Source organism: Seriola dumerili, unplaced genomic scaffold (genome assembly GCF_002260705.1).
Source record: "Seriola dumerili isolate Sdu_G_001 unplaced genomic scaffold, Sdu_1.0 BDQW01000807.1, whole genome shotgun sequence".
In the NCBI taxonomy this organism is placed as follows: Eukaryota; Metazoa; Chordata; class Actinopteri; order Carangiformes; family Carangidae; genus Seriola; species Seriola dumerili.
In genome coordinates this window covers 1,538,422-1,609,896 of record NW_019175062.1, presented here as the reverse complement: position 1 = coordinate 1,609,896, position 71,475 = coordinate 1,538,422, and the positions used below count along the sequence as shown (strand labels likewise).

The window sequence follows — 71,475 nt, the reverse complement described above, 5'->3', positions numbered from 1 at the left end:
ATGTCAAAGATTTGATGGTTTTAGCTTCTTGAATGTGAGAAACTGCTGCTTTTTTATATTTGGGGTTTTGGGCTGTTGTTCAAACAGAATAAGAGACTTGAAGATGTCACCTTGGACTCATTAAATGTGGATTAATCAATAATGAAGGTAATCATTACTTCACCAGGAGACATGGAGGGAAAAGAAGGGTTTAGGAAATATGACGGCAACGAGTGCATTAAAAAACATAATTGTGGCAAAAATAAAATAATTTCTATGAATGTCCTTGTGGGGGATGTAACTGCTCCACCAACGAGCAACAAGGAACACAGATCAAAACAGAGTGTATTCACCATTACAGCAGCTCTCGCACCATCCTGTACGAAGTTATGGAAAAACTACTCTTCATAGCTCTATTATTGTAAAACAGACAGCAAATGCTGCTCTCACACAATGTGGACACAGTAGGAAGAACAAGAAAAACACATTCATGCATTATTTCATTGTGGTTAATCCTGATGCTAACCTTGCACACATGCCATGCACTCTTTTGTTGTGTTATGCATTTGTGGCAGTGAAAAGTGAAAGAAAAACCAGATACAAACAAACAGTGTCAACTCCCATAAAATCAAATGAATCAATCATATTAGCGCCTGATACACATCACACATCACATATCACATATCTGCTGTTGGGAATTTATTGGTAGCACAAGCCATTACTTGTTTGAGCTGGCCACAGCACATGCTATTATCTGACCATTCCCTGTTCATTTGATCATTACGGGAAATCACTAATTAGTTAAAACTCATTTATTCATCATTGATTTGTGTTGCGTTTTACCATTTTGAGTTGGAGAAACATTCAAGGTTACCAGTAAATATGGCTCCCTTTACAAGCCTACTTCCAGTGTAGTAAGAAAGATGGTGAGTCTCCTGTTACATCATCACATGCTGACCACAGCTGATTACAGACAGACTGAATGAACCTGCAGTGGAGAGGATTAGTCTGCTCTTTGGCTGATCTCTAGATTCTTCTAAGAACACAGAGATGTACAAACACACACACGCAAAAATAAAAACAAAACAATATGCAAAATCTCTAAACACATGTAAAAACAACCAGCACATAAGGGAGGGGGGAGGGGGGTAGTGATGTGAGCCTGAGGGGGGACATCTGTCCTGTGTCTGTGAGGTCATCAGCCTCAATCCTAAGATGAAGAGGAGGCAGAGTCATCCTTTCAGTCCACAGCTGCTGTCGCACTGTTCTGAGTGTATTATGTATCTGCCCTGCTCCATCATCATCATCATCATTACAAATTAATGGTACAGGATGTCTGTGCAGGGGGTGCAGTCAAAGCAGCACATTAACAGAGCGGCAGCGTCAGTGCTCCGTCTGCATCTACACATGATGCTTTCAGGCAACGTGTTGAGTGCAGGTCAACCGGTGTTTGACCAACATACAATCACTGCACTTACACGTGTCAAAAGGAGGATCATATGACTAGGAGCTTAAAAGGTACTAGACCTCCCGTCACACTTACATGCAAACAGTGTGACTGAGACACAGTCTGTTTCACAGCGCGTGTAGACAGCTGGATTGATTAAAATAGAAGTGCATCTGTTGCGTCCAGTGTGTGGGAGACACAAAACTGCACACAGCTGAAACACCGCCTGTGCAGACAACCACTAATTCTACATTACATTTTCATACTGGTTTATAGGCACGGTGCTGAAATAAGTATTCAAATATTTATTTTGCTTATATAAAAACAGCTCTACTACAAATGAAATCTCCTGAATTCAAAATTTTATCGAAGAATCATTACAAATATATACTTGCATATTAAAAGTTAAAGTTCTCATTATACAGAATGGTCCCTTTTTGTCAGTGTTAACAGTTATAGAATCTCAGTTGGCAGTTTATTAGGAACACCTAGCGAATACTGAGTAATGCAACAGTTCTGCAATAAAACATCCGTCCTGAAGGTTATAATGTTCAGCTTGTATTAAAATTGTTGTAGAGATCAGTTGATTCAACTGTATGATACAGTATAAAGTGTCCATGTGTAGTTTGATTATAGAGCAGGTCTAGGTTCTACAGTAATACTGTGAAAGTATCAAAACCTCAGTCCACAGAGAAATGCTCACAGCCTGTATTCAGAAACTGAGCCTTAAAACCAGCCGTCAGGACTTCTGGAACTTGGTGATGTCACAAAAAAGCAGTCACTGCTCTCAGCCGTGCCCAAGCCCCGCCCACCAGGACCCACCATCTAACCGTCCAGGATTTGATTTCTCTAAGTGTTCACTTGAAATCTGGTGTATTTTAATTACCTCACTCAGCCGATAAGAAGAGAGGCTCAGAGCCTCCTCTCTTCTGATTGGCTGACTGGCCTGTTGTTACTAGAATTCCAGGGGGAAGCCTGCGAGAGGAGATGTAAAACTACACTGAGATGGTTTTTGGTTCTTAAAACCATAAATATATCTTCTTATGGATCAACACTTCAAATAAAACACAGGAGCAGAGCATGGAGCTTTAATCCTCTGAAGTGCAAAGGAAAATGGTTTCAGTTGAAATACAACAGTATTAGTACGATATCCACAGTATTAGTATGGGTGTTGTAGATGTGGTTCACAGGAAAGTAGATTTGTGTGAACTGTGGGGTTATGTTTCACTGTGTGTTCAAAAGAAAAAATGGATTCATTCAGGAAAGACAGGGGATATGTCACACAGGCATCATATGCAAGTTTGTATGAACTGAACTTCCTGGTCACTCCATCAGTCTGCTGACCAGTCACAGTCTATCAGTCAGTAAAAATAGCTGCTCACCAGTGTGTCAGTTAATCAGGCTGTGTGATAGAAGTGTGTAATTTGTGTAAGACATCGAATGACTTACTAACATGCACACACACACACACACACACACAGTCAGCTGACCTGAGACACTGGGCTTGACTGATGAATGATGGTGTGACAGAATAAGAAAAGAAAAAGAGGAAGATGCACACCATGTTCACATAAATGTGTCGAGCATGTGATGGGAGTGTTTACATGTTTATCCAAAACAACTAGTTATAACATATGACAGTTAAACTGGTACAGTTAAGTATAATTGAACCATATATAGATGTTTACTGTTGCTGGTGAAACTGCTTTCGCAGATTGAGTTATGATTTATTGGTATTGTCACTGGTTTTCTACAACATATCTTGAAAACCACAGTGAGCGACTCTGCTTTGAGCTTCTTGTGTAAAGTCACACAGAAGAGCCTGTGACGATCAGACTGAGAAATGCAGCTCTCAGGTTGAAAGTCGAGTCCTGCCCTGCCTTTAACATGAAGAATCAACAGGCAGCAGCTGACAGGTGAGGTCTGCTCAGGAACACAGCCGGACTTTCACCTTTGCTTTTGTCTTGCATCAGACACTGTAACTACATTATGCTCTAACCAACCACAGACACAGACACAGACACACACACACACACTCTGAGAGCTCTTATGGAAAAAAAACAGTGTTGAGCGAGTTTCATAACCCCTTTTTTATATTTTTGTATGAAAACAGCACCAATTTCTTATCTAAAGGGACTGAAAGTAAAAAAAAAAAAAAAGATCAAGTAGATTTTCAGGTTGAACATGAAAAAACTGCTTTGAATTGAAAACTAAACTCGAACTGGTTCCACATTCATAAGAACAGGAAATATGCAGTGGCATATTTGGCCCATTTTGGATCCACCGTGTTTCCATTTCCGTCACAGGTTACACACATTAATGCAGATGGAATGTTTACAGTAAGACAGAGGGGCCTTATCACAAAAAAAAGATTAGTTAAACCCATTTATCAGTGGGTTTAACCTATCACAAAGCTGACTGGTAAACCAAAAACCTATGGTGTACAGATAACATGCTTGAGGGGTTCAGATCAAAACTTGTCAGCAGTGCGATTACTGACCAATCAGATCACTGCAAATAAAAAGTCTGACCACTGTCACCTTTTATTAGAAAAAAATAATAACAACCACCAGCTGTTAATTAGCTGAGTAAATAAATCCTACACATCAGTCAACTAGACCTCATCAAGCATTCATATCTTTTGCCAACCTTTCTTTACACCGATTATGTACTTTTTCTCACTGGCATCTGTATGCACCAAAACGGCACCACCAAACATGTTGACAATAAAGACACTTATTAACTTTGTTGTATGTATTTCACCTCATTTCATTTCATATTTCTGGCGTCATAATCTTCCAGTTTCTCGACAGGTATCACTATTTTATCTCATGAAGTTCTCCAGTCGTAGTTCTAATAATGCTGCGTGTGATTGGCTTGTCAGTAAGATTTCTTTCATGTGAACAGTCAGAGCTGGACTCAACCCAATGACAGTGGATCATAATTCACAACCAGCAATGGAAGTAAATGAAGCCTTGAAAGTTAAAGCAACACTGTGTAACCTTTTCAGAGCAGCGGCAACAGCGGCCTCTGCAGGCACAGGTGATGGTACTGGAAGCAGCGTATCCCTAGATGCTAACAGCTCATGTGCAGAAAACAAAGCCTGTCAATCACTAAGGCAAGACACGCGAAATTATCATCTCAGTACGAACCAGCAACCACAATGTCCACTTATGTCAAATCAAACAGGAGAAGAACAGAACCAGACGGTGGCGTCATCACATGATGAAGAGCAGCGCAGTCTCCAGACCTACACCCCATGGTTTAGGATGAATTGGACAGACAGACGGTGACAGCAAAGCAACCTGCAAGAGTAACACATCAGTGGGAACTTCTGCAACAGAGTTTGACCAAGTCTCTGAACAGTATTTGATTGTTCAGAGTCAAAAATTTAGATTCAATTTAGTTCAACAAGAAGATTCCTTGATTTTAAATTTTCCAATTCTTTATTTGTTCTCTGCTTTAACTTCAGAAACACCGAAACATTGAATTATGTAAATTTAACAATTCAACAGCTAGAAAAACTGACTGATTAATCAGCCTAGCTCTATTAACAATACAATAAAATGTAATCACTACACCAATGGAATCTAATGCATGGGAAATCCAGTTTGCCTCTGTGAGCCTGGCTAGTTAACAGATATATGACCACACACACTTCCTGTTTAAGAACCAACCAGTCTAATCCTTCTCATCCCCTCTGGATCTGCAGAAGGTCTTTAATACAACCAAACACATCAGATCACCTGCATGACAGACACTAAAATAACCAATGAAACCACCTGCTCTAGGCAGTGCTCAGTTAAAAACTTCCACACTTCCAGTCCATTATGGCACATAGCTGCCCACCACTAACTTGCATTCAAACAAAAGACCTATGGTGGAGAAGGAGACTGGAGGCCGAGGGAAACGGTGGGAGGAGTGAGCAGGATCACTTTCAGTCAGCAGCAGTACAAGCTGAACAGGATTCCAGCGCTTGTTATACAACTGCTGTGGAGACTGAAGGAGACTGCTGGTTTAGTCTCAATACTGTGTCAATACCTGTCTGTTAGTTTGAACTCATGCAGCCCGTGTTAATGATTATTCACAACCACGCCCAAGGATTGACTGAGATAAGATCATTCCACATTGCTGTCAGATGTAGTTTATCCCCGAATCCTTCTTTCTACTCTGCAGATAGAGAGAGGACACTCTCAAATCATCATTGCACAAAATATTTTGCACACATTTAGATTCTATTATTCACATCTTATAAAACTGATACTTTCTTAAAATTGAGTCCACGCAGGTTTTATGGCATCAACTTAGTTTTATTGCTTAATTTCTGTTGAGCAGTACACTTACATTTGTAACTGTCATCTGTAACTTTCCATAATTTTTTTAGTAGGTCTGTGAATCAACACGGTGATACACCAAAGAATGCATACACCACTGCCTGCGGTAAAACATGACCACTTCAGCCAGAGAGGTTTCGTGGATGGACAGGTCTGTCTTGGCTGCATCCCGGACTGCGGGACTCACAACTCTTGGAAATGTCCTGCCTGTGCCACAAAATAAAGACGTGTTTTCCCAGAAGTTGCAATTCATCAAAGTACCTGACTAAACAGCAATGACTCATCCATCTGACACTGTACTGTGACACCAGCTGCTGACTGTAACATGCACAATCAATTCAGCTCAACACTTTGCCTAATAATGCACAGTGGAGGCTTTGATAATGTCAGGTGTGCTGCGTGCATGAATGTGAGTGTGTGACAGTGAAGATGAGACACAGGCCATGGGGCCGGAATTCTCAATGGGCACAAATCCACAAATGGGGACAAATTAGAGCCACAGATCTCTGCTTGATCAGGTTAAGTGCAAGGATCCATATGTGAAGATGAAGCTGGTGCAAGAAGGAAGATATTCAACGTCATTCCCACAGATGCATGAATCCTACCTCATGTGCACGCTGCTCTCACATGTATGAAGAAAAAAAATTCGTGTCTAACTTCTATTCAAAATCTCAGTTTACTCGACAGTGCGCATATCTGGTGGAGCGAGAGCGAGTGTTTCTGAACTTTACCATCCACACTTTGGTTCGGATGCATTATACAACAAACTGAACTGACTAAAATACTGATTTCATCTTTCACTTCTAGGTTAATTGATCTTCCAACAACATTTTTCCTATAATACAGGACAGGTGGCAAGAACAAGCAGTACGAACAAAGTTGTGTGTTTACATTGATGAGAAATTTGCTTGGTGGATTATTTGTAGGCCGATTTTTTTCAATGAACTCAAACAATTCATATGATGTCCTGAGTCACATGGAGGCTTGATGAGCCAGAGCACATTCACACATTACATGTCTTAATAACATGTTGAGAAAAGGAGGTTATGTTCTGTGACAGAAGAAGAGGAACATTAAGAATCGCTCGAACAGTTCACTTACCCACTTTATCCACTCCGTACTTGTGACCCGCCACCTGATGTGACAGCGGGACGCAGCCGTTCAGATGAGCCTGGCCTTGTGGCCCCAGAGGCCGCTGGCCGCTCTTCTCTTTCGCGGGGGGGCCACCGCTTAGCCGCGGGGTCAGGTTGACCCCAACAGCGGCTGTGCTGGGGGTCAGTTCCAGTCTACCAAGAGCTAGAGAGGACTCCATCATCACTTGATGCTGAGTTGTTGACATTTGTAAAAAATAAAATAAAATAAAATAAAATAAAATAAAATGATTTTTTTTTTTAAAAAAAGGGCAAAGCTTTTTGTCCAAAACTAAACGAATTATAAAAAAAAAATCTATTTGACTGTGTCGATTCACATACTGTTATTACATAAGCACAGAATACAGCCCCGCACACAAATTCAACAAATTGTTTGGGCGTGAGGTTGAGAAGCCTTCATGGAAATGGTCCAGTCCAGACGAAACCAGCACAGACGCCTCGGCCGTGTTGGCTGTTTTCGAGCGCCGACAACCACCACCACGCTGACGGACGGCAGCACTGTCGTTACCCCCGCTGTGCCCGGTGGTGAAGCAGGGCTCCCGAAGCAGCGCCGATTCAATGATTTTCATATCTTGAACAGCAGCATAAATACATCCTGGCCACATCCCCCTTCCTACCAGACTCAGAAACAGTAGGACCAAAAACTACTTCCGCTCGCAGCTTCCAAAATAAAACGATTGGAGGCGTAAAGATAATACAGTGTACCAAAGTAATAATAAAGACATTAATTTTTTTTTTGAAGTTGGTTGGTTTAACTGCTTTGTTGAACCCCAGAAGTCTTTTTTCAAAAACAAAATTAATATATTAGGCGCCTTTGTTATGAAGGCAAAATCACCAAACTTCCGGTCTTATCTTTATCAACTTCAGCTTCACTTCCTCGCTCGACAGCTAAACACTGGTTTCCCTCAGTAATGCTGATGTTACGACAAAGTCAGAGGTGATATCCTGCTACAGTCAACCAGCACAGAGGCAGGCGGTGCAAACGGAAACGATATAATCCCGAAATCGCACAAAGAGGCTACTCAGTCGAGATTTTAATTGATAACTTATCGATACTGTCCATTAGGCTGCTAAACAAGTCCGTCCTCGCGTCACAGCTCAGCAGACCAGGGGGACATCACACTTGCCGTATAACCGCCTTCAAGACGGAGGCCTGTCCGCTGAGGATGAGCACAAACGCGACGCTTTGTCGTCCTTAAATCCATGATATTAAAAGAGGTCGGCAGAGTCCTCCTCAGCCACAGATATCCAGGTCAGAGTAGGCGGCTACCTCTCTACGTAACCAACGCCCAGAGCTTCTCACACGTTTGCGACATTTGCCATTACTGTCGCAAAACATACCTTTTCACACCTTTGCGACAGCAACTTGATTTGCATCCGACATCAGGTCGTTTATGTATGAAAATAAATGTAGATCCATTCTCCCCCTAGCTTCTTCTCTCTGTTGATATATTTAATATGTGGCTAAATAAATACACAAATACCAGTGTGACTTGTCAGTCTTACCAGTATTTCCATGAAGCCAAATTCAAATGTTATCCTGTGAGATTAGACAGTTTGCACTGTAATGATCCACATTAAGAACAGCACTACAAAGAAAGTAGTAGCATAAAAACATAAACATGAATAGCATGAAATATGTGAAATATAAAGCATGCAGCAAATAATAAGAGCAGGAGATCTAAGATATCTACATGTATGTGACAGGGTCCTAGGCCTGAGTCTGGCCACATCTGGGCAGATTCCTGCTTTTATCCTCTGGTATTGGCTGACAGCTGCAGGATTTTCTGCAGTAGAATTGGTCCAGATGTGGAAGTAGCATTTGAATGCTGTATATGGGCCAGATTCAGACCATGTGACCAGGTGTATAATGGACCAGAAGAAAATAAGCATGTGGCCCAAGTATTGGCCAGATTTATTTTTAATCTGGGGCCTCACTAGAATAAACATTGAAACCAAACATTGCGTAAAACTACATTAACTTTTTCACAGCCTGAATCCATTCCCAGTGGTACAAGACCATTAAAAATATCCCTAAATAATAAGTGATCCTAAATTCCCACTCAATTACAGTGGCATTAACCTTAACAGTGCTAAATATGAACATATTCAACACTTGAAGATCATCTGAAAAGAATAGTCTGCTGGTATATGAGAGAAATAGCTTTAGTATACAGCATGTATCAATCATTCATTCAGTTTTTAGAGCAAGAATTAAACAAAATAGGTTAAATAGCGATCTTTGTAAATTTCAGGTGTAGTAGATGGAAAATGTTATACTGCCATTATCTCTTTATCAAGGACATGTTGCTCGCATTCCAGTAACTGAGTTTAGAACAGGGTGGTTTCCCAGGCAAGTTGGAGTGAAGCAAAGCAACATGTTGTCAACAACACTGTCCTGTTTATGATTTAGCTCTTCAGATCTTATAACCCGGGGATTAAATTGATGATTTGATTATCTGTATTCTACTTTATGTAAATTTGAATCTTACCTCTAGCATAAAAAATGTGTGCTTAGGGTTAGTTAGGGTTAGTGCTCAACAGTGATGTCATATACCATCCAATGTACAGTAATACCCCAAAGGAGGGTATTATTGTTTTAGCTTATTCAATAGATAGTCGAACTATGTAAGGTGATATTTGAATCTTTTGAATTTGCCTAAACAGCTGCTCACTGCGAAGATCTTTAATTGGAACATTTACTGTGAACAGCCCTAGCTTATTGCGGTGAAATCTTTATTCTGTATGATTAATTAACAGATGACAGTAATATTTATGATGTTAAATGTAAATTGTTCTTGATGTTCCAGGAAAGATGATCTGTTGATTTGGGATACAATCCTAAAAAATTATGGACATATTGTCTGGTGAAGAACAGTGTAGAGCCTTGTGTGAAGCAGAATTCAAATTAAGACAAACATCTCTGTGTACACAGTTTTGTTTCAGTACATTACCATTGGTTATGGAAACAAGTCAAAGTGCTCTCCCTCAAGAGATAAGGCTTTCTTTGTTTCTTTAGGTGAGACTGAAAATGAAATCCAATGAAACTAAATAACTACTGGGGACATTTTGACTTGTCATAGCAGGAGAAGCACAGTTGCAGCTTGTAACATCAATGATGATTTAATTCCATAAGTGTCCCATTAAACAGGAATTCATTATACAATATTCTGTATAATAATTAACGTTATTAGCTAATACCATTAATTAGAGAGGTTGGGGGTGGGGACGGTATCAGTATCTCCGCAGCCTTATAGTAGAGACGTAGTAGACTGTGAGAGCAATATAAGCAGGGGTAAGCAGGCAAAACTGGGATGCCAGTGGGTAATTGGTGGTGTTGGTGAAATTTTAGATTACAAATCTTTGTTGTCCCCAAGGTGAAATTCGGTTTGCAACAGTAGTCAACACAACCAATACACATCATAAAATAGAATAATACAATAACTTGAGGCATAAATCCATTTAACATACAGTAAATTTCATCATAATAATTTGCAGTAAGATGTGAAGCATTGAGAGTCCATCAGTATTTGTTAATTGCAATGACAATGAGGCCAACAACTTTAAAAAGCCAACAGCTGACTGGACAAATGACCTCAAATATGTGTATGATTTGGCTCCTAGGGAAAGTTTACCTCCTCCCTGATGGCAGGCAACATGACAACAGCCCTTAGACTCACAGTCATATGTGCTGACTGAAAACACTGAGTTTGTTAGAAATAATGAGCTATGTGGGTTGGTCCCATATTAGCCATCAAGAACCCTTATCACAGTTTAACAGAAGTTTATCTGTCAACTGTCATCAGCTGTGAATGACTTAATGTTTCCAGTATAACATCGACTTAATATCATTTCATTTCATTAAGTGGCTTATTTAACTGATTCCAGTTCTGTATGCATAAAAATAACAAGATAAAATAGTATTAATTACAATTATAAAATACATATTATGAGGGCAACAGGAGATGTGTTCAACAGAACAACACAAAACATATCAACAACAAGCTGAAATTTTACAGTTGAAATCCAGAGAAGTAAATCACTTTATCATTTCAGGCTTTTGATAATATCTACATCCCAACATAGAACATATCTGATATTAAAATGTTCTTGAGATATTTCTATATATAAGCATGTGGCCCAAGTATTGGCATTTTGACTTGTGACTTTATCCATAATCATCTCCTCTAAAATTTTGCTATAATATACTGTATGTTGTGCTGCAGCTATTCAACAGTGAGACTAGATATTTTTCTCTTATATCAGAGTATATAATAATATAGTGAGTGTAAGTCTGTGCATCCTAGGGATGACTTTTACACTCGTTGTCATCCATAATGTTAATACACAGTCACACACAATGCAGAGCAGCTGTGTGTGACTGAATTATTGTTCAGTTTTTGACAGAATATCACGTTACTTTGTGAATTGGAACTTAATATTGTGAGGGAATCTCACAATCTCTACTTGCACATTACTTATAAATGAACATAATTTGTAGGAGACATGATTTGAATCTTCTCAGCTGTCAGCCTCTGGTTTGTCTTTGCTTTAAACATTTTATTGGACTGTATATTGACAACTAATCAATCTATTAGTCAGACACAACCTGTTCTCACACTGTAGCCATGGTTAATGGATAACAGTATGATATTTTTTATTGGTATCTCCCAGATATAAATGTGTGACAGAATGACTGTAAACTGCTGTTGAAATACAGCATGGCCCATGTAAGTCTGAGAAAGCCCCTGTCATACTGGGATTTGCATTCTCCTCCACCATCATTCCAGATGAGTCCATGTCCCTAATTGCACTGACAATTACACTTATCTGTCGGAAAATTCATGCTATCACTCTAATTGGCCTAAAGTCCCATAAACACAATACAGGGATCAGTAAACAGATTGCAGCTCTGTTTACACTTAAATGAGGTGCTGTTCAGTCTGCTCTCCTGCTCATAACAACATAATGAGAGTGTTTATGCTGTAGGCCTACATCTGTAATGTAATGTTCTGATGTAGCTCATGATTTCTGTCTGTATTATATAAGTTCAATGTACAGGCCCGGACCTCCATGTGCCATATTCATCATATTATTTTCATTATCAATAATCCTGTGTTTTCACAGTCCACCAACATGTATCAGTTCATCTCCAACAGAGTACCAGTCACTAAAACAGACAATAATGATATCACACATGTGACATCATAAAAGACAAGGGTTGTACAAATGTTAATGAAGAACAACAGATAGTGTGGAAAAGGTTTTGCTCCTCTAAATTAAATAAACATATAAGCATTTTATTATGGAAGGCTCTAAAATCTGGTAAATTCCCCTTCAAATAAGCAGAACTTCATATCAGCACATTGCTGGAAGTGAGTCATTTTTAGATTCCCCCTTTTTACAGTACATTCTTACATTTAAAGTATCAATAGGTGCCAGATTTTGAAAAAGTAGTCACAGAGAAGGAGGTTCAGTTCTCATCTGGTTTCACACACGGAAATCCAGAAAATCATCAGTTGCTCTTGAAATTGAAAAGAGAACTAAAAAGTAGTGAGTGCCATTCACCAGATGAAGTGAACTATTTTTTCTAAGTGAACATTTGCCTTTGTCCGAGTCTATGCAGGTTTTCCATGTTAAACGATTTAAAAGACTGACGATTATTACATTGCTGCAGATAATATCTTTTCTCTAAATGCTGTAAGCAGGGACGGAGAGGTGTGCCACTTGTTATATCGTGCCCTGTTTATGTCCTGAGGGAATAATATCTTCACTCCCTCATCATGGCTAAAGGTTTTCTGTGGTTGTTTTTTTTTTTTTCCTTTTTTTTGGTCATTTTAGATAAATGCAGCTAGTTATGATGAGGGCTGCTTTGCCCTTTTTTCAACATTTGTTAAGCAATAAAGTGTTTTCTTTTTTTAGAAAAACTGTATCAACTAAGTATTGTTTTAGTATCTGTAATAAGTATTGTATTAATATGTATTGAACATTTTCAGTACGCAGCCTTACTGATGGAACGGTCATGTTTAATAACAAACCCACTGTTGCCATGTCAATCACAAACCAATTAAAAAGGTTGTGATCACAGAAGAGTAAAGTATGGCATGACATGAACATCTTTTATTCTGTCTGTTTTTTGAACAGGTTGATTTTATATCACAATTATAATGTTTCCCTTTAGAAGCATTAAAAGTCAAGTCAACCAATCAAAAGCCAACTTGCATTCTATGGAATATACAGCACAATGCCATCAGGATGCTGAAAAGCATTTTCTAGCAGACAAAGTATTTTTAACTGAAGCTAGCTTTTTCTGGAGCTTTCAATTCAGCAAATGGTCTTCATCAGCAAATGGGTTTGCTCAGTTGTCATGGAGTTGGCTCACTTAGATATATATGGAGCTTAGGTCATAGCTATGATTAACCTGTTAGTGGGCTGTGGTCAAGAATGGCTCTTGTTGCTCAACTATTTTTCAGCACTTTCCACAAACACACCCACCATGATGTGTTACACATTTAGCTAATAATGACAATAGTGTAGTTTAGTCCCTCAAACTTTTCTGCATTATAATGTTCTCTCATTATAATGTTGCAAGTATTTGAAAATGTTCAACTCAGCTCAGAGGCCTGCGGAAACTCTCCATCACTTCATGCTGGCTGTAGTGTAGAGGGTAAGGAGGAGTGCAGAGATCTTTTATGCTCTCCTGAAAATAATTATAATTATTCAAAAATTGTGAATTGTTAACTGATTAAAATTTGTTTCAGACATTGTGGCAACAGTTTTAATCATTATAAACAGCACCACCTGTTGGAAGACCAGAGAAATAGCACACTAGATTTTAGCCGCTTGCAAATCATCAATCATGCAATCATTCATGCTTTTTAAAATGCATGCTCTGTGGTTTTAGATTTTCAGATGTGCTTTTCCAGCCATTAATGTCCATTTATTCCATCAATATCTGTATGGCATGAAAATCAGAACACAGACCCTGGAAAGGTGCCTGTTTGGTTTCATTTTTACACTGAACACAGAGATGCATTATCTTTAAACCAGAGTAAACCAGTACAGACTCTTCAAACCAGTGGCAACTAAACAGCAGCAGTAATGTTGACAAAACTTGTTGCAGACTTGATGTGCTTTCTCATCTCTTTCCTCTGTTTCTCTCTGTAGGTAGGTAGGTTCTGCCTAAGGAGCTGTAGAGTCTGTATCTGTGTCTGTAAACCAGCTATACTGCCCCATTACCCTGCTCAATACCCACTGCTACAATCATTATTATTTGTCTCATTATTATTAGTCTCTTTACTATTATTGTTATTATTATTGTTATTGTTATTATTATTATTATTATTATTATTATTATTATTAGTGTTCTATATGTATATGTACATATGCATATGTATACAGGTAGTGAGTGCCACACACACACACACACACACCACAACCCACACACACAACACAACATACAACACACACACACATATATATATATATATATATATATATACACTGTTGCCCATAAAGTTGGAATAAATTTTGTTTTCAGACACAATCCTCTGTTTATTCCTATTTAAAATACATCAGTAATCACTTTGGAAGAGATTGACTACTAAAGTTTTGAGAAGATATACACTTTATCTGTCAAGAATAAATCACATTGTCACAATCATTTCATGGAAACAGGTAAAAAATATTTTATTCCAACTTTATGAGCAACAGTGTATATAGATATATGTATCTATCTATCTATCTATCTATCTATCTATCTATCTATCTATCTATTTATATAGATACATATATATATATATATATGTATATCTATCTATATATATGTATATGTATATGTATATATGACTACGTTTCCCATGATCCACTTCGGAGCGGAGGAGCGACCGTAAACAGAAACAAGCGGAAACAAAGGAGGTTTTATTAAAACACAAACACATCCCTGTCCGTGCAAGTACTCAGGGAATAAACTACAGCCATTGACTTTGCAGCAATAATATTGAAACAGAAAATTAAGAAAGAGTCGAAGTGAGCTGAGAAGCGAACGGCATCAGTCACCATGGCACTGAAAAGAATACAGAAGGTAAGTTTGACTAGCTAGCTTTGCTTGCCGGCTAATGGCAGCTAACTGGCTGAGCAGAGGCTAACGTTTGAGTTATTATTGTTTATTAACAAAGATTTCAACGCTATCCCCGCATTAAAACAACTTCTGGCGAACTCCGTAACGTTTCTGCGAATAAGCTTTTTGCTGACACCTCCCAGAACACACACAAGGACAACTTCAAAGTTTCGTGCTAACAAATAGCCAAGTTAGCTTCTTAACTGCCCTGTTTGGCTGCCTCCGTGTCAATCTGTCACTGTTTTTAAAGCTGTCACTCTACGAGCTCTTTAACTTGTCCAAGTAGCCGATCGACAGTCCTCTTGTGTTTGTACGCGTCTCTTGGCTGTGTACAAGTACTACAATGACCAGGGAAGTGACTACTTCACAACGCTATCCATTTCTAAATGTTTTCTTTTGTTGTTTTTTGATATCGTACCCCTGCTATGTAGTTAGTGCTGGCAGTGGTAACAGCCTTAATAGAATATTACAAGTGGATAGACACCAGGAAAGTGCCGGGTATGTCCCCACCCAACAATCACAAGCCCTCATAAAGTCTAGTGTTTGCTTGGGAAAGTATGAAATACACTGCTATGATAACTTGTGTGCACTTCATAATATCTTAAACATGGGTATACCTCCCAGGGAAAATCTTGCAAGCTCTTCCTCTACCCCATACCACTCCTTTCTAACCAGGAAGTACCCTGATGCAGATAGTGAAGGGGGGGGGGGGGCTAAGGGAAAGTGCATGCCTCTTGGGACAGGTTATTAGTTGTTTGAAGATCAAAAAGAGCTGCCTGCTAATTGGTAAAGTGGCACTGTGAAAACTGATGAATCCCTGAGTAGATAGTGTTTTCCACTACACTGAATTCATTGTGCATCCAATAACCTGATGCTGCTGACAAACTGTATATATTATCAGCATTTGTCACTGTGGCTAAGCTCACTTACCCAATCTTCGGTCATCAGTCATCATCATAAACTGGAGAAAACATCACAGTAGTGTCCACAAAGTTTGATGTAAAAGAGGAATAACTAACTGCAGTATTTCTCTTATGTTGGGCAGGAGCTGCAGGATTTGCAGAGAGACCCTCCGGCACAGTGCTCTGCTGGACCAGTGGGGGATGACTGTGAGTACACACACACACACACACACACACACACATACACACACACACACACACACACACACATATTTCATGTCACAATGTCTCACCTGAGTATATTTAAAAGTGGCAGCTTCTCACTGCCTGTGGGTTGTTTGATGGTTAAAATATGATAATAGCACACAACTAAGACACTGTTTCAACTGTTTTGCACACATTCAACAAATAAGGCAACTGTAGGAGGACTCTTTGTCATAGAAACTACAATATGAACAGGATGTTTGTTATTTTCATCTATTCAGATAAGAGGCCCAAACATAGTTAGGGGAGAAACAGGCATTGAAAGAGTCCAGTCCAGATTTCAAAGCTTTGCCTAAAGGGTTACTTGTGAGCTATTCTTATACCACACCTTATTTTGGAAGTGATGGTAGGACTAGAACAATCCCCATTCTTCCAACACAGCAGTGCTGACAGAGAGATTCAGTGAGGAAGAATGTGCAGTCAGTTTGAAAGGTTACCTTTTAAATAATCCAGACATAGACAGTGACTGGGTACAGGAGTGGCTGAAGCTGTATGATCAGCTGGTCACAGTGGTAAGGCCAGCTTCACCTGTGCCAAACACAGAGAGAGCAGATGCATGAGCTTCTGTAGACAGAGTGTTGTAGTAGATGAATGATGACTGATGAACATTGTGTCTGTCACATGTACAGCTTACATTCTGCTGTGTTTCTCTCTTTCTCCTTGATTGCTTCTAGTGTTTCATTGGCAGGCAACCATAATGGGTCCAGTGAGTATCATGCTATCACTTCAGCCTTTCAGTCCTTTCAAGGTGCACTTAGTAGCTATATGGACTATGGAGTTTCCCAGTGTTTTACATACATTACCAGTCAAAAGGTTCAGAAAGCATCAATTTTTCCAGCTGTTATTTACATTTACATAATTCAATGTCTCAGTGTTTCTGAAATCAAAGCACAGAGCAGATAAATAACTGGGGATTTTAAAATTATCATCCTGTTCTTCTAATGTTGTGGCTCATTATCTCGGGGTAGGATGAACCAGTCTGTCTTCCTCTGCTACTTGTCTTGTTCTTACTGTTCTGACAGTAATATACAGTCCTACTTCCTGCAGTACATTGTTGTCCTGATAATGCATCAGAGAGTGTAGTGACACAGTTTGTTCCAACACTGTCTTTGCACAGACAGGGGGTTGTAGGAACTGTTCGCATTAACTTGCATTAACACCAACTTTTACATGATTTTTTAGTTTTTTAATTACCCAATCTTTTTGTTTATTCATTTTTTACTTGGGCAGTTTACATCTGTCATTTGTACCAGTTTCTCACTGGACTTGAGCTGCTGAAATTTCCTTAAAAATTGCAAAAATGTTCTCAAGCTTTTGAGCGGTAGTGTGGATCTTTAAAGCCACAGCAGGGAGTTGTTTGGTCTACTTTTGCATTTCCTTTCAATAGTTTTGCATCCCTTTGAATTACTTTGGCTCAATGCATTTGCATTGTGTAATACACAGTATATTGTATATTTTTTAGCATCATTAGTGAATATAAAACAACTAATTCTAACTTATTCATGAATCATCTTTAAGCTGAAGCTAATCGGTTTGGGTAGGCGTCCCGCTTAGATTCCGTATAAGGAATGTTGTTGATGTTCAGTCAAACGTATTCTCATGGGAACTGTATCACAACGTCAGATTAGCAAATTAACTACCGGTAACCTTTTGGTATCACCTTTTGGGTTACGTGTAATTGGAACTGTTCACCACAGTAACCTACGAAACACAGCCATCCTGTCCCAGAGTACAGACATTCATCTTAAAACTTGTGACAGGCCACGTATTGATGTGTCAACTTAGAGGTAAAACTGAGTCATTGTCTTTACAGAAGACATGGACTAAAAGTACTGCATTTACAGTAAAGTAACAACTAATAACAAGAACACAGGAACCTGTCCACAGACCAGCAGCATCATTCTGCTGTCCATTATGATTTTTAAAAGTACAGTAGTTCACCATATAATCACCAATAATGAATGACATTTATAGTCGAATATCAAAGGAAAACCATGGGTAATTACAGCAATGGGTAATTGTTGAGATCTCAGAATGGGGTGACTTTGGTAAAAATAGGTTGAACAGGACAACAACTAGCGGTTTATTCAGGTTGTGTAAAACACTTTATTTGGAGGTAAAATTGAAGTAAGCACACCGGAAATATTGCTTATAGCTCATTGAACAGGAAAACTGTGCACTACAGTAAGTACAGAAGGTCAAAGCTGAAGCAGGAAGTGGGTCTGTGATGGATGTTAACACCTGACAGTTTGGGATATTTTTGTTTTAGAAATAAATTTGATTTACCTCTTGGATTGTTTACAACCTCTGATCAATTTCTCACATTAGATGCCACTTTGGACCTATTGTATATGATATCTTTACATTTTGAGATCTCATCAATTAATTCCGTTGGTACAGCATTACCATAACCAGTAAAACAAATGGCCTTAACAATAAAAAATAAATTATAAAATAAAAATAATAATAAATAAATATTATTAGCTCTGGTTTTCCATTAATTAACCAGAGATTATTTAATTTTCACCATGATTAACAGTGTTTTTTGAACTGATCATGTTAATCAGTAACAGTAGGTTGCAGTTTGCCTGTATATGGGACACAGTGTTTACCAGCTACCATCCGACCACATACACTGATTGCAAACAAGAAGAAAGGATGCAGGCCTTACCTAAACCCTGCTCAGCTCAGCTGGCTTTCTGCAGGTGCTTTAGTTGTTGGCACTAATATTAGATACTGTGAGACTCACCTTCTTGAAGCCACCAATCAAAACACAAATGACAACCTGTGACACCCATGGGATATTAATTGTTTCTGCTTTTTCTTGTGCATTCTATTCTACTCTACTTGTGCGTTTGTAGTCTACATGTAAAGCCACAATTTCCCATATGGAGTAACACTTTAAAAAACATTTTAATTTACTGCTCTTGATCTGTCAGCATTGTGTGTGATTGGCCTGTAATTAGGAACTTCCCTTCTTCAGTGTGGACATTCATAGTCATGGTGAGCAGCTTTGTGACAGCAGTTCACTAAAACCATCAATGTAAGGCTTCAAAGTCTAGATAACTCAAAGAGAGCCTGTTCTCTCTGAAGGTGGCTGTAGATTGCTGACTGTCAGTCATTTGAATGTTTTTAATGGGAAATGTTTTACTGACAGAAATATCTCTTGTGTCTTTATGTCAGGGTGATAGTCCTTATCAAGGAGGAGTTTTCTTTCTCACAATCCACTTTCCCACCGACTACCCGTTCAAGCCACCAAAGGTAAGAGCTGGTGTGGTTACTCAAAGCCTTGTCCTGTTACACTGTGGAATTTATCATGGTGGTGTGCAGTCACAAAACCTTCTGGTCCTCAAAACCTCTCTTATTTCATGAATTATGTTAAGGATAACCCTCAACAAGTTGTATGTTTCATGATTTTAAAAGTGTTTTCCATAAACAGTGACAACAAACAACGTTTTGGACACTAGTTGCAAAACTTCCTATATTCTTTGTGTCATATTGTGAACAATTTCCTCTATTTTGAGCTGAAACTCACGCTATTTAGCTGTGTGGTGAGACTGTACAAGGTAGATAATGGATAGCAGCTGTCTGTGGTGTACAGCTCACTGTGTGAAATTACTTTTATTGATAATACAGGGTGACTTTCCTCTGGAGTCATCAAAGATACAAACTTATCCAAGTTTTTAAATCGCTGCAATTTAGAAAGTATGTCTTAAAAAAGACTATCTACAGTATTTCTATCTTCATGAAAACCTCATCAAATTAAAGCTGAGACTTTACACTTTACTGTAGTATCCATTATTTGAAATTGAACGTGCTGAAACACAGAGCCTGAGTGAGGAACACTAGTACAGTAACTGTGGATGTGTATTTTATCTGCTCATACAAACCTGTGTGAATAAAATGTGTTTTTTTTTTTTTTTTTTACAGGTAGCATTTACAACAAAGATTTATCACCCAAATATTAACAGCAATGGCAGTATCTGTTTGGACATTCTACGGTCACAGTGGTCTCCAGCACTAACAGTGTCTAAAGGTAATTACACTCTCCCATTGCTATCACTGCCATTGATCCTATTTTGAGCGTGTAGAGAGTGTAAATCTATACTCACCTACATGTTTTGAGTTTCATTCCAAAATGTGAAAGTATTTGCTCATTTTGAGAACATTACTTCATGTGGATTTATTGTGTAATTTGCTGTAGCAGAGTTAGTGAATGTATCACACTTTTCAGATATCCAGATCTGCATTATTAGCACAGTGTAAAGCTCTTGTCTGTGTTATTATGACTGTATTACATAGACCAGGCAATTGCAGCAGTTCATTCATAAGAAAATGTTTAACTCTGGTGCACATGACTGGATGTTTTATATAACATATCAGTGTTTAATGTAATATATGTAATGTATAATATGAATTCCTGGTTGATGCTGATCAGATACATGCTGTAGTGATTTTTGACTGTGGAAATAGTAGTGTAACAAAACAAACAAAGAAACATTTATAGTCTTTCCCCTAGGATTTTTACAGTAGTGGTGATGTCGTGTGTGCTGTCCACAGGGACTTGACACCTCACAGAGGTGCAATGTTCGCACAAGGTCCAGTAGTACTCCTGACAAATGTCAGTAATTCACTTCACTGCTGTACAATCTGTTTAATTACACACCCAGCCTGAGCAATTAATGCGACATGTGCAAGTATCATTCAGAAACATTCAGTGTGTTTAACTCAGTTCTGGTGCTTGTGTTATGTTTCTGCTGACATTAGCTCGGTAAAAGACTTTCTGTCAGGAGATGTACAGAGGTCTACCTTTTCGCTGTCACAAACAGAGGTGTTTTTCTTTTAGCCTACCCTCACTTTTTTGAATGGAGTGGACAAAATTATAGAAAGACCTGTTAACATAACACAATACAATTCAACAGTAACACAAACTGTGGCCTCCAAAATGATTATGCAGTTGAGTGAGCACCTCTTTAACAACACAAACTGAACATTACAACCTACATGAGGAAGGATCTTTGGCAGGAGTGTTAGATTAGACTGCATTAATTTTAGCTAGGTGCTTCTATGAATGTAAACCTGTATATACATCTTGTTTCTTTTCTTAATGCCTTTTATGTTCTATGTAAAGCACTTTTTTGTTGTTGAAAGGTCCTATACAAATAAACTTGCCTCGTCTTAACATCCTTTATTTACACTTTAACTAATATGATCTTCATAATTTCTCTTCATTCCAGTTTTATTGTCCATATGTTCTTTGCTTTGTGATCCAAACCCGGACGATCCCTTAGTTCCAGACATAGCGCACATCTACAAGAACGACAAAGACAAGTGAGTGTGCACACAGGCTCAGGTGATGCTTCATTATCCACTAATCTCAATATCAACATCTAGTGACTCTCGTCTTTTCTCTCCTCAGATACAACAAACTAGCAAAAGAATGGACCCAAAAGTATGCCATGTAAAGAAAAAAACATCAGAGATCAAAAAAAAACGCTGAATTTTTTTTCTTTTTCCGTCCTTTTTTAAAGTCACAACACACTGTAAATTATAGTATGGAGTCATTAAGTAATCTTTGGTAACTTCCATCAAACTGTCATTGTTATTAATCTGAGACCAGACGTTATTTGTTTTACTTTGCCTAAGGTCATTTAATGGCTATCTTGACATTTTAAAGTTTGGCATGTTTTTGCATCAAGGACATTTTATTTATAAAACATAAATTTATTATGAACTGCTTCACAGAATTCTTCATTTTTAAGTGAAACTATAGAACTGTAGGCCACAAATCCCACCGTATGCCGCTCAGCAACAAGGGAGGAGCTGAGTAATAGAGCAGCACGATAATGTACTTATTACACAAGCTGCTCCATAACTGGAAGATCTCAGCTTCGGTCTCTGCTAGCATCCATCAGCAACCAGCAAAGAACACGCTGAACCTTGGGAATGTCGACGCGTGAATACCAAATATGTAAGCCCATCATTCTGACACTTGTCTGTAAAACAAAGGAATAATGACAACATCATAATATCCACCTTTAACATTACAACTTCACCCCACCTTTGTGTAGTGGGTGACAGAAGTTCTTTTTTTAGTTATTTTGCATCTTGTTGCAGACGATGTTGAATGAAAGAATGTACTGTTGCAGTTCCCCTTAAAATGGGAGCTATTACAAGTCATGTGTTACTGTGTTCTTCATCATTATTTGTATTATCATTATTATTATTACTATTATTATTAATTGTATAGTATTAAAATCCTCTGGAACTGTATAATTGTTTTATTTGTTTTTATTTGAATTAGAGTCATCACAATGTAAATCTGTCATTAAAACGATGTACTCTTTTCCCCTGGGAATAGCTGTGATGTTGGATTTTTGGTTGGATTTACACAGGCACAAAGATCAGATTTTTAACCCGATGAATCCTGTACCTAAGGGTTGAGCACGTTCCTCTGTTTGACCTCCAGTCTGTCTGTATCTCTAGCTCTGCTACAGAAAGGGTAAAAATCCCATTTTCTGTTCCTGTGTAAACACTCTCTCACTTGTGTCTTTGAGGCCTGTGTGGCACCTTTTGTACTGAATTAAAGAATGGTACAGTTTTTTATCATGACTTTATGGTCTAGCTCAGTTTTTATCACAGTGCTTACTGTTGAGTTTGTATCTGTATGTTGTCTTACTCTGTTGACGTCTAATTTAGTGATCATATTGTTTGGTATTAATGTAATTCTAATTCATGGTAGCTAGCATTTATTAATACAGAAGTATACTCATAAATACTAAGGAAAACAAAGATTGTAAACAATTATCACTAACAGATACAAAGCATGCAAGTTTACTTGAATTGTCTTAAAACTAGATCTGGACAAGGTCTGAAGATCGGGTAATAAAGCATGACCCATCCTCGTCAAGTCATTGATAATTGTGGTTAAATAGTGGATATTATGAAAAAAAATTAGCACAAAGTTTTGGGCCATGGGACAGTTGTCTGCTTTGCCTGATTGGCAGTATAAAAGGCAAAGCCTTGGTTCAGAACAGAGGAAAAAGGGGCATGTAAGCAAAGCAAAAACACCCACATCTGCAAATCACACAGGTATAAAGATTACAGTGTGTTCAATAATCCCTGAAGAATGAATTCAGGTATGTGACTGTATTTGCCAGCCAGTTACTTAACTGTGAGCTAACAGATGGTGAAACATGTTTTTGTATAATCTTTCACTTTGACCACTTCGACTAGTTGTATTCCTATTTCTGACATACATTTTTTTTTTTTTTTCCTGACATACATTCAGTATAGGTACTGCCCTACAAAGGCTTAGTGCAGTGATTACAGAAGAAGGGGTCAAAGTGTACAGACTGGACGGCAAGCTGTAAGAGACAAAAAGGTTCTAATGCTTTTATTTAGTCTTTTTAGGATTGTTTTATTTTATATGGCAAGATCATTCCCATATATCATGTTCTGTTTCGTAATAAATATTAAACGAGACCATCGATATATTATTAGTAAGACGAACAGAACGGAAACGGAAGTAAACAGCTTCGACCTTTTCCCACAAACCACCGGGTGAGACGGAGGGCGCCTTTTGCTGTTCCTGCATGTCAAGAAGGAGTGGGGAGGAGGCACTGCTTCAATTCAAACATCTAATGCATGAAAATAACAACACGCTGGTTTTGTGGGACAATACGCCTGTCTTTCATTACTCTAGTTAACGGCCTTCAACGTTAATTTACACCGACATGGCTCCGTTCAGTGTGTTAACAGCAAGTGTTAGCCTGTTGGCTAAGTCCTTCAGTGTCTTCTCCTGCACAAGCACCCTGGCAAGGTAGCTAACTTTTAAGTTGCTCTCTGAATCAGCTAGCTGAAGTTGTAGCACAGCTAAGTTAGCCAGCTAGCTTTGGCTTGCTTTCTTGGCACTTCGTTTACTGGAAGTTTGCACAAAATCTTGTTTTTAGAGACTACAGACAGTAATGGAAATAATAACAAGTGAATTACTGTATGTCCTTAAGTCAACTTACTGAATAACCAATCAGTCAGCTACAGCCACGTTTTGAGGCGTTAATTTAGATAACATACTGTGTGTTGAGTGCTTTGAACGGTTGTGATGAGCTTTTAGGGAGTTAATATTAACAAGAAATATAGGCTGTTTATTTAAACATATTCAAAATGTACTTTTTACATTGTAAGTGATACACGTGTGATTGGGGCCGTTTGTTGAATTAAAATGTCTTTTACCGTGTGCACTAGTTTTCAGCCTCTTGCAGTTCATGCTGTCTGTTCTTTTTTCAAAAGCATGACTTAAGGCCATATCATACATATGATCCATATGTGAACTCAATCAAAATATATCTCTACAGTGGTTTTTAGTGTAAAAGGATTATACAAGTTAAAGGAAAACAGATTCTTAACGTCAACCATTTATTCAAAGAATATTATTATTATTGCTTTGGTGTGAGGGATACATATCACATACATTAGTTTAAAAAGAGATGTTTGAGTTTTGTGTGAAGTTCTCTCCACTAGGGAGAATAGATCCGCTTTTTATGTTAATGTGTATGTGTGCATACGCATCCTCCAGGTGTACCAGTGTCCTCCCCGCTGCATACGTCAACCCAGTGAAATGTCTGACTTCTCAGGCCAGCGGCCCTCCAAAGAGACCTCTGAATGGATATTTTAGATATTTTATGGAACAGAAGCCAATCATGATCAGACAAAACCCAGGTAAATGTGCAACGCTTGATACTTGTGGAGGGCAGCTTGAGATATTGATCTCATAAACTAGCTGCACGGATATGGGTTGTTACAGCTTGTAATACTTAACAATAAGCAGTGTGAAGCATGCATATTAAAATCACATTGAAATGTAATCTAACAGTTTGAGGTTTTTTTCTATCTTAAGTCAAGGACTGAGATCATATCAGTCTGTTAAATGCCATCTTGTAATTTTTGCCTTTAGAAATCAAAACAGTGGATATCATCAGGAAGGTTGCCCAACAGTGGAGAACTATGACCCCACAACAGAAACAGGTAGTTCCATATTTTACTTGTAGGACAGTATAAACTGTACTTTATGCTTTTTCGTCTTTAATGTTGCCCTAAGTGCATAAAGTGTAGGCTAAAGAACTTTCCAGATAATCTCTGTGATACTGAATAAGTGTAACACAACACAAGCATAATGTCTTACAGTCTCTCCACACACAGGTTTAGTCAGAATGATGTTGACTTTTTCTCTGTCCTGTAGCCGTTTCAGGAGGCCTCTCTGCGGGCCAGGGAGCAGTTTAAGGTGGACTTCCAGCGCTACCAGGCCCAGCTGACCCCAGCACAGGTCCAGCAGCAAGCCCTGGAGAAGAGGCAGAAGATGGCCAAAAGGAAAGCAATCCGCAAGAAGAGAGTAAGACATATACTGCTTGAGGCCAGAGTGCTCCACTGTCAAGACTGTTTCTGTGATATCCAAGTAATCTAAAAGTTTGACTTTTCTGACAGTATCTTATCCCGTTGAAGTCAGCAGTCTGAGTACTAAATCCTGTTTATATCAACATTGCTGAACAACAACTGTGCTCCTCACTGTGTGTGTGATCCAGGAGTTGAATAGCCTGGGAAAACCCAAACGTCCTCGCACTTCGTTTAACATCTTCATGTCAGAGCACTATGAGGAGGCCAGAGGAACCACCACACAGGTAAGTGACCACAGCACCATGACATGACATTTAAACAGACAGTTCAGGTTATGATATGATCTCTGTAGTAGATGGATGCTCTGCCAGTGACTGATCAGACTTAAATGATGTCATACATATCATGATGTCAAAGAATAAACAGTTGGACAGAAATTGCAGTGTTGCAGCTGCTACTTCACATAAGTCAAAAAAACAAGAAAGAAAAGAAAAAAGTATAAAAAAATTAAAAAAAATAGGAAAATAGAGACTAAAGATAGACCCACAGTTTTACTGTGTGCTGAATATACACAGTACAATGGTGTTAATATAATATACTGTACATTAGTGCTATTTGGGTAGACATCCCTTCTTGTCCCTTGCAAGGAAAAACTCTTCAGTCAGAGGAGTCTGATGTTGCTGCGATAGCAGACTGTAGCAAGGAAAATTGCACTGCACTGGTGAAGGGGATGATGTTTGTGCAGCATCCTCGTCTCCACAACCAACTCCATGGGCTCCAGAGTCAGCCTTCCTGATCAGTTTGTTCAGTTTGTTGGTGTCACTTGGCTCTGGTAACTCCAGCAAAGAATATATTGCACGGGCTTCAACAGACTGGTGACAGATCTGCAACATCTTGCTGCACACATTAAAGGACCTAGAGTCTGCACTGTCCCTCCCTGTAGAAGCCTGTATGTTGTATTTCCAGCCCAGTATGTTCTCAGAATGGACTCCAAGGTATTTGTAACCCTCCATCACCTCCACCTCCTCTCTGGTAACATAACATAGTTCCAGTCCGGGGTTCTGGTCCATGACATGTGGCTGGGATACATACGATTATGTGTTTGTATTGCAAAAGAGAATTTCCGAAGCTTTGAACAACAGTCGTTGATGTAATGTTGTTCCTGATGTTCATTCAGGCAAAGATGAAGTCGCTGTTGGAGGACTGGACGATCCTGTTGAGCCACCAGAAACAGGTCCACACACACACACACACACACATATCTCACACACATATCTCACACACACACATCACATATCCTTTATATGTACTTACAAGGCTTTCATGCAGATGTTCTGTGTTCACATCTCAGGTCTACACACAGCTGGCCCAGGATGACAAAATTCGCTATAAGAATGAGATAAAGTCGTGGGAGGAGCACATGGTGGACATTGGCCGTGAAGACCTGATCCGAGAGCAGACCCTGTCTATCAAGAAAAGACTCGCTGACCCGACTCATGCAGCCAAGAAAACAACAAAGAAAGCTAAAGGGAAGAAGGCCACTGCCAAAGGAAAGTCCAAAACAACCAGGAAGACAACGAAAAGTAGCTCTGCAAAAACTGTCAGGACTAACAAGACCACCGACACCAAATAGGATGTGTGTATCTACTGAGTCTAGAGGGAAAAAAGAGTGTTGAAGACAGCTGAAGACAGGAGTTCTGGCGACATAGGCCTGTGCTCTGTTTGTGACTTTCATTTTCAAGGAAAAACAAAAAAACAAAACAAAGTGAGCTGTTGTCATTCATGTTTAAACAGGCCAATCCTTTCACAGCATTCAGAGGAATTAAGATCATTTTACAACATTGCAGTCACAACTCTTTCTAGTTAACATGACACCAAGTGAATCCTGAACAGGATTGTTACCAGCTACAGTGTGAGCTTATTCTCATCCACTCTACAAACACACATCTGGCTTTGAGTGGTTGAATGGTGTAGACTGGGACTTCGAAGTGATGAAATGAATGATTGTAAAAGCTTAGACATTTGAGTGAGGCGTGAAAGTGATTCTAGGAGGAAAAGTTACTTTTTACTGTCTGCAGTGTTTAAGTTTTCTGAGTGTTACCACAGTAAACATGAGGGAAATGTAAAGGTTACTATTGCCGTCCCAAGAAAAACCACACGTTTCTATTTTTGGTAGAGTGTTAATGTAAAGAATAAGTCTACTCTGATTCTCTATTTTCTTGTCAGCAAATCCACGAAAAGTCCAAAACGGTGTGTTTGTCTCACAGTACTTCCTGACTTCTCTACTGTAAGCCTCAGCTCAAAGCCCAATGGTTCCTACTGAAGAAAAAAAAAAAAAAATACCTCACAAATACAGTTTCATTATTAAGAAAAAAAGTCTGGTCAGTAAATTTCATAAAACAGCTGCTCATTGTAGTTTTTAACACAAGGGAGGAAATGACGGCACAGTGCAGCTTGTTGGCCAGTTCTTATTGACTTTGCTGTTGAGAAAAGGGCCATTGGCCACAAATTTACAGCACTTACAAAATCAGGTGGTACCAACGTTCTATGAATGAAACCTGACTGAATCATCGGTAGCATAAGCTTGTACAGTCGCAACCTCAAACTGTGAAATCCTGACATAAGTAACATAATCAACTGACACTTTGGTCTTTAAACACAAAGTTCCAGGTTATGCATTACTCCAGATGAGCTTCATATGATGCGCTTTGTTCTGTTAACAGCTGTAAAAAAAAAAACAAACAACAAAATACCTGATGGTTGATAATAAAATTTTCTTCACAGCATCCAATAATTATGTGTATCTGATGTAAAGGGTCATTCCCCTTCAGGTATTGGTTTGTTGTGATCATACTGTTTAAAGTCATGAGCCTCCTGCTTCATGTTTAAAGAAACTCGGATAACATCGGTTAACAATCCTGAAATCCAGATTCTGTCTGCTCTTCATGTTAGTTAAATGACACTCTTGTTAGTAATGAAGAACATACTTTCAGTATTGACGGTTTTGTGTTTAGAGCTGCCATATTCAGACAGCGACTACAGTGTGTTTTCTTTGTAACGTGTATTTACTGAATAAACATTTCCATACACTTTTCTACAAGCTTCTACAGCTTTTATGGACCCTAAAAAATTCCAAGCCACAATGTTTAGAAGAATACTCAACAGAATAGCAACAGAGGGTGTATTCTATGAAGGACAAAAAATGAGTAAATGCAGAAATGAATAATTAAATACATTAAAGCAAAAATAAATATACATTTTGCTAAAAAATGCTATTTCTGTATTTGTACATTTATTTCTGTGGTATTTTTTAATTACCAAAATGAATTTATTTTGCATCCATTTACTATTTATTCCTTCATAGTATTCTCTGTACTGCAGATCCCATTTTTCTTATATCAACATACAGTACATTTCTGTTACAGTGAATGTAAATGAAATGTCATAAGGTTTTTAATTAATTACATTACTTGCTCATTAATGAATTTGGACTACATCATTTTGTTGAATGATAATATGAGATCATGTCGTCACAATATGATCTGGAAAGTCCATAAACATTATTGAATTATTGCCCAGCATCAGTTCAGATATTACAGAATCGAGACTTTCAGTTGTGCCTGGGAGAGTCAAGAGAAACTCTGTTGACTTTGTTTCTCCCAGTTAAACATGAACAAGTTCATTTACATCGTGTCATGAATGCAGCATTTTTGCCAAAGAGTAATTACAGTAATACCAAGCTGAAAACTGTTTCTGGGTGAAAATGAACATCTGCTGCAGCTGTATTTACAGTCAACAGTGATGACAGGCTGTACCGACAACACCAGATAACAGTCAATCTCAACCCAACCGGTCGAGGCAGACCCCCCCCCCCCCCCCCACCCCCCCACCCCGAGTCTGGTTCTTTTGGAGGTTTCTTCCTGTTCACTGAGTGCTGCTCATGGTGGAACAGTTGGGTTTCTCTCTGTAATATTGTAAGGTCCTGACCTGACTCTGTAAAGAGCCATGAGATAATGTATGTTATAACTTATAATTAGCAATAAAGTTGAAATTAAAAACAAGGTTTATTTTCATTGCATTTCTCAAAACCAATGCAAAAGTTCTTTAAACATGAAGAAAAACAAAGATTCAGGAATAAAATGAAGGCAGAAAACCAGTAAAACAGATATGTTAACAATCTACAATGTCCAGCGTATAAAACATGAGATATCAGTATAAAAGGCATAAAAATGAGTTTTAATAAATGATTTAAAGCGAAACATGCTCAGCCTGAGCTCCTCAAAGCACATCCATGCTGCCCTGTCACAGTCCCTCTAGTTTTAAACCCACACACAGGAACAGCAATGATGTGGAGCCATCAACAGACTTAAAAGCAGTTTTTATACACAAACCCACTGCTGAAGGCTTCATTAGGACGGCACGATCCTCTGTATCAAAAGCTGCACTACAGTCTTCCAAAATAAAAATCCAGCTGTGTCTCGTCCTGCATCTGCATTCATTCAGAGCTGATTCAAGACTGAAAAGTTTTCTCCAGTGAGATACCTTTAAAGCCTGAAATTTTCAAGATTAAATGATCTGAAACCGCTTTCACAAAGTGCAATGACAAGGTTTTGGCAGTAAACAGGTTGGCAGTTTGGAATCTGGTTTGTATTTTATATATAAAAACTTCTACCACTGGAGATCAGCAACATCTGGATTTACAGCTGCTGTTCAGCTGCTCTGTGGGGCTGATGTGAAGAAAGAGTAACTGATGTGGATGTAGCAGAAAACTAAGCAGAAAGAACAAACATAACAGACTGGAAATACAACTCTAAGTTAACTGAACACTACAAATGTTACAAAGTCTAAATGCATCACGTACATTATCAGTGCGCTAACAGAACATCTGCTTTGCACCTTTTAGTCTACAGAATCCACACATGGTGAGAGTTTCCACTTGTCATCTATCACTCATTACAAGTTTGACCTTTGACCTCTTCTAAGTGGATCCTGTAACGGACCAAAATCAGCTACAACATGTGGTTGATGTCTTTTGCTGGTGTTCAGTCAGTGTGAAGCTCACAATCATATCGTCTGCTGTGCTGGTGTGTGTAGAACTGACGCAGTGAGAAGTCACCCATCTATAAAAAGGTAATCAGTGCACAGGTAACAGTATACAACAGAGTCATTGTGGAGTCACCACGTATTTACACCACGTCGCAATTTTCATCTTTCCACAAATCATCTCTGGCAGTGTCGTCACATCGGAGAGAGTTATTCAAATTCTGATGGATTGTTTTACCGTCACAGGATTTTCAAAAGTTACAACCAGTTAAAAGTTTTCACAGATAAAATATAATAACAACAGGTTAATGAAGTAGCTGCCTTAAAAACGTCAGACAGAGGTCTGTGCTGTAACAACTAAACATGTGCCATCAGATCAGGAGTGTCACAGAATCCAAAATAAATCTTTCCATGTGTCAAAGAGTGTCACTTTCAGATCTGCTGAGTCTCTGTGCAGAAGATAAGAACATGATCAGGGTCCTTTTTGCTGCTGTGTTGCAGCTTGTCTCAGTAAAGCCTGGAAGTCAGGAGACAAGACCAGTTTGTGGTGGACATTTCCCAGCACCATCATGTCTCCAGTCCGCCCCTCAGACAGACGCACAGACACCAGTTGCTGCAGAAGGAAGAAGAGGAGATTGTTTCTGTATTAACAGTGACAGAGCAGCTTCATTTTTCCAACTGATCACTGGCAGCGTTCCACAGTCTGCAGTGGTTTGGTAGCAGTTTGGAAGAGGGATAAAAAATACAATAAATAGTAGTAATAGTAATAGAAAGTATTTTGTGAAATTATATGATTAAATTCAAAGATTTTTTTCCCAAAGAAATATTTTTTTAAACAATATTATTGAAAAAATGACATATACAGATTTTGATGAAAGTGATAATAACAAAATGTGGCACATCAATATCTGGAGATATTTACATTTTTCATTTTTGTTGCATATTAAATTAATTTATTAAGGTTTCAAGTCTACTACGAAACTACGAGAGCTGCCATCTTGCTTTTGTGACGCATTTTGCAACACAGCCCTCAACTTCGCTGAAAGGCAGCCATTGGAATCAGGTAACCCAGGTGGCAAGATGGCGGACCGGGCACAGGAAGGATTCTGAGCTCCATTCAGCTTGTTCCCTCATTCATATCACGTTAAGTTTAAGCTGCTGTTCCGCGATCAAGACCACGACTTTATATGATAGAATTCAAAAGAGTCCACAAACAAAAACAAAAGAAGCTAACACTGCTAACATAGACCAGCATAACCACGCAGCACTAATTCTGATGGAAACGTCCTCGTCAGGTGGAGTCAGACACCATGTCATGCTTCACCTTCAAAGAAGGGAAAAAATGAAAAGTCTCGGACACAGAAACCTCTCAGCGCTTCACAACCTGACGTCCATGATGAAATCATGAATCAGCAACTGACTGAGCTTATAAAAGAGAACTGCTGTGAGGGAAACAGTTCTCGAATTGGAGTGAAAAAATCAATGGAGCCTGAGGAGGCGAACATGAGGGTGAAAACACACAGGAGAGAGTAACTCTATAGGTTCTGCATTGTTCTCTGGACAAAACTGTTCTGTTTTGACTCTAAATGGTTAAAGGATTTTTGCATTAAGGACTCAGATTTTTGTATTGTCTCCTTTGATATCAGAGGTCTTAGGGACAATACCAAAGGAAAAGCTAAGAACAGCACACTGCTACTTTAATCATAGTAGGCCACTGTGGGTGAACCTAACAGCTTACTCTGCACCCACACTCATGGTACCTGTAGGAAGGAGAATGCAGCTCCTTCAGAGACGTCCATGACGATGTCGCCCAGCTTCAGCTCCACCTTCCCTGACCTTCTGATCTGCAGTTTACCCAGAAATCCTTCTGGGAATTGTGACAGCACAGGACAGCCCTCCTTCGTCACAGCCTGCTGAGGAGAGGCACAGATACACACCCTGTTAAAACCTGGCTGATACAAGCATTTTTGTGTTGAAAAGTCCAGCAGCTGAGAAAAAACTAGAGCAAGTAAAACCAGAATTAAAGAAAGGGCTCAGAGAGGGTCAGTAATAAGACAAAGAGTAAAGGATGGGAGCCATCAAATCCAGAAAAGTAAGAACATGTGATATTAGTTAGTTATAGTTTTCCCTCTGTAAACTCACCTGTGCTTGCAGATGTGCTGGTCTCTTGTCTTCAGCCTTGCCTTCCTTCTTGGCAGGTTTCTGTGCAGGACATGCGACAGCGGGGTCCTGCTTCTGTCCCGACGCTCTGCCCGGCATACAGTCAGGTAACTGCATGAAGAAGAGCTCCTCTCTGCCAGACAGGCTGAGGTCCTGCAGCAGGTCCACCAGAGATGGCTGCTCTGGTTTGGGCAACACTGTCCTGCTGGGGCCTACCCTACCCTGATCTTCACAGACCGGAGGTCTGAGCAGAGGAGGGTTCTCTGGATCTGTGCGAGGAAGAACCACAAATCCTTCAACACAAGAACAGACTGCACATCATGCAGGCAAGGAAGTCACATGTTCCATATATTTGGCACTCATTCAGCCATGATGCTCATACACTCACTGAGCTCTTTATTAGGAACACCACACTAACACTGGGTAGTTCCTCTCTTTGTTCTCAAACAGCCTCAGTTCTTCATGTCATGGAGACTCTGCTCCATGTTGACATGACTGCATCACATCATCTCTGCTGATCTGTCAGCTGCACATTCATGCTGCCAATCTCCTGTTCTACCACATGGCAGAGGTTTTCTACTGGATTCAGGTCTGGAGACTTGGGGGTGGGGGTGGGTGGGGGGTGGGGGGGTCAGCTCCAACCAGTCTGTCCATTCTGCTCTGACCTCTGACCTCTCTCATCAACACAGAGCTGCTGCTCACTGGTTGTTTTTTTTGTTTTTTGGCTCCATTCTGAGTAAAAACTCTAGAGGCTGTTGTGAGTGAAAATCCAGGAGATCAGCATTTTGAGAGATAATCAAACCAGCCGCAGTCAGAGTGACTGAGATCACACTGCCTCACTCTGATGATTGATGTAGCATTAACTGAAGCTCCTGACCTGTATCTGCAGGATTTTATACACTGCACTGCTGCCACATGCTATATGGCTGATTGGATAATCGCATGAATAAGCAGATACACAGATGCCTCTAATAAAGCGCTCTGTGAGTGTATGTGAATTTTGTTTATTAAATGCTGTATATTTCAGGCTATTTCTGCCATGAAATGAGCTCCTCGTTAACAGACATGTAATGTGACACTGTTGTTCAGACAGTGGCAGCAGAAGAAGTAAGAGGTGGTTTTTCTCACATGTTGTGGTCGACAGTGTTTGACTCTTGACGAAGCTGCTGGACTGAAACAGAGGCAGCTGGATGGGTTTCAGCCTGGCATCGTTCCTGAGATCTGGATCATCTATGAACTGTAGGTGCAACACATAATATTAGTTATGAGCTGATCAGTCACCAGTGATGAGGGTAATTATTATTATTATTATTATGGCAACATTAATTAAAGAACTTTATCTTCAGTTTCAGTGGAGAGGAATGAACAACAGCTTTCTGTTTGCATTTGACACAGAAAACAGTCACATTTGACTCCACTAGTTCAGGCCCCTGCTTTAGTGTGTATATTTCATTTTAAAGCTGCACTGATCAATATTTTATATATTAATAACTGATCAAGTGATATGTATATGTAATGTGTAGGGTGTCAGTTGAAGCCAGATATTTTGTTGCAGGAGGAGAACAAACCGGAGCTAAAAGGAGAGAGACTATTGTCCTGACATTCATCAGGTGAACTCACCTACTACAAGTAGTTGCTCTGTGCCTGCTGCATTTCTAAATAGCTAACAGTTTTGAAGCACAATAGCCACATTTTCATGAGGTCATAGTGTGTGAAATGTTGTGTTTTCAGCTTGTTGCACTTCCTCCAAGTGGCCAAGAACAATGAATGCAGCTTTAAAGGACAGTTTAAACCAACAGTCTGATGATCATATTGTTTTTGCTTGATATAATCATTCCTCCTGTTCATTCTGACAGTAAAAACTATCAAAGTAAGTCTGTTAAGATTCTCAGGGTATGTCCTCACTAATATGTTTTCATTTTAAAATGGTGTTTTAAAAGGAAAACGATCTCCATCCAGACAAGCATTTTAGCTCAGAATCAGAAATCATCATCCATACTAAGACACCTGAAAAGGGGTATCACATGACTATTCATGTGCACTGGACATGCTGGTGCTGGTGTAAACAGGAAGCAGTCTACTCTGCAGTTGGTTTGTTGCAGAAAATACAAACAAGGAACAGCAAAGACAAAAATGTAGAATGTAACTGAACAACAGCTGCTAGCAAAGACAACAAGGTCCGTAACACTTGTAATTTATTATCATGTTGTACTCACCACTGGCAGTCGAGACTGAAAAGACCTAATTAGAAGGCAAACGTCTGCGTCATGTTTTCCAAAAGTCACAGTTTTTGCCCTTCCAGACTATACCAGAGTTTCAAACTAATACAGGGTCAGCAGTGTTTGCAAAAGTCTCCGTTTTAGGGGCTTGAAAACTCTGAATGGGGTAAATGTAGCAAAAATTATGTATCTTAAAACTAAAACGTATTAGTGTGGATGTAGCCTCAGTCATCCAGGTCATGGTTATCCAAGAATCGTTGAATCATGGGACACTGGACGTTTCACCTCTCATCCAAGTGGCTTCTTCAGCTCTGACTGACTGGTGAGGAGACCCAGGTATTAAACCTCTGTGGGTTTGTTATCTGTGCCATTGATGTAAATTGGTTCATCCAATCCAGCTGCCCTTGATTCAACTTTCCTTGGACGGCCCTTTAGTACTACATTCCCTCTTTACAGCAAGGACAATTTATTTCAATGTCCACATGGGCACTATTGTTTAAAAGGTCCATATTTTCCTCTTCTCCTGTGTTTTATATGAAGTGTTGATCCATAAGAAGATATATTTGTGGTTTTAAGAACTAAGAAAACATCTCTATGTAGTTTTACATCTCCTCTCTCAGGCTTCTCTCTGGAGCTCTAGTAACAACAGGTAAATGAGCCAATCAGAAGAGAAGAGGCTCTGAGTCTCTCTTTGATAGGCTGACTGTTTTCTGAGTGAGCTAATTAAACTGTGGCAGATTTCAGATAAACACTTGGAGAAACCAAATCCTGGAAGGTTAGATGGTGGGTCCTGGTGGGCGGGGCTTGAGGCATGGCTGAGAGCGGTGACTGCTTTGTTGCGACATCACAAAGTTCCACAAGTCCTGATGGCTCATTTTAAGGGCTCAGTTTCTGAATACAGGCTGTGTGCATTTCTCTGTGGACTGAGGCTTTGATACTTTCACAGTATTAATATAGAACCTAGACCTGATCTATAATCAATATAATCATGGACATCTACCTTTATACTATATGGGACCTTTAAGACTGACTTGTAATTTTGTGAACCTATCCTTTAAGGTATAGCTGATAGCAGGAAGTACTCACATCATCCCTCTGTAGTTTACTGAGTATCTCATCTTCATCTTCCTCTGAATCTTTCCTCTCTTTCTTCACAAGTTTACATACAGGAGGGGTGGTGGAGTCACGCTTGTCTGCAGCAGCACGCCAGCCTGAACAGAGGGATTGATTGTGAGGGAAAGAAGTAGTGAACCTGTAATATCGTCTGTAACTGAAGCTCTGGTGCCTCAATTCCCTGAAAAAGAAAGCATATGAAAGAGAAGAGAAGGTGGCCACCTGTTCTGCAGACGGTGTCAGCAGGACCCTGTTCAAAGATGGAGTGAGACTGAATAGTCTGAGGCCTCTCTCTCCTCTTCCCTCTGTTCTCCCTCGCTCCTCTCCTCTCATCCCTCTCTCTTCTTTCCTTCTTTGGAGCCACACTTATCTTTTCCTTTAACCTGGGGAAGAATCAGATACAACGTTCATAAACATTAAACACGACATACTGACAGCGCAAAAGCTGCAGTGCTTTCATTATGAAACAGGAGACTGGAATCATCTTATTAATGGTCACTCACTCATCTTTACTTTTCCTCACAGCGTGGACGTTCGGCTCAAAGGTCTTCTTCAGAAAAAAGAGAAAACACTGTTTAGACCAAGTATTTCTTTATGGGGATTTGAAACAAATGACTTTAAACTGTGTTTCGCGTGTTGGTGATGATACAGATTACGTTTGTTTCTTATTACTTCTTTACAGTTTCATTTTAATAGTGACCCTTCCATTAGCACATGCATATCAAGGAAGGGAGCTCTACTTTTTCTTGGTAATGATCCAAGGGCAATGGACCTTGCAATCATTGTCACTGGCTCCCAGCACATTACAAGACAAACTCTGCCATCTGCTGGTTCTCTACTGAAACAAGCCCTTCTTGGTGCAAGAAATCCTGTTTTATTCGATAGTATTGTCAGTTTTTAGCAGCATGCCACAAAGTTAGTCCGGTCATGTTTCTATTATCTTAGAAACATTTTCCATAATATGATCTTGCCTAACTCTATAAAACACAGACACCATTTGTAATGCTTTAATATCTGTAAAGAGCTCAGGTTTTTAAATCAATGACAACATTATCCTCTTTACACTGGCTCCCAGTGTGTTTTAGGATTGTCTTATTGATAACTACTGAAGCTCTCCATGGACTCTCTCCCCGCTACATTTATGACCATTTGTACCATCTGAGCCAGTGTGCAGTTTGAGAACCTCAGGCAGAGGTGTTGTACCTGTTCCACAGGCCCGACAGAAAATATAACACATTTGACTTGGCTCAGTTTTTGCTAAATGCCTATCATCAACATATGAGAGCATTACATGTTGAATTTATTCAGTTTATATCTGATATAATGTTTTTGGCACATAAACATATGTATACATATACTGTATACAGAACCATGCACTTGCTTCCTTTTACTTTTAGTTTTCTCTTGCCTCTGAGGGGAACTGGATGTAGGAAGTGTCTTGTAAGCTCATGTGGGCTGGGCAACTTTAGTCATGTGATATTCATTCATACCTCTATAATTACCTCTATTGATTTGATTCCCTATAGTAGCTACTGATATGTTCATTTTAATATTCAATCCTTAGTGCTTTAATATTACATTCCACCCTTGTGGTGTATCAATCATTACCTTTGGTTTTTTAAAGGCTCCCCCCAGTGTCAAGTCCCTGGTCCTGAGGGATGTCAGTCTCACAGGTGGAGTTGGGGAGGACATACTCCTGACCGTGCCTTGATGTCCTCTGCCCGCGGTGAGACTCAGCCCGGCCCCGCTGCTGAGGCCGGAGCAGCCGGGTACACTTGCTGCATCCCCCGAGTCGGTCATTTTGTGGGCTCAGGTTCTCCTTGTTTTACTTCTGTGGCTAACGGATGTTCATAGGCTAATTAATAACGTTATAGTTTGGGACACACTTCAAGCTCTTATTCTGAAAGTAATGGCGTTTCAAATCCGGTTTCTCTCAGCTGAGTGACTTCATTTTATTCCTTCTGTCTCTGTCCAGCAAAAACATCCCAAGAACAGTTAATTCACGCTGAAACCCACAATGAGCACAGTCTAAACCAAGCACGGGTCCACACACACCAGACAACTTATCAGCTTATTATCCTCCATTTTGTTCCCACTCGCGTTAAAAGACTGCCCCAGAATACAAAACTGCGCACTCATGAGCACATAAATAATTCCGTTTTTGCACAGCACAACACTATTACCGGTAGTTACACTCGGTCCCGCTGCATTGTGTAGTAGTGCCTCTGAAAGGCTGCGCACGAATAACTCTTCATCTTCGACACTTCATCTTCTTGGTGAAAACACAGTGGGATTTCCGGGCGGTGGCTGTAGAAAACAAACAGTCCCGAGTGAAAACGTCAAATATATTCAAACAGTGATATTATTCCAGCAGTTCCGTTTTGCTACCTGTTTAATTTGGGCAGTGTAAATGGATCTCATTTCCTTCCGTACTGCGCAGCTATTGTTGTTGTTGTTATTAAAAGGGTACGTCACATGTGCAACCACTAGAGGGCGGTATTTGTCTGGTGTGTGAGAGCAGGTCCTGCTACATTAGGGAGACTGGGAACGGTTGCAACACTTTTTGCATTTCTCTCAGTTACTTAGACATATTTGGACTACACCTACCAAACCTTTAAATATTAACTTATATATATAAACATATATTCGTCTGCTAATTACCTATAACATTTAAAGATGATTACATATGACAATATAATCGGATCAGGGATGGTTGCAACATACTAAAAATACATTAAGTTTCACTAATTAATTTTTGCTCCTTGCCTAAATATGCATATTATTCTGAATATATATGCATTGTTTTAGAATAAAATTATAGAATTATTTATTGATACTATAATATTTATTCATTTAGAAATATTTTTCAAAGAACAGTTATTGAGTTTTGTTTTGCATAGAACATAGGCCTACCTTGAGTTAAAAATAGGCACAATTTATTTATTTTTATTTATTATTCATGATGAACAGAATATGCAAACATATAGACCATATTGAGACCATGACTCAACAATTTATTTGGGGAATTATTTTGTTAGTCTTTAATAAAACCCTCTGATAAAGTACTACAGCAGCAGACATTATTAACACTGAGCTCACAGAAGGGCAGAATGCAACTTAGTATAAAATATGTTGATCTGCAACTATTAGACCAGGATGCAGGGAGAGTGCAGAGGAGAATAAAGCCACAAAAATCACTGTTTTATTCACAGAATACAATTTATTACCACTTTAAGATGAACTAAAACCACCAAATAAATGTTCATGTAGCACAACATTTATTTACCCAGTAAAATAACTGTTCAGGTCACACTGACCAATACAGAAGACTTCTGTCTTTCCTTTTGCAGAGCTTAATAAACTGAGCCTTGAGCCCTGAATTCTCAATCATTTACCAATAATCACAGAATGTCTCCTCTTCCTCTACAGCAGGTTCTACACTTGTGCAATAAATAGAACAGGATAATTTTTTACTAAAATCTTTGCCCTGACTTTAAAAAATGTATCAATTTCAAATTCATTATGCTTTAGTGCTTCTGCACATGTTGTAAGAAGTGGTAATGACAAACACAAGCACAAGAAACCCCGTCACTGCTGACAAGCCAATCACCACCTTCGTCTGAGTATTCTTCTCTGGAGCTGCAGACAAGACAGAAGACATACATGAGGCAGCAAATCAGATAGGAAATCAAAAAGCAACAGACTAAAAACAGGCAGGAAAACTTGCAGAAAAAAATCTTTAGATTTACATTACATTTCCTTCATGATTCAAAAATCTTGCAAACAACAGTAACCTTTTACATACTGATAAAATATAACTTTACAGTGGTTAGATAATGTAATATAGCCCCAGCAAATGTCAAGGTTGAAGTCTGCTGATGGCTATCACTGGATTGGGGTATCTTATCTTCCCTCTTTGATTCACCGAAGGGTAACAGTGGATGCCAAATCCACCTTAAATTTATTTACCTTTGCAGAAAGATATAATCTTTATGGAAGTCCAACGGATGTGATATTCAAACATTGGACACAGTGTAATGCACAACTGTTATCATGCAATCAAACAAAAGAGATAAATGCAATAAATGTTTCCAGTGTGAGGCTTATAATGGGCTTTTTAAGGCTTGTTAACTATAGACCTCCAAGAACACTGAGATCATCTACTATTGGCTAATTGAAGGTCCCCAGAAACAGCTGTAGGAAAACTGGCCTTTTGTCAGTTACAGCCCAAAGCTGTGGAACACACTACCTAAAGATATCAGAGAGGCAGCACTTTTACATTTTAACATGTTTTCATGGTAATTCTATGTCTTGGTGCATGCTATTTCTTTGTTGTAAAGCAGTTTGTGTTACATTTCTTGTATGATGATGATGATTATTATTATTATTATTATTATTATTATTATTAATAAATATTTCTTTCTTATTGGTTCAGATGTTGTCTTCACTCTTGCTAAACACTACTGCCACTGGAAACATGCAAGAAAAATGCAGTTACAGGTATATATCAGGTGATTTCAGGAATGGTAATTTCACCTTAAATCATCACAGTCACGTTTGACAAAATATGGTTCACCCACTAGCTTTCATCTCACAGTCGAGATGGTAAGTGGTGTCTCCTAAGAAATCTATGACTGAGCTGTTGACAGTTTAGTTGCATTGTGGGTAATTTAGGTTCCAGGTTTTGACAAAAAGGAAGACTGCAGTGTAATATTAACAGTGCTGTAGGAGTTCAGTGTCAAATCAGTTGAGTACTCTTTTAGTATTATGTTCTATACAAGGGCCCACAACTGAGCCAGCTCCATGAATACCATCAGTGAATGGTGCTCACTTACTATCATTGTCTCCTCCTGTCTCTTCCTTGGGTAACAGCATGTATTTGGTGCTGTTCAAGTGTCCATCGTTGATCTCTGGGTTTATTCCCAGTAGATGGCACATCAGTGGGTACACATCAACCATGTCAAAGGGATCCACCATCACATTCTTCTGGAAGTCAGGCCCCACTGCCCTGAAGAAGGCTTTCATGTCCATGTTCTCATTGTCAAAGCCGTGATCTCCTTTGTGCTTGTTAAGAGGTAAAAGCTATATGGACACAGAAATGAGACAGCTCATGAGAATCATGGTCCCCAGACTGATTCAAACACGGACATTTTGGTTAAGTAGTAGGCTGGTGCTTTAGACAACTGATGACAATGCCTGATCATGTAATAACTTTTTAAATTAAAGCAGTTGTAAAGGGAAACCAAGGCCTCAAAGCCTCAAAGGTACATCTGAAGAGCACCAAGTAGTGTTTGCACTTTTATACCTCAGCCATAGAAAATCAGACCCATATTTAACCCTCTTAACATGCACAGCTCCTCAAAACTCAAATACACTCTCTGACTCTCACCCCATTGACGATGTATCCAGGGTCGGCAATGAGGATGATGGGCGGGAGTCGAGGATGGTTGCTGTAGTGCAGTCTAGCTGGCACCTCCTCCTTTTTATACACATGGAGGTGAGGGTGGCTTCCTTTCAGAGCTTGGTACACCTTCTCCAGCTTCCCTTCTTTAGGAAGCAGCATTCCAACAGGACCATAATCCAAGAGTTGGAACTGGATGTCTCTGAAGCTGAAGCCAGGGATCTTAGAGAGGATGATCTCCTCAACTAGTCCACCTCGCAGAACTGTACTCATACCGTGGTCAGCAGTAATGATAATGTTGAGCCGGTCTGTGAGGCCATGCTCTTGGATCTTGTCCCGGATGTAGCCTATAGTACGATCCACTTGCCGCACCATCTCCCGCCGTTCTGGTGAATCTGGTCCATGTGAGTGCCCGGCTATATCTGGTTCTCCAAAGTACAGAGAAACAAAGTCCAGGTCCTGTTGGTGGAACCAGTTTCCAATCACCTTGTCAATGTTCAGCCTCCATTCTGTCTCGTTGGAATGATCGTAGAAACGAGGTTCCACTTGCCTCACCCTCACCGTCTCTCCTTTGTAGGTGGCTGCTGTGCCAGGGAAATGCAGAGAGCCTGCTTTCAGCCCCTGGAAGAGGATAAGACACCATTAACTGACGGAAAGGAGTTCCTCAAACACTCTTCATCAAGGGACATTCATAGAAAACACAATCAGAAATACTGGAAAATTTTAAGGTAAGCAGGATCTAATGAACCTGTCTCTGTGCTGTTATCCAGATGGGTAAGCTGCCATTGTCCCAGTAGGAATCAACAAACTGAGTCATGTAGTACTGCTTCTTCTCCTGAGTGGTGGTGTTGAACCACATGTTGTGGATCACTCCGTGATTCTCAATGTGCCGTCCTGATGAAAGATAAAAAAAACCCCTAAAAAGTAAAGAAACTTGTACATGTTTAAATGGGACTTTTTAACTGCAGAAGATTCACGGTCGGCTCGTACGTAGAGAAGAAGAACATGTAAAATTTGATAGATTACATTTAAAGATTTAAAAAGAGATCCACAACTGTACAATGTGCAAAAGATCAACTTCTCCTCAACCAGCACGAGTGACACTGGAAGCTAGAGGACTTCTCCCGCAAGGATATACTGAAGATCGCTGTGTCAGAGTGTTCCAGTGTCTTGGATGCATCTGCATTGGTCACCTACATGTCATCACCATACCATAAATAGCAGGAACAGAAACCAGGAAAACCACATTTCTTTTAGACTGTGAATCCAGAAGGCCACAGGTTAAGTATTGCTGGATCTTTAACACTTCAAAACTGCTTCATTTCCCTGTGGAGATCTGCTTTTAGGAAATCTTCCCGAGACAAATTATGGTCAATAAACTGACTCAGCTTGAAATACACCAATGTCTTGTTTCCCAAAACCATCGAAGCTCCAATAATTATAAATTATATAAAGAGGTGTTTCCCAAAAGCAGAGATTAATGAGCATCCAAAGAAGCTCCAAAACCAGGACATGGTTTATTGATGTTTGTATTGTTTTTATTCATTTTTAAGACTAAACTTTTATCACAAAATCAACACTGATGTTCTTTGTGAAGTGATTAATTCAACAATCGATTTGTTAGTATCTGTCATCACTGGACTCATCTCTCTTCTCTCATATAACACAGAGGCTTCAGGAAGTATTCACACCCTTCACTTTTTGCACACTTTATTCTTATTCTTCTTTAATAATATATTTTTGCTCATCTATGGTCACTCAATAACCCATAATGACAAAGTGAAAACATGTTAATTCAGCACTTTGTTGAAGCCTCTTTGGCAGCAGTTACAGCTTCCAGTTTTCTTGGGTGTTTCTCTACATGACGGATTCAGGGAGTTTATCCTGTTCTTCCTGTCATATCCTCTGAAGCTCCCTCAGATTGGATGGGAAGCGTCTGTGAATTGCCATCCTCAGGTCTCTCCACAGAGCTTCTACAGGCTTTAAATCTGAACTTTGGATGGGCCACTCCAGCTGCTCCAGCATTGTCTTGGCTGGTCATTGTTGTGCTGAAAGGTGGACCGTCACCCCCAGTCTCAGATCTTGTGCACTCTGGAGCAGGTTTTTTTCAAGGCCCTCTCAGTGTTTGGCTGCCTTAACCCTTCCCTCAATTTTGACCAGTGAGACTGACCCCCCGGGTGCTGCTTCCACCATGCTTCACTGTAGGGATGGTATTAACCAGGTGATGAACAGTGTCTGGTGTTTGCTCTCCTCTCTCACAGTCATTTAAATGCTGTTTGACAAACTCCTGCATATGCTTTTCAACTCTTGCCACTCAACCATGTAGGCCTGATTGATGGATCGGCTGCTGAGATGATCGTCCTTCCAGCAGGTTCTACATCTCCGCAGAGATGCTCTGTTTGAGCCGAAATGCCATTTTTCTAATGGTGTATTTTCAGGTTCTGTATTTTCTGATTTGGATTTTATTCATGGTGTGCATGTTGTGTGCCACACAATTACTCACTGATGTGCCAAAATATTATTAAAAACCACTGTGACCAGCATGGGCACTCTGACAGGTCTGCGGCTATGCATCCTCATATGCAGCAAGCATCTATTGTGACACATTCTTCCCATAATCATCACTAAAATATTCTGCAGCTTCAGCCACAGTAGCCCCTCTGTTGGTTTGGTCTAGACAGGACAGCCTTCGTTGCCCTTGCGTATGATGGTTCGTCCCTCTTTGGACCACTGTCAGTGGGTACTCACCTCTGGTGTGCACCCCACAAACCTCACCATTTAGAAGATTCCCCCAACCAAATCCTCTGGCCCTTGTATGAGCTCTCAAAGGTTTTTACAATTGCCCATTTCTCTGACACCCAACAACATTGTCTACTATGTCTACCTTTCCGTGCACCATTTTTATTTTTTTGAGAGAAATCAATGTTATTCACTTCAGCTGTGAGTGGTTATAATGTTTTGGCCCACAACATCCACAAGATGATGTGCATATTCATTAAACTTATGGCAGCCATCACTGCCTCATTTTAAGTTAATATGAATTTCAGAGTACCGTCTGCGTCGAGCAGCAGGTAAATTAATCAGTGTTTACTGTTAATTTCTGTCCAGTAACATGAATGAAAAAACACAGAAAGCTGAAAGATGTAGGCTGTTTACTGCACATTAACAATCCTGAGTATGAGGTATCTCTTTGTGTGGTTTACTACAATCATAATCATGCTTTGAGATTTATATTTTAATATATGGCACTGCTTACAAACAGTTTAATATGTAAAGTTACTTTAAAGTGTATTCAGTAGCATCTTCAGGCAGTCAGTGTTAATAACATGCATGTGAACTTCACTTCACTGCTCTAAGGTACTATTTTGAGAAAAAGAGAATGTTTCTAAAAAAAACACTGTATCTACTGTATCTGTATCTAAGCAAAGTTTTAGAACACAAAACTGCAATGGACCCTGTTTGAAAAGTTGCTCATAGAAATAGGTAAAATAGCTGTGTCCAAAAGGGGATTGTACGTGTCATGGTCTCCCTAAAACCCCCCAGTAGACACAGGAAACTAAAGAGCTGCTACCTGAAGTGGTGGAGCTCAGGGATCTCTGGAGTTCAGGAGTTAAGTTCTGTTGAGATGGAATTAATATTAAAGCGGATGTATGTGGGTAATAAAAATTTGTCGTACTACTGTGGAACTAAACATCAGTGGCGATCCTAGACTCTTTGGGGCCCCAGGCAAAGAGGCCCATCACAGCTCATCGGAGAAAGTACACATCATTCTGTATGCCTTTGAATAACAGCACTGATATTTGATATCTGATATCTGCTGATATCTGCAAGATGACAGTGTTAGATAAGTTTAGTTGACTTCACATAAGATAAGGAGGACCTGCTAAGGCAAAATGCAGACATGTAGCTAATAAGTGTCCCTTTGTTTCTTAGTTTCAGGTCTTCGCTTGTTCTCTGTTGTGATATGGATTCCTTATAAGGACTTTTGGTAAAATGAAGTGAGGATCTAAGAGGAGATGAAAGAAGAAGCAAAAACAAAAAAATACAAAACTCAAAATGAATGAAACTTAGTAACGGAAACAAAAGTCCTTGCACACAGGACTCAGACTTATTGCATTTAAAAGACAGAAGAAGAGGGAGGATGTTTAAAAAACATACACACTGTTGAATTCTGGATGAAATCCTTAAATTGCTGATCGATGCATACAAGTATTAAATCATTCAAACCAAAAACACATGTGAGCACTATTTGCAGAGTAGGGCCCTGTTCTTTTATTCAGGAGATAAACTTAACCATCTTTTACACATAGACAAGCAAACCCAGATGTCTTTATAATGAAGTTACTTAGCGTGTACTGTGCATGAAATGGCCTGGTAGATGCCTGAAGTATGATAACTGCCATGTTTTAAGCCCACAATAGAGTCACATATCAATAAGTTACTTACATAAATGCTAAATTGATGTTTTTACCTGTCAGCATTGTGAAATGAGAAGGGCTGGTAATGGTGAGGAAGGCTGGAGTAACGTAGGCTGCCTTCACCCCGTCCTGAGCCATCTTATCCAGGTTAGGGGTTTCAACGTCTCGGTCGTAGTCCCAACGGAAGCCGTCAAAGGAGATCAGCAGCAGCTTGTTTCTGGTGGACGTAGTCAAAACTGACTGCAGGTCAGAAACATAGTCCCTCGGTGGGGCAGCGGTGCAGGGAGAGCTGGAAATTAGGCCGAGGATAGCAAGGCAGAGCGGCAGCATGACTGAGGATTTAGACCTTGGAACTGAAAATCCACTGAATTCCAATTTATTTAGACCGTTTCTATCTGAGTCTATTTTGTCTAAAATTTAATCATTTATAACCGGCTGCAGCAATGCTAAATATTTTACAAGAAAATCTAATTGTTCCTCTGCTCCAACTGCATTAGTACAACATTACCCTGAGGCTAATATGAGACTGTGTTGCTCAATGTGCTGGGTACAGCCTTAACCAACGTTTGTACGGGATATTGTCCAACCCTATTATCTCCTTCTATCTAATCTATCCATAAAAATAAAGCAAGTTTTATGCCTTTATTAGTGTAATGCAGTGCTATGATAGGGAGAGAGTGTGTGTGTGTGTGTGTGTGTGTGTGTGTGTGTGTGTGTGTGGGTTGTTGTGTGAGATTGTTGAGAACAATTCTCAGCTGTTGAACCTGCTGCAATTCAGACCGGACAAAACATGAGAAGCTGTTCAAACCAAGAAGCTGTTCAGTAGGCTTCTCTTACTGGTTGTATGACTTTGGTAACTTTACAAATATTTTAAAGAAGCTATTTGTAAGTTTTGCTATCGCTACTTAGCCAGCGTTAGCATCAACAACTGTTTACTTACCAGTCTAGAAGAAACATTGCAAGTTTAGCATCAAAGCAACACAAATGTTAACTATTGTCTATATCACGTCTTTTCTTCTACTGAAGTTAGCATGCTCATGCTAACCAGCTAGCCTCGGCCCATTTTGTTACTTTCTGATAGCGACGCACTGTAGCCTCCAGTCTGCTCTGAAGACGTAACGCTGCTCAGCGGGCGTATTATAACTTTTTGTATTATAAAGACAAAGATGGCTGAAGCTCGCCACAAGAAACCACTTTCAGCGGCAGAGAAAACTTACAAATAGCCCATTTAAAGGTCCATATTGTATAAAGGTAGATGTCCATGTATTGTTTGATTATAAAGCAGGTCTACGTTCTATATTAATACTGTCAAAGTATCAAAGCGCTCAGTCCAAAGAAAAATGCACACAGCCTGTATTCAGAAACTGAGCCTTAAAACCAGCCGTCAGGACTTCTGGAACAAAACAGTCACCGCCCTCAGCCATGCCCCAAGCCCTGCCCATCAGGCCTCACCATCCAACCTTGCAGGATTTGGTTTCTCTGAGTGTTTCCTTGAAATCTGTTATTTTTTATTTCATATTGGATCACTCAAAAAAACACTCAGCCAATCAGAAGAGAGGCTCAGAGCCTCCTCTCTTCTGATTGGCTCACTGAGCTGTTGTTACTAGAGCTCCAGAGAGAAGCCTGAGAGAGGAGATACACTGAGATTATTTTTACAAATATAGCTTCTTATGGATCAACACTTCAAATAAAACAAGTGTTTTAAAACAAGTGTTAAATATGGGACCTTTAATTAAATAGAACTGCTTTAGAAAACTTCAGTTTACAACAGCTAATCTAAATCTTGAACACTTTTAGTAGACAAAATCACCTTAGACTTGAAATGGTTCTCTCCTATTCACATGTCCATTAGCCTACACCCATAAACTATAATTATGAGTTCCTATTATTTAAATCCATTTTGTTTCACAAGGTACAGTTTATCTTACTCTTCATGTCTTTGTACCACTTTTCATACTCAGTCAGTTACATTCAGAACTGGTAGCTGCCCAATACAATCAAAGAGTCCATTTAATTTGTGCACTAATGTATAAACAGGAACTGAAAGATTCGCTCCCTAAAAACTGAGATATCCTTCAAACAAACAAACAAAACAAATGATTACATCTGTGGACACTGTAATAATTAGTCATAGTAATATTTGATCAATAAGTGCTTCTGGACTATTATTTCATATTTGTAATGAATGGAAGAAGATGCTCTGAACTAGGAGGAGATTTGGTAACAAGCACAAACATCTGTCTGAATTATCAAAAAAACTGGTTTGTCTCATGTCAGAGTCAGAGTGAAAACAGGATGGTCAACAAACTGTGTGAAGTTTGTCTTCACCCTTTGTTAAGTTGAAGACAAAACAATCTGCGAGAAGAGTAAAATATCAATCATTTTAGTATATGCAGTTTAATATGTAGTAGGTTATTAATTCATTAACAATTCTAGCTCTTTGATCAAAGTCAAAAGTACAAGAGGAGGAATTAACAACAACCGCCAAGGTACATTTCAGATGAAAACATCAAAATACAGAAAATTCTGCTCACTGAATCTAAACATCACACTGTTGAGAAAAGGGATTTTACAGTCTGTGGTTTAATGAACCTCCTTTCTGATTCTGTGATCCTGCAAACATGGCAACACTGTTTTGTTTTGAAGATTCCCTGTACCACCTATTTCAATCATTTGTATGTCTTGCAAATGAATTCAATTTTGAGATGAATGTCACTGAGTCACTTTATAGTGTGACTGAGCTTTTAATGTGGTGACCCCCAATGTTTGCTGCCGCTGTTAGCGTTAGATGTCTGCAGGAAGGAGTCCTAAAACCCAGAAATTAGTTGCATTTTATCACTTCCAGTTTTTTGAATGGGTTTTTGGTTAGAGGCTGAATTAAGGTCTGTGGTTAACACAGGCTCTAGACATTTTCACATTTTATTCTACAACATAAATGTCTAGACTATTGCTGTTTTTTAAAGGGGTGGGGATACTCAGACCAAGCTCAGCCATGAGCATCTGCTCCAGCATGGTGTAATAGATTTTTCATAGCACAGCAGGTAGAAGGTATTTAATATGTGTTGGAGGTGCGCTTGTTTACACAAACCTCAGTATGTCTTCTCGCCTACAGTCACAAGTAGCTTAAGTAGTGAGAGTTGAACACAGAGCATTTAAAGACTGCTTTCTCTTGTCACCAGCACAGCTACATGTGGAGGCTTATTGAGGCCAAAGTGTAGTCCCTCTACCCCACACACACCCAAAACCACTCCCAATCAGTGCCAATTAGTTTGGCTTTTAATGGAGTGATGGACTTTTACAAACTGTGAGGAATCAAGCTGTGGGTGAGTGGATTGGGACTGTGCAGTAGATTATCTCTGAGGAGCCAAAGTTGTAGTTGTAAAGTCCGAGGAAGGAGGATCAGCCTGACTGAAGTAATCGGCTGCTGGAGAGAAAAAGTGATGGTCAGATACAAACGGAGGCCCACCTCAGTGGGTTGTAATTCTCTGGAAGAGGAAAAGTACCTTTGTCTGTTCCTTTGACTTAACAACCTCTCTGTGTCTTAAACCAGTCCAAGCCACAGTATTATCATACCTCTACTGCATCTCCTCTCATTGAAGTTGCTTAACCACAGGATGCATGCATGCATGCAGTTTTGAGTTGATCTGAATCAACGCTCTTTGAAAATTAAGTTTGAGATTTGGTTTGAGGTGAGTCACAAGAAGGTTTTTATGGAGAAACAAAATGTTGGACATTTTAAATCTGTCACCTTGGTGGTGGTGTAACATATTCTGTCTCCATCCCATCCTGGGCCTTCAAGGGAAGTCTTGGTCATAGTCCTAGTGGTAACCATAGAAGGAGATGTGCAGCAGCTTGGGCAGCACAGGGAGAGATAGCAACACCACAGAGGACAGCAAGGTGGAGCAGTGACGTACAATAAACTAAAGTATGCGGAGGTTGCCTGATCAGCCTGATCTGCTTGCTATTGCAGCAAAATGTCCACCGGAATGTATACGATTGCTCTTCTATTACCTGACTATTGCACAACCTGATCTGAAGGAAATCTGACTAAGGCAGAGAGGTAACACCACACGTTACCTGTACTCACACCCACAGAAGATGCACCATCATCTCCAGCTCATGAAGGAATTAGATCTATACTTACATAACTCCTCGGACAGGGTTTGTTGGCTTCAAAATGGATCATACTACTGATCGTACTACTTCCTCTTCCTCCCCTTCCTCCTCTCACGGCACTTTCACACCTGTGGTTCGGTTCATTTGGGCAAAGAGAAAAATTTGATACATGTTGTGCCCCAATCACAAACCCCACAATTTGTTCATTTCAGTTTATGGTAATTGGATATTTGATGAAACACAACTTTCTTTTAAGATTATGCACAAACTGTATAAGAACAATAGTGTAAGTATGATATTGCATTAAAGTGATGCAAATTCCCAAACACATTTTGCACTTAACCATTGTACCAAAAACCAACTGGTAGACAGTAAACCAGCTGGTTTTAGGGATCTGGAGCTGTTGGACAGTTTCCTTTTTTGCTTAGCTGTTAATCCAGACTTGCATCAGACAATTTAAAGACGTACTCCAGCAATTTGGATTAGGACTTTGATGATGTTGAGGGACTTGTGAGAGAAATGAAAAAAAAGAACTGCCAAAAATCCAATCAGCAGAGATATCCTGACTTTTAGTTTAAATATGGGCCAAGCCCGAAAAACATTGGCTCCTACACTTCACACGCAGCTCAAAAGCATCCCTTCGTTAGAACCTGCTGGTACACGACCACAGCGTAATGCAGCACGTCTGTTAAATGTCTCCAAGTCAAAGATGGAATAACTCTGATGACATCCTTAGGTTTATTCTCTAAGTCTTTGGAAAGCTCCCTTCAAAGCCACAGAAGACATTATATGGCTGTTATACAGGCTGAGTGGTAAACCCTGTGGTGTATTAACTGATCCTGATGTGCCACTTTAAGAGCACTCAGCACACTTCTGTTCACCAACTGTCTGAGTTGCTTTGCCATCAATCTAAAATGCTACCTCCATCCCCATTTAAGCTTTAGTGAAAAGAAAGTAGGGAAAACTAACACAGGGAAAAGAAGGTAAAAGAACAACATCACACTGTAATCTGGGCAAAATTAAAAAAGTTTTTAGAAGGTTTTTTGTATTTCAGGGTGAATAACCAACGTTATTAGTTCACTATACCAAAGACTTTTGGTAAGTATCTTGAATCTTGCTCTTGTCTCCAGTTATCATTTTGAAATATTAAAATGTTGTTCATGTTGCTTGTAGCATATAGAAATAGTCTGCTATAGTCACAGTTGTGACATGTTAATAGCCTATTCCCTGTAAGATTTCTTTCTATTAATTCTCACTGACTTTGAGGCAGGTCTTGGACATCATTGATCACGATAAGCCCTCACTGCATGAGTCAGTTCATCTAAATCCCATAATCCAGAGTCCAACCTCTTACCCACGACTTAGTTTAGTCAAAGCATGAAACTGATGTGTCGCACAGAGAGTTTATAGCTGTTGCTAATTTCCAACTGTCCTTAGTTGGGCTTTTACATGTGCAGTGTGATTAACACCACAACACACTACAGAGAGTAAAATACTGTATTGAACTTGTCATAAACTTGTGATAAATCATAAAACAAAGCCAAACCAAGAGGCAGATCATCCACCAGGACAACAAATTGGAAATCCAACAGGATCATACAAGTAAAAAGGAGCCCGACAATACTTTCGCATGACCAGCAGGTGGCGACTCCAGTCTGTGAACCAGACCTGAGGTTCAGGCTGTCTGTTCTTTCCAACCTCCAACCACTACGTCCTCTCTGCCTCTGTTTTCACCTCTCAGATGAGGACAGCAGTTACCACAGTCACTCAGGCGGGTGAATATGATATTGTTAAAATCTAATATAGATGTTTGTTCATGTTACATGTTTTTAAAATAATGAAAAGTACTTACAGTATTCTGTGACTTCCTTGAGGAAGAAAACAGTGATTGATGAATGAATGATTCCTGATTTAAATTTGCTATATTTTCTCTCTTGTTTTAATGAGCAAAGTTAATACCAAGATTAATACGAAGCAAGGTTGTGTCTGTGTCAGTGTAAAAAGGCCTTTTACACCATATACACTAGGTGTAGCCTGAACCAATCATTGTGTATAAGTATAAGTAGTTAGTAATCTGTTTAGTATTTAAATTCTGATTCCAAATATAAGACATTAAACAGATGCAGAGAATGCTGCTGGTGAAGCCCTGAGACATGTTTTTAAACTCCTATGGATTAAGTTCAATCCCGTGGTTTAATTCAAAGTATTTGACTGAAGATGCACTTTAATGAAACCAGAGATGGTTCCTGCTATCTGTCTCGAAAGTCACACAGGGAATGAGGTACAGTATAACTGCCATCCACAGTGGAGAGAGATTAATCATAGTTATTGCACTCACATTATGTTTGTGCACGAAATAAATTTATTTAAGTTTATCTTCTAGCTCTGCACAAACCAACACTTAAGAGCATTTTGAACTAGACTGATATGGGTTTTTATTATGAAAGCCTCCAGAATTTATAATGTGGAAATGACCTGTAGACTGTCATGCGACATATTGGAACCCACAAGAATGACTAAGACAGAACATTGTTACATTATTTTGGAAATGTCCAATGTCAGATTCATTTTGGTCAAATATTTGAAACAGTTTTTCACCATGTACAAAATCATTTAACCCCTCTTTGTCTTATAAAGACAAATAAGATAACCATTGATGATTACAATGTATTAGTCAAAACCTGATCCATAAGACTGAAAGGAAACATCTCCACCTTCTTTCTGTGATTACAGTTATTTATTGTATTAGATGTTACTGGAGGGATAAGATATGGAAATTGTAGCATGTCAGGTGTGCTAGTAGATCTAACTCCCTCCCAAACAGGTAAAGGAAATATTACAGAACAAAAACAATAAGAAGAATATCAGTAAATAAGAAAATAAATAATAGGTAATAATAATAATAATAATAATTACAAAACAGGAACAAACAAGAGAAAAGAGAAAAAAATAACCCCACCTCCAGGTGAATGAGGTGTATTATCATTATTATTATTATTATTATTATTATTACATAAACTATATTTTACTTTTTTAATATTATTGTGAGTTATCTGAGTTTTCCAGCTTTCCTGTACTCCATACAGCATCCTGTAGAGACTACCCTCCTGTAGAAACAGCTTATTGTGACCCATAGCTACGTTTATCATTAGACAACCTGCCGTGGTTATTACGACCTGAGAATGAGTCACAGTTGGGGCGGCATGGTGGTGCAGTGGTTAGCACTGTCACAAGAAGGTTCTGGATTCGAACCTGTCAGCTGGCTGGGGCCTCTCTGTGTGGCGTTGGATGTTCTCCTCGTGTCTGCATGGGTTCTCTCCGGGTTCTCCGGCTTCCTCCCACAGTCCAAACACACACCTGTCCCCTCACATCTGTACCCATAGGTGTGGATGTGAGCGTGACTCGTTGTTTGTATCTAATGTGTCAGCCCTGCGACAGACTGGCGACCTGTCCAGGATGTACCCCGCCATCGCCCAGTGTCAGCTGGGATTGGGTTAGGCCCCCCTCGATGCTAAAAGGATAAACGGTATGGCTAATGGATGAATTAATGAATGAATGGTCAGAATTTTGTCTTGTTTAACCCCATATAAATGTCCCATAGTGATAAAAATGTTTTACGGTGTTGAGATGCTAACCAGCCTGACCTCTTATGTGAATGTATATCTTATACTATCTTTGCGTGAGAAAGTCAAGGGTTTCCAGATGTCCCTATCATGTACAGAATTATAACTGCCTCATGAATGTATTATCACGTGTAATTAGACTTGGTGGCAAAGGTATAAAAGCTTTGTGGTTTCTTTTCTCTTTGTTAATCTCTGCAAAGGCTTGATGGTGAAGTTATTGACCCAGCTGTGATATTAAAGTGCCTCAGCTGAGAACTGTTGTCTCTCGTGTCTGATTGACTCTGACTCATCCGTGAATCTTCGTCTTCATCATCTCCTGCCAGGCTCCTGCCTTACATGACAGGAGCAAAGGAGGACGCATGGTGATGTAGTAGAGCAACCTATCTGGTCGTCGAGTGTCAAGTCCACTTTTGGATACAGAAAAGAAGAAAGTGTCACGATCTGCACCTCTCATTGACTTCATGCTCGGACTGTGTTATTTTTCCTGTTTTATTTTGAAATGACTTACCTTGTGTGTCTGTTTTTCACTTTACTTCCTGCCCCTGTGTGTGTGTGTGTGTGTGTGTGTGTGTGCGTGTGTCTCCCGCCTCTCTGATGGTGTGCCCCACCTCACTTAGTTTCACCTGTTCCCAATTACCCTTGCCTTCTCTGTGTGTTTAGTCTCTGTGTTTCCCTCACTCTGTGTCAGTTCGTCTGTGTGCGATCCCTCGTGTTCCTCATGTGCAGAATCCTGTGTTAGTTCCTGAGTTTTCCTGTGTAACCTGCTGCCTGTGTTTATTTCCCTGTTGTTTGTTCCTGGATACCTGCCTGCCATCTTGTCATCTCGTCTGCCAGTAAGCCTGTTACTTCTTCATTAAAAGTTATTTGACTGGTTCAGCCCGCCTGGGTGTTAAGTTTTTTTTTTTTTTACAGCTACAAAAGGTGAATTCCATCACGATTTCCTCAAAGATTCCAGGCATTATCAACATGTGTAAATCACATGAAAGGGATAAATCTCAACGCGTCCACCAGCCTCTGTAGCATCATCACTGTGCTCCTGCGTTACTTCACAGCCCTCTGTCACCCTCTGCTGTAACAATCACTCAAACCCACAGCAGCACTTGCATTTTCAGTGGGTGTGTGTATTTGCATGCTCATAGAGTGGGCGTTCAGCGTATGCTCCACATCTCCTGAGATTCTAATTAGCAGTTGAGTGAGAGGAATAACCAGAGCGATAATGAAGCGACAACCCTCCGAATGCCCACCATCTAAATCCTGCAAGTGGTGTAATGTCTCGGTGTTTTATTGCCGACACATATGCTGCTAGCTCTTCTCCTGCTTTGTAAGCCATGAGCAGTTTAATTACCTGCAATTAAGATCCAGTTCGTTAGATGAGGAGGAGGAGGAAGAGGAGGAGGAAGAGAATGGCAAGCAAAAAGGAAGAGAGGAGTGTGGAGAAGGAGACTCACCAGCTGCTGATGGTTCTGCAGTTGTACTCTTATGGCTTAGATATGCATGTGTTTGTTTAGTTCATAAATCAGTTACATCTTTTCTTAGTCTTCAAGTATTAGTCTTCATATTTCCATATCTTACCTCTCTGCATGTACATACAAGAACGTGATTAGGTTTGCATTGCAAAGCCATGTGTTTGCATGTCTGTAAACACGGGATTGAGTTTGTTGAGTGAGGAGGAGGAGCAAGAGAAGGTGTTAATGTGTATACATGTATATGTGTGTGTGTGTGTGCATGTGTTCGCCGCACTAGTATCACCCCGGTCTGTGCTGCAGTGACAGTGATGTATGGGTAATTTAAAAAGTCGTTCTTTTCCACAGAGCGGTCTGCAGTCAGGCCAGCCAACCGCAGCCCATTCGCCTACAGCGCTGAGAAAACTCATCTACATCCACTCCAACACACACACACACACACACACACACACACACACACAGAAAAAGGTAGCGTAGCACACACATTACAGTGTATAAGCAAACACAAAACTCTCACATTTCTTATACAAACACTTTTAATTAACTTGAATTTGATGTCAAATTTTTTTAAATTCTCATTTGTTTTCAGGAATGCTAATACTGCTTTGTGATTGTGTGTTGTTGTCATGTGACCTTGTTGCGTCCAACATGCACAGCAAGTGCCAGAGGTCAGCAGCATTGTCCTGGAAACCACTTTGCTTGTTTGCGCTGCTCTTCGGCCTCTGGCATTTCATCCCATTACCGAGGAAGAGGAGGTGTGTGTGTGTGTGTGTGTGTGTGTGTGTGTGTGTGTGTGTAGATGGCGCCATATGATTCTAAGAGACTGGCTACAAGCCGAGACATACAGACCAGACTGCCTCTCTTTCATACACACACAGATAACCCATTCACCTCTTGCACTGTCACTGACCTCCTCCTCGTTCATGTCTGTCATTCACACTGTTTTCTTTGTGACTTGAAACCTCAACATTTGGAAAGTTGCAAAAAGTCATAGCAGTCACACATTGTCACACATTAATCAAAATATAAGAGAGCATATTTGTTTGGAGCTATTAAGTTGTTTGATCAATTAACCACTTGTATTATGTTGAACTGATTAGAATTTGGTGGCCAAAAATCAAAGGTCAAAGTCACCACGACCCCACAAAACACAGTTTTGGCCTTGTGAACGTGACATCTCAGTAACACCTTCAGGGAATTTCTTCAAATTTGGCACTAACATTCCCTTGGAGCCAAGGGTGAACTGATTAGAATTTGGTGGTTAAAGGTTAAAGGTCAAAGGTCACTGTGACCTCAAAAAACATGCTTTGGCCATAACTTCATTCATCAAATTCATACACTAATTGTGACACAATTTAAGTCAAATGTCCATAAGAATAAAATGAAAAGTAATTAAATTTTACATCAAAAAGGTCAAAGGTCAACTTAACTGTGACATCATAATGTTCTGAAAAAACACTTCTGGCCATTATTCAATGCTGAAACTCAGGAAGGAGAGACTGTGATCATGTTTACATCTTGGCTGGTTGGTGGAGGAAACAGCTGTGATTCTAGTTAAGGATGTACTCTACGTTCTTATTGTTCCTCTCTGTAATTAATAGCACCATCAGGTTTATATATGGTTTTATGGGTCATGATGGAATGTGGATGTGCGATTTTTGTGAATAAAGTCCAGATCAAACAATTCAAAACTTGAGACTAGAGAAAGCGACTCAGTTCTTCAGTTGAAAACAAAGGCATGAGATGGGTACTTCCGCAGAGACGTGTGCCGGCCCCCAGGGAAATAAAACTACTGGGGTCACTCTGCGCATTGCTCTTTGGTTTGTGATGAGTTCTAGTCTTGAAATAGCAAATGAATTACAACTGATGTTGCGATAAGTACCAAATGCAAAATATTCCAAGAGTTTTCATAACATTTTCAAAATGGTTTGTTCTATTTTAACACAAAGAACATTTTCACATATTTGGATAACATGTTTTCAGTACAGATTCATTTTGATTGCTACATACACAAAAGAATGTGGACACCTGTGTCCACACTTATGGACATCTGTGGATGTTGTTCTGGTCCCTTAGCACCAGTGAAAGGAAATCTTTGCAGATTTGCAGCTTTGTGCCAGTTTGGAGGCCTTTATTGTTTCAGCCTGACAATGACTGACCACCAGTGTCAGTGTTGGACCTCACCAGGGATCTTATGGCTGAATGGCAACAAATCCCAGCAGCCAGATGCCAACATCTGGTAGACAGCCTGTAACCAGAAGAGTGGAGGCTGTTCGAGAAGCAGATTAATGCGTGTGGTTTTTGATTCACATGTTGATCTATCACATATGGCCTGAATGTTCATATGTCCTCATTCTTTGCTCAGATGTCCACACAATGTTCTATGTAGTTTTCTTGCCTGATACCTGGAGTGGGATGCTCCTGCTTCTTCTACTGCTTCCACTTGACATTATTAGACAGAACAAAGCAACTTTATTTGTACAAAACCTCTAAATAAGACATAAAAGTGCATTAAGCCAAATTAATATGGTAGATCAAAATATTATAATTTAATTGAATCTAAGACAGTGGCAAAGAGAAGTAGTTTGTAGCCTGAATGTAAAGGCACTTAGAGATGGAGCAGACCTCCAGGTTTCTTGGAGTTTGTTCCAAATAAGAACTGAAAGGTGATTCTCCATGTTTACTTTTTGAGTTTCATCAGGTGGATAGTTTGCATTGTTCCTTATATAACTAGCCACTAATATTCATCACCGCAGCACCCTCCCAGTTCCTCACAGTTGTGCCTCAAAGGTAGAAACTATTTGTAGCCCTGGAACTAGAGCCCAAAACTGGAAAAGCTCCTGCAGGAAAAAATCCTGTTTTTGAATTCTTGCAGATACAGTTTTGACTTTTTCTCTCACTCCCTCACTCTCTCTCTCTCTCTCTCTCTCTCTCTCTCTCTCTCTCTCTCGCTCTCTCTTTCTGTGACTATCTTTGTGTCCTTGTGCCTCTCTACCAGTAGCAGTGGAGTGGACGAACAGACAGCACAGCTTCCCTCCTGTTGGGTCTGTGATGGATGAGGGCTGCGTGTGATCACTCCACGATGACACTCATCTAATCCTCTCCTCTCGTCTACTCTCCCACTCTACTCCCCTCCGTTCCCCTCTCCTCTCATGGTTCATCCTCCATTCCTATCTTCTTTCTTTCCTTGTCTTATCCTTTGTCATTATTTTCCTCTTTTCCAGCTCCCCTTCATCCCCCTCTTCTACCATCTTTCTCTCCTTACCTCTTATCTGAGTTCTCCTCTTCATTCTCTACTCTTTCTTTTCCCTTTCCCCATCACCTCAGCTTTTCTCTCTTTTTCCATCCTCTCCTTCCTTTATACTCCTTACAGCTTCTCCCCATTTCTTCTTGACATTTTCTGTCTTTACATCGAAATCCTCCATCTCCTTCTCCCTCTCTCCTCCTCTCCTCTCCTGTCCAGAGGAGGGATGTGGGTTAATCTGGGGGTTAATGCTTTGTGCTCTGTGGTGTCAGCGTTACTGCAATGACAGATCCTGACAATGGTGTTCATGGGAATTGCTGTATGTTTATGCTAATCTCTCCCTGCATCCTAACAACATGTCTGGGAGATAGAACTGTCACGATACCCGCACTGACACACACATGCTCAAATACACACACTTTATTCAGAATCTTTGGACAATGTTCAGGTGTCTGCATACCAAATGGATCTTGAGTATTCTGCTTTTCTTTTTGTCATCCTATCAAATGTCATCCTGTTCACATGCAGTCCCATCTAGGTAATAGTGTTTGAAGATTTGGTGCACAGAGAGTTCTGCTCTTATGTTTAAGGAGCTGCTTTTATCACAGCTATATGCAGACAGTACTCTCTAAGGAACACCATACTTGGGTTCATGTACATGTCACGGATTGGAAACTTTTCTCTGAGATTCTGCTCCATGTTGACATGATGTCATCCCATCATTTCTGCTGATTTGTCTGCTGCACATTCTTGCTGCCAATCTCCTGTTCTTCCACATCCCAAAGGTGTTCTACTGGATTCAGGTCAAGTTCACTGAACTCACTGTCATGTTGATGAAACCAGTTTGTGACATGGATTATGATCCTGCAGGAAGGAGCCATTAGAAGATGGTGAACTGTGACCATGAAGGATGAACATGATCAGCAACAAGATAGACTCAGATACACTGAGACACTCAGACCATGATTGATTGGTGTTAAGAAGAAAACATTCCCCACACCATCACACCAACCACCAGCCTGGACTGTTGACACCAGGCAGGGTGGTCCATGGTTTCAGACTCTGACTCTACCATCTGCTGCCTCAGCACAAATCCAGATCCATCGCACCAGGTCTTCAGCTGTCCAGTATTGGTAAGTCTGTGTCCACTGCAGCCTCAGGTTTCTGGTCTTGGTGACAGGAAGTGGAACGTGACGTTGTCTTCTGCTGTTGTAGGTTGGAGGTGTTGTTCAGTCTGAAGTTTCTCAGCTCAGCACAGTTGTAAAGAGTGGTTATCTGAGTGACTGTAGCCTTTCTGTCAGCTCCAACCAGTCTGTCCATTCTCCTCTGACCTCTGACCTTTCTATTTAACATAGTTACTGGATGTTTTTGGCTGACTAATTTTAGGCCAAAAAAAATTGGACACCTTACCCCTGTCAGGCCTAAGACCAATGTTACCATGGCGACAACCAATGACACCTGTGCTGACCGACTAGCACCCAGCAACAAAAAAAAAAGAAAAAAAGCATGGCTCATAATTTGTGGTTTGCCAACATTATTAGTAAAACATCCTTCTAAGTGTTGAATTCTTCCAAAAGACAAACATTTTCTGCTGAGGTAAACAGAGCTGAGTGGTTGGATGCTGTTCCTCAGTCAGCCATTTTTTTTATTCTGAAAATAGACTTAATTATCAATTTTAATATTCATTGTGCAGTCCAGCTTAAGATAGTTAAGAACTAAACTGCTTTCTTTGTAATGGATGAATTCAGACATCTATCTGAAGTCTGAGTATTTGTTATATCTAAGTCACAGTCAAAGTTTCCAGGCCCTGATCTACTCATCAGAGGCTGGTTCAAGTAACTCAACTTGGAGCTTGTGTTCACCTGTTATAAATAAGACTGTTCCTCAGATCACTGTTAATGCAATAGTGGGAAGAATGACAGCAGGACTAAGTGAAAATGTTAGAAGTCAAATATTTTTTTAAGCAAAGAGAGGCTTTCTCAGCATCAAATCAAAGCCAGATAAAGGTTTCTAAGCGGGCAGTGGATGAACTCTTTGCAGAAACCGGAGCAAATGTATCCAAAGCACGATTAGGCAGATGACCACACCATCAGAGGATCAAGACATCAAGTTTAGTTCCCTGAGAGACAGAAAAGCAACTTCATCACAGATAGAGAATTTTCAGACTCCAATCAGCAAAAGCACTGTCAAAAGAAGGCTGTGTTGTAGTGGTCTCAGAGGACGAGAAACTGTTTCTAAACCACTTCTTAGGAGGGGAAACAAGGACAAGCGCTGGGGGGGAGAAAAAAAAGTCCTATTTACTGATGAATCCAAGTTTTAGATGTATGGCATAACGTAAATGTGCAAGTAAGGAGACAAAGAGGAGAGAGGATGATACCGCTGTGTATGAAACCCACAGTAGAACATGGTGGTGGGAATATTCAAGTATGGGGGTGTTTTCCCTACTCTGGAGTTGGTCTGCACTGAACTGATTACATCCTGGCCAAGGAAAAGCACCACTCCATTCTTCAGAGACTTTTCATACTGCAGCAGGATAATGATCCAAACATACCTCAAGGCTTTGCAAGAACTAGTTGAAGACCAAAGAAGACCAAGTAGTCCTGACTGTCATGGACTTTCCTCCACAGTCACCTGACCTCGACCCCATTGAACATTTGTGGGGCATATGAAAAAGGCAAGCCAGCTGTGTGACCCCACAAGAAGCTGTTTGAAACATTGTCAGATCATGCTGGGAGAACATGGGTCATCAAGCTTTTTAAAACGATGTGCAGTCCAAGTTCATGTCATTAAAGCGAAAAGGGGGACGGACCAAATACTAAACCTCTTTTACACTGGTCAAAAAACCACCTGCTAAGACCAGCTAACATTGGGCTTTTGGCAGCAATGTAAAAGGTATACAGAGCACGCAGACACTGTAAACAGACCTGATAACTGCCCAGCACTCAGGGATGAAAGAGTGAGCTGCAGCCCCGAAATAAATTTCTAAAACACACAATCACCGATCAAAGCGTCTCACAATGAGACGCGACAGATCTGTTTTACCAGTTTGCATGGTGGCTAGCAGCTCACTCTTTGAACCTGTGTCTGTGTGGGTGTGTGCTCTGTGCATGTGATGACATTGGTCTCTGCAGCTGAGTGTGTCCTCTCAGAAAGGCAAACCTCACCTGGTAGAGCTGAGTCCTGACCACAACTGCCTGGGTTCAAATCCAACCTGTGGCCCTTTGCTTGCATGTCATCCCCTCTCTCTCCCTGACTTCCCTGTCTCTCTCTCACTAACTATCAAAGTGAAGGCAAAAAAAAAAAGAAATGCAAATTTGTCTGCCTGTATAAAAAGAGTCAATTGCCTTTTTTTAGCTGGTTTACCCACGTTTAAAAAACCTGCTTATACCTGCTAATTTTGGTTTGAAAAGGATGTAAGATATTGTGAAATTCATGTACATTTTTCAAAGATATATAAATGCCATGTGGTCAGATGAGTCATCCTTCACCATATTCCACACAAGTGGGCAGGTGCAGAGAGAACAGTCCAGGCCCGAGTGTTTGAACCCCTACAATGATGGCATGATTTGTTCTGAGTGATCAGCTTTATCCTATGGTGAAATATTTCTATCCTGATGGGAGGAGTCTATTCTTGGATGGCAATGACCCCATCCACAGGGCACAAGGTGGCAATTATAATTTCACTCCTCACAAAATGAATTTAGATGCTGTTAATGGTGTAACTACAATATATTTTTAATATAAAAATACATCAGACTGATTGACAGAAAGAGGTCCTGTCAGGCAGTCAGTCTGTGTGTTGTATACAATATTAAATGGACACCGTCACAAGCTTTTAACTATGCGAATGATCAAAGTGCTGCTGGCAATAAAACTGACAAAATGGATTCATTACTGCAGAGTTTTTAAGAAAGCTGTCAGAGTTTAAAAATGCAAGTCAAAAGAATGAGTGCTCCACCCCTTGTTAGTGTGGCGGGAAAACATCCGACTCCTTCTGCTTCGCCATCTGCACACGTCGAGGCTCGCACACAAGTACGGACACTTTTTTGGGGAAATTGTAATTACCTGTAACTGCACATTTTCCGGAAGTGTGAGGGAGAGATGGTATAGATCATCACAATCATTTTTCAGTGTGTTATGCGTAACCTGCTGTTGCTCATTAGCAGGGAATGGAAATAATGTATTCATTGGTTTATTTATAGAAGCAGCTATCACAGGGGATCAAAGGTAAATGTAAACAGCTATAACTGAAGAAGACCAAAACCAGCGGCCATTAGTGGAGTTACAGTGGCATGTGGATGTAACCGCTGACTGTATCTGCTCCCAGTATGCATAAATAATAACTGCTAATAGCCAGGTAGCAGCAGCAGGTAGATAGCAGCTTAGCATACATACAGGGCTTGTGGTTGTGGCACCTTGAGGGCAGCTATTTACATGACACTGTGTTTGAATGGGGGCTTCTGGTGTATAAAAGTGTGTGTGTGTGATTGATAGTCCTTAGTCATAGTGAGTGGCCTGTAAATGTGTCTGTCCATGAATCAGGGGTGAGCCAGCTCAGAGTATTGAGGGGCCAACACACGGTTAACTCTCATTTCATTTATAAGCAGCAACTAACCCAAACACCGAATGGAACCGGGGGACACGGCTGACAGCTTTGAGTGTCTATATGTGTCAAAGAAAGACTAAGAGAGGCTCCAAGTGGGTCAAGTACCCCCCACCCCCACCCTTTTACTTGATGCTTTAATGAATAATAGGTTGGTGGACATGGATTGATTACTGTCCATTGGCAGGCTTGATCAGCAGAGCTTAAAATGCTTCCTCAGAACACCGTTTCCCAGAAGGCTGTGTGAAAATTAACAGCTGGGAAAAGCGAGAGGGATTTGACAGTACGCTCACGTCCAGACAGAGTCAGAGGGGATCAACACATATCGGTATATCAAGGAGCTTTTCAACATTTCGATCAATCCTTTTCACTCACAGCCACAGCGGCCCTAAAGGTACCAAGACGACCAGCTGGTATGAGAAATGAGCAAAAGATCACACAGAGTCAACATTTATTCTTACACTACATTATGTTACATAATAAGTTGGGTCCAGCTGAGGGAGAACAGTCTACAGGCAAGTTTCATAACCTCTCACTGCACATTCACACCAAAAATAACAGCAAGAGGCAAAAGTTGCATGAGGTTCAGCTTTTTATTGGAGGAAACAGTGAATTTCTCATTGACATAAATAAAGTGAAAAAATAAGTGCTGGACAATAGAGTTGCAACACCTATTGTTGTATTGGACAACTTTGAAAAAACACAAATTATTATATGTAATGCCAATGTTGTTAAAAGGTTAGGGAAAAGTTGTGGTTACATTTAATAACTAGAATGACCGCCTCACAGTTGTTTCCTCCGCCCACCGGCCAAGTGTCAGGAAATATGGTCACAACCTCCCCTTCCTGAGTTACAGCATTGAACAATGGCCAGACATGTTTTTGCAGAACATTATGATGTCACAGTGACCTTTTGGATATAAAATCCTTATAGACATTCAAGTTAAATTGTATCATAAGCTTATGAATTTGTGTGTTATGGCCAAAAATGTGTTTTGTGAGGTCACAGTGACCTTGACCTGAGTCCTAGTGAATGTTTGTGCCAATTTTGAAGAAGTCCCTCAAGGCGTTACTGAGATATCGCGTTCATGAGAACGGGACGGACGGATGCACAGACAACCTTCAACATAAAGCCTCTGGTCCTGGCTGGACGCATAAAAATGTCATTTTTTAGTGATGTATTTAAAGATGTCATGCTTTCGGTTAAGTATTTTATTTTCTCCCTCATGTTTCATGTCTGGTCTTCCTGTTTTATTTTGTGAGCACTCACCCGTGTCTCTGTTCCTGGTTCCTGTCTGCCCTGCCTCCTCCTCATCTGTGTGCACCTGATCCCTGATTGTGTCTCCCGCACCTGTGTCTAATCACTCCCAATCAACCCCGCATATATTCCCCTTTTTGTCTTATCTCGTCACCAGTTCGTCGATTCTCACTGATCACGTTCCAGCGTCATAGTCATAGTCACAGTCATAGCTTTCTTGTATTTTGAACCTTGCTTGTTTTTCGACCTTGCCTTTTGCCTCACGTTTTGGATACCTTTGCCTGGTTTGACTGCCTTTCCGTGTACCGACCATTGCTTGCAATAAAACCTTGTTTTGCTGATTCAACCTAGCCGAGTCGCGCATTTGGGTCCTTACAATCCTGAGCTAAGTTCATGACAAAAGATGTGTTTTGCAATTCCATGTTATAATTTCTTTTCTAATATACTACTCCTGTATGAATGTATCTATCACTTTACTGCCAGCTCTTCACACTCACATACTTTACAGTGGTAGAGAACTGAAGATGAAATTTGGAATTTATCATTGGATCAACACAATGTCAGTACTCTACTCTGGTTCTTGATTGTTTTGGCTGGTGACAGATTTGCATGAAAAAAATGAAGTATTAAATTGAAATGAGGACAAGGAAGACTAAGGAGGGCAGCAGGAGTCCATCTTCCTCTGCCCCCTGAACACACACAAAGTATATATATATATATATATATATATATACACATGTATATATTCCTCTTGCCTCTCAAAAATAGAGGAAGAGCAACCTCCTCTGCCTCTATGGACCAGCCTCCTCTGATATATCTGGATCTATATTTATTATGTTAAAATTGGCAGTGTGTATGTATCCACAATCCCGATGGGCCGCTACACAAATTGGGCCGGTGGCTGAACATCAGACAGAGAGAGAGAGAGAGAGACAGAGAGTGAATGAGAGGGAGAGAGATAGAAGTGGCTGTGTTGTGGTGATCGGCCCAGTGGAGCAGGCTGAGCGGCCCACTCTGGTTCTGTGTGGCCGTCATCTCTCTCATGTCTGTCTCCCTCTCTGGCTAACTGTTCAGTCTTGCAGCTTTTGCCCACACGGTTACCATTTATGTGTTACCACTGTTTACACACTGAGGCACCAGTGGACTGTTTGCTGCCTTGTATTACATGACCAATAAAGTTAAAGAGAAAAAAAAAACCCATAAAGATCTGGCTGAAAAAAACTAATTGCAGAAAAAAACTAATTGCTTCAAACAGTTGTGCATCAAGCAGCGGTAAATCTGCAGACAACAGACAGGAGGAGCAGAGCAGCAGAACGAGTTCAGGACCACGGCTCCCAGAAGAGCTCCCGATAAGTCCAGTATAAACACCAGTCAAGTTTTACAGCATTAACAGTAGCCAGAAGACAACAGAACCTAGTCTGAGTTTCTTCAGCAGGATAATGTTGTATAGCTTTGCTTTCTGCTTCGGTTTCATCAGGACATTGAATAGCTAATTGAAGTACTCAAAGTCTGTGTGATCAGCTCAGATCTGCAGGATTTTATTATAGAAAGATCCAAAGAACTAAACTTTAAATATGTCTGCTGCTGTATTTACTGCTGTCCGGTTGTCTGAGTATATACTGTATATTGTTGGGTCTGAGCTCTGCCTCACAAGCTGGACACCATAGGCTGGACCTACGGTTGTCTATCAATTTATTGGCTATCATAAATTAAAAAATATTAATATAATATTAATATAATATTAATATTAATATTAATATAATATATATTAAATAATAACTTTAAAATGAATTAAAGTCCTCGGGGGCACCAGCCTAAAAAACATAGGTGAAAAATATCCAATATTGGTTCAGGACTATTAATTTGGAACTCTGATTAATCATTAGCTCAATAACTACAACCAAATTACCATATCAACAGTAAGTAAAGGCTGAAGGATTGGAATTCTACTAAGTAGAGGTTGGCAATATTCACACTTGTGCAACATTAAACACACCAGTAGGCTACTTAAAAACATTTATTCATAATGGAGCAGAGTAAAATCACAATGTCTAATCTAAAGTATATACAGGTGTGTGTATGTGTGTGTAAATAAAATAATATGAAAATAAATAACAGCTATTTTTTCTTTTACTTTTCTTTTTTCTTTTAAAGAGAACACCTCATACTTTGGAGATCGAGGTGATACTGATTATATTTCCTCGACTAAAATATACATCACATCTTACAACGCATAGCAGCGTTTACAGCCTACCGCCTCTTCCTGCTGCTGATAGGTGGCTAATCTTGAGTTTCGGACCCCTGGTAATCTATCCATGGATAAATCCAAAAAAAGAAAAGTCTTGCAGGAAAATAGAGAGTTTAATTCTGGATGTCTGGACGGTTGAATGCTGTACTTGGCTGAGGATAAAAACAGAAGAGAATGATTGCACACTGAAATGGACTTCAGTCATAATTAAATACAAACTGGCCTGTTCTTATGTTTACTCTTCTTAAAGCTATTAGGCTGCAGATATGTTTTATTTATTTCAAAGTGGGTTTCTTTTTATTTTTTTAATCCTTCGGAAATAAGAGAAGGACTCAAATAAGCCTGCATAGTTCTGTGTTTAATTTAAAAGTAGGCATACAAATGCCTACAAAAGTGTTTTTCTCTCCTATTCATAAGAGTTTGATGTTTTCCTTTGTTATAAGAGGTAAAAACAGCAATAAAATGTCAACAGTTTTTTTGTAGTTTTTTTATATGTAGTATAACTATATATAAAACTTTAACGCTGTGTTATCTTCATTTTAAGGGTTGAATAGGTTTTGAGGCTTCAGCTGATTTTCATTTGTAGGAGAGGGGCCAAAAATGACTTTTTTGATAATAAAGGTTGCAGACCCCTGACCTGGCTCATGTAATCTAAATGTACCAGGTTGGAGGGAGAAGGTTAGCTGCATGCAGGTTCTAGGACTGAGACGTACTACAGCAATGTGTGTAAACTTACAAGTACTCAATTAACTGTATGGCTAACCACAGGCTAAGAGAACTTTACAACAACAAAACATTAACCAACATGTACATGAACAAAGGTTAAGACTTCTGCTTCTTAGCTGTGCTGTGCTAGGTGAGGTTACACTCAGCCAGTTAGCGTTACCCAGTCCTTGGAACAAAACAAAGAGGCCCTTCCCAGTGTTGTTGAACAGTCCAGTGGGTTAGGTGACTTCCTGGTGGAGTGAAGTCCTGGCAGGCTGTGTGGTCTTTGTGTTGGACAGGAGGTTAGCTGCTTTCCTCTTTGTTCTTCTTACAGAGTTAGCTGTTCCACGCTAACTCTGCTGTAGCTCCTGCTGCTTGCAAAATCAGCTGGAAGCCTTTGTGTCGTAGCCGCTGGCACTGAAGTTAACTTGTACACTCTGTGTTGAGAAGCAGAGTGAGGGAGAGTGTTGCAGTCTGCTGCGAGCAAGCCTGCAGGAAAGTTGTTGTTCCAGGTAGCCTTGTGCTGACCTGGTGCTGGGAGCATTGTTGCTCCTCGAAGAGCCGGGAGTGCTCCAGAGCAAGCCAAGGAGAGAAGAGAAAGAACAAAGAAGGAGATATGGTTTTGACTGGTGACACCCTGGGGGGGGGGTCACATGTCACACACTGACCAACACTGACTGATCAGTGATGTCCCTGGGGGAAGGTCGTCCCCAGGTGTAAACAGTGAGGAACTGTGGGGAAGTGAGTTCTTTGTCTGTAGAACAGAAGAAACATGTGGTCTCCACCACCTTGAATGTACCGAGTCCCAACGATATATAATATTTATTATGTTAATATTGGCAGTGTATATATATCTGTATCTGTATTTATAATGTTGGGGAGTAGTGAACTACATGTAATCAAACTAGTAGTTTAACTACCTTTTGCAGTAATTTACCGGTAGTTCAACTACATTCATATGTGCGTTGTGATTCAAATAGTTAAGTAACTTTTTTACCATTTCATGTAGTTAACTACTGAAACTAGAAACAATTTTGGGACATCAAAGGAAAGGAACGATTTTTTTATTTTTATTTTACCATTGCTTCTCTACTGTAACTAAACCCCCTTTGACCAGCCCTGGCCACTGTGGGCAATGCTTTCGTCAGGCCGCCACCACAAACACTGGACCTGTGTATAGTGCATGTGCAAAAGTCAAGGACGGGTGTTACTCAGTGCTCACACAGTGACAACATCATCATCATGGATAAGCCTCCTGAATCCTCATGGACATTAAGCAATTATGTTTACCAAACCAAAGCTGACATTCTAGCACTTGCCCATCAATGCTGGGATATTTCATTTCTTTGGTTTATATATGACCTGTGAACAAATTGGCACTTTGTACAATAAACTCAATTGAGTGGCATTTTTATGCTCTCATGTAATTTTTTTTTGTTTTATAGCTTGTTATAATTTTGTATCACGTTATTTGCATCATTTAGTTTGAACTACTTTTCCTAAGTAGCTTTAGTTCTTTTTTTTTGTTTTGTTTTATTTGGTGAATCAAGACAAAGATAGTGATATATCATAACTTCAGGTGGCAAAACATAACATGACATGATGGCATACACTGCTACAGTGGGACAAAACAACTGACTGCTTTTTATTGTGTTCCATTTTTATTTTGGTTGTAAGTTCTCCAGTGTGATATAATTGGTAGCTTGCAAACACTGTGTATTTATTATGTTAAGATTTATGTTAATATTGGCAGTGTGAATATCTTTGCCTACACCGACATTTTACCTAAACTAACAATATAGAAATAACTACAGGATCTAAGTAAAAAAAACCAAACAGATGATAATAATTACATTATTGTCAACAAAGGGAGGGACAAGAGACAGAGCTGAGTCAAACACTTTCAAGAACATTGCTCTGGAAAATTTGGCATACATTTAATTCAAGTCAAGTCAGTTTTATTCATATAGCTTCAAATCACAACAGAGGTTATCTCAGGTCACTTGTCATATAGAACTGGTCTATGTGGTTTGTCCAACAGGTCCAGGCTTCAACACTCAGCCTACTGTCAGGAGCAGAGATATTCTGTGTGTGAGGGCTGTGAAAGCGGACACGAAAATAACTGTTTGAGCGGTTTGAGTTGGATCTCAGACACCCACCCCCCTCCCAACCCTACAAGGAGAAGTGGTATAGCTAATGGATGGATGGAGTTGGATCTCATTCACGCTCACAGAGTTTTACAAAACTTAGTAAAGCAGACTATTAAGTGTCTGCCCTTAAAAATCACTGTTTAACTGGGTTCTTCTCTCTCTCTCTCTCTCACACACACACACACACACACACACACACACACACACACACACACACACACACCCACACACACACACACACACACACACTCTCTCCTCTTTCTCTATCTCATACATACACGCGCACACAGCCGCTCGGTCTAGTCTTAGTATTGAGTGGAGATGTGAGACTCACGGCTCCCTTGCAATCTACTGACATTGATCTGAGATAAAGATCAAACTCTGGCCAGACACTCCCAGGAATCCTGCTTTTCATTAACTGTGTGTGTGTAGATCAGTGTTGAAGCATGTACAGTATGTGGCTGTGACGTCAAACACATGTAAATACTGTATAGTGCACACTGAGTGAAAATCTGCCTTTGTAATATTTCTCTGGGGGCATGTGTGCATCCGAGTGTGACGGAGCCTCTCTCCTCCCATGTGAGTGTGTGCGTCAGCGTTTCAAAGTATGTGCACAGTGTGTGTGTGTGTGTGTGTGTGTGTGTGTGTGTGTGTAGGGGGTCTGTGCAAGTGGTTCCTGAGTGGCACCACCAAACCTGATAGTGGATTGGACCCACAGAGACGGGCAGGCAATCAGACTCCATCCAGACGACCCAAAGCCAGCAGCGTCTCCTAGTTTTATCAGTTAAAGGACAGTTGGACAGCTCCAGCACCGGCTCATATACCTGCACGATGGGCAGTGCTCTCACTACATCACACAGACAGCTGATTTGAGATGCCAGGATTTTCCCTTTCATATATTCTGACAGCTGATTGTGTTGCTCTGGATGAAGATATTATATAATGTTTAATAAATGTGAGAGGTTGGGAATCATTTCAAGGAAAAAAATGTTCCTGTTGTGGTTTGAAATAAATAAATAAATGATTTCAAAATCTACATGTCCCTTAAAACATATTCTATTAATGCAAAATGGTTTGTGAGTTATTCTCACAATATTTGGCAGGGATAGACAACTTTTTACTGACACTTTATAATCCTCACATCACCTCTTGCATCGTCACTGCACATGCATATGGCATTAGATTAGTAACAGCCAGGGTTGAGTATAACACAGCATGCATCACGCTATTTATGCTAGAAAGAACTATAGAAAAGTTTTGTTTCCTGTAGTTGTCCAATCATGTTTAATATTGATTTTCAATTACCCTCAAAACACATCGGGTATTCGATAGGTATTACTCTTTAATTTAAACATTTTATTTCAGAGGTATTAGCAAACAAATGTGCTTCAACACATGCAGCACAAGCAAAGTAACACAAGCATCCTACTGGAATTCTTGACCAGACACTTTTACAGTTTAAAGGTTTTAAAGTCCAACTGAAATTAAATTGCATGTTTTTTTTCTGACTGATATACAGTACCTGTTCTCTAAATTGCATTACCTGTGCTTTCCTTTGAGTGGAAATCAGAAACCAAAAGGAGGAATTTATATATATATTTTTTTGGTGTCATTCATTTGTCTGAATACTGTTAATTCTCCTAGACGGAGAACTTGATTCCATACAGCCAATCAAATTCCTTCATTTAAACTATATTGACATCAAGCAGTAACGTCACCATTTTATCCTACAGGCTTTTTCCATTACAGGAACATAACTTACAGTGGGGCCATTGTCAGAGGCACAAGCCTTTGTCCCTTTCTTGCTCAGGTGGTTCTGAATCTAAGATCCAGGTTCTCTCTGAGGGAAGACATGCGTTTACATCAGCACTGCAAGGAAGTTCGCTTCCATATAGACATTGTGATTCAGAATACCTGACATGTTTTGCTGCCTTGTTATGCATTTGTATGTGTAAATTGTGTTTGCACAGTGTGGGGAGGGTTAACAGCTACATTAACAGCTAAAGTACATTTCCCAGTAATCTTTGGATAGCACAACCAAATGCTGATTATTTTCTGAAAAGCTCACAAATAATTTCCAGTTTCTTCAAGTTCACTTTCTCATCTAATTCAGGAGAAAATTGAGC

General features: G+C 39.9%; 5 protein-coding genes across 8 annotated transcripts in view; 2 read left to right on the top strand and 3 right to left on the bottom strand.

Moving 5' to 3' along the window:
* ipmk (inositol polyphosphate multikinase) overlaps positions 1–8,077 on the bottom strand; it is a 19,561-nt gene extending 11,484 nt beyond the window's left edge. The window contains exon 1 of the mRNA XM_022765993.1: positions 6,862–8,077. Within this exon, the coding sequence (XP_022621714.1) occupies positions 6,862–7,099 (238 nt within the window). The 5' untranslated portion in view covers positions 7,100–8,077. The remainder of the gene's footprint in view (positions 1–6,861) is intronic.
* A 6,743-nt stretch (positions 8,078–14,820) lies between these two features.
* On the top strand, positions 14,821–21,690 carry LOC111237077 (ubiquitin-conjugating enzyme E2 D4-like). 2 transcript variants are annotated; one of them, XM_022766034.1, is made up of 7 exons: positions 14,821–14,994; positions 16,076–16,139; positions 16,871–16,902; positions 19,380–19,457; positions 20,127–20,232; positions 21,434–21,527; positions 21,616–21,690. In XM_022766034.1, exons 1-7 carry the CDS (start codon positions 14,971–14,973, stop codon positions 21,659–21,661), a joined length of 444 nt encoding a protein of 147 aa, XP_022621755.1. In that variant the 5' UTR covers positions 14,821–14,970; the 3' UTR covers positions 21,662–21,690. The 2 variants fall into 2 exon arrangements, with proteins under 2 accessions (XP_022621755.1, XP_022621756.1); XM_022766035.1 differs by lacking the exon at positions 16,871–16,902 and having other exon boundaries at positions 14,985–14,994.
* Positions 21,691–23,770: 2,080 nt separating this feature from the next.
* Positions 23,771–27,930, top strand: tfam (transcription factor A, mitochondrial). Its single transcript, XM_022766004.1, has 7 exons — positions 23,771–24,018; positions 24,772–24,914; positions 25,150–25,220; positions 25,435–25,584; positions 25,775–25,870; positions 26,764–26,820; positions 26,938–27,930. The coding sequence occupies exons 1-7, from the start codon at positions 23,933–23,935 to the stop codon at positions 27,217–27,219; spliced, it is 885 nt and encodes a 294-aa protein (XP_022621725.1). The 5' UTR covers positions 23,771–23,932; the 3' UTR covers positions 27,220–27,930.
* Positions 27,931–29,801: 1,871 nt separating this feature from the next.
* Positions 29,802–38,580, bottom strand: LOC111237045 (DNA-directed RNA polymerase III subunit RPC4-like). 3 transcript variants are annotated; one of them, XM_022766001.1, is made up of 8 exons: positions 37,730–38,580; positions 36,625–36,671; positions 36,344–36,504; positions 36,095–36,219; positions 33,918–34,026; positions 32,772–33,058; positions 32,390–32,542; positions 29,802–31,242 (listed from the first exon to the last, which is right to left on the bottom strand). In XM_022766001.1, exons 1-8 carry the CDS (start codon positions 37,919–37,921, stop codon positions 31,102–31,104), a joined length of 1,215 nt encoding a protein of 404 aa, XP_022621722.1. In that variant the 5' UTR covers positions 37,922–38,580; the 3' UTR covers positions 29,802–31,101. The 3 variants fall into 3 exon arrangements, with proteins under 3 accessions (XP_022621722.1, XP_022621724.1, XP_022621723.1); XM_022766003.1 differs by having other exon boundaries at positions 32,390–32,539; XM_022766002.1 differs by having other exon boundaries at positions 36,625–36,668.
* A 1,061-nt stretch (positions 38,581–39,641) lies between these two features.
* LOC111237058 (ectonucleotide pyrophosphatase/phosphodiesterase family member 7-like) lies at positions 39,642–46,270 on the bottom strand. The gene is made up of 5 exons (XM_022766013.1): positions 45,994–46,270; positions 42,271–42,416; positions 41,511–42,143; positions 40,957–41,203; positions 39,642–39,760 (listed from the first exon to the last, which is right to left on the bottom strand). Exons 1-5 carry the CDS (start codon positions 46,268–46,270, stop codon positions 39,642–39,644), a joined length of 1,422 nt encoding a protein of 473 aa, XP_022621734.1.
* Positions 46,271–71,475: the final 25,205 nt, after the last annotated feature.

What these genes read in the sequence shown, in the direction of transcription:
- tfam (XM_022766004.1), top strand. Translation starts at nt 23,933, where the DNA reads ATGGCTCCGTTCAGTGTGTTAACAGCAAGTGTTAGCCTGTTGGCTAAG. An exon ending in CCAGAGGAACCACCACACAG is followed by an intron (nt 25,871 to 26,763) that starts GTAAGTGACCAC and finishes ATGTTCATTCAG; the next exon opens with GCAAAGATGAAGTCGCTGTT. An exon ending in TGTTGAGCCACCAGAAACAG is followed by an intron (nt 26,821 to 26,937) that starts GTCCACACACAC and finishes TTCACATCTCAG; the next exon opens with GTCTACACACAGCTGGCCCA.
- LOC111237058 (XM_022766013.1), bottom strand. Translation starts at nt 46,270, where the DNA reads ATGCTGCCGCTCTGCCTTGCTATCCTCGGCCTAATTTCCAGCTCTCCC. An exon ending in CTGGATACATCGTCAATGGG is followed by an intron (nt 41,204 to 41,510) that starts GTGAGAGTCAGA and finishes GTGTCCATATAG; the next exon opens with CTTTTACCTCTTAACAAGCA. An exon ending in GACAGGAGGAGACAATGATA is followed by an intron (nt 39,761 to 40,956) that starts GTAAGTGAGCAC and finishes TCTTGTCTGCAG; the next exon opens with CTCCAGAGAAGAATACTCAG.
- LOC111237077 (XM_022766034.1), top strand. Translation starts at nt 14,971, where the DNA reads ATGGCACTGAAAAGAATACAGAAG. An exon ending in CACTGAAAAGAATACAGAAG is followed by an intron (nt 14,995 to 16,075) that starts GTAAGTTTGACT and finishes TATGTTGGGCAG; the next exon opens with GAGCTGCAGGATTTGCAGAG. An exon ending in AGGCAACCATAATGGGTCCA is followed by an intron (nt 16,903 to 19,379) that starts GTGAGTATCATG and finishes TCTTTATGTCAG; the next exon opens with GGTGATAGTCCTTATCAAGG.
- LOC111237045 (XM_022766001.1), bottom strand. Translation starts at nt 37,921, where the DNA reads ATGACCGACTCGGGGGATGCAGCAAGTGTACCCGGCTGCTCCGGCCTC. An exon ending in GAGCCTTTAAAAAACCAAAG is followed by an intron (nt 36,672 to 37,729) that starts GTAATGATTGAT and finishes TTTTTTCTGAAG; the next exon opens with AAGACCTTTGAGCCGAACGT. An exon ending in AACACTGTCGACCACAACAT is followed by an intron (nt 33,059 to 33,917) that starts GTGAGAAAAACC and finishes TTCCTCGCACAG; the next exon opens with ATCCAGAGAACCCTCCTCTG.